This window comes from Bombina bombina, chromosome 5, assembly GCF_027579735.1.
Source record: "Bombina bombina isolate aBomBom1 chromosome 5, aBomBom1.pri, whole genome shotgun sequence".
Classification (NCBI taxonomy): Eukaryota; Metazoa; Chordata; class Amphibia; order Anura; family Bombinatoridae; genus Bombina; species Bombina bombina.
Genome location: NC_069503.1, coordinates 1,037,323,693 through 1,037,395,781, shown reverse-complemented (window position 1 = coordinate 1,037,395,781; position 72,089 = coordinate 1,037,323,693).

Here is a 72,089-nt window from a genome sequence, read left to right as displayed (position 1 = left end):
GTTTTTGTGGGTTTGGGAACTAGCACCGCTGTGGTTTATGTTTTATTTGTCAGTAATGTTATTTATGAACATCAGGTATGTTCTGTGAAAAAATGTTTGAAAATGTTTGAAAATATTTATTACTCAATATTTAAATTGTGTTGTTAATAAAATGGCTGCGGCCAAATTTTATACCAAAGCTGTGTGTAACTCTTTTATTTATGTTATTATTTTAACTTATAATGGTTATAAGATTAAGGCCGGGGATTGACGACTTTAAAGGTCATGCATCTTCAGCTTTAGCACACTTGTTCTACTGCGAGTGAGCAAAAGCCAGAAGATGCTTTTGTATGATGCCCATAGAAGTCTATGGGGAAAGGTAGTTGGTGCAGCCACTTTGTCTGACCTCAAAATGTTAGACACTTGAGGCTTTTGATTGTTCGCTATAGTGAATCATATCCACTTAACATTGCTAAATGCATTTATCATTGCACAAGCATTTCTAGTAAAATGCTTGTGCAATGCCACCCCTGCTCACTGGCAGCCAATCGGCTACTAGTGTTCCTACAGTTGGGAGGTGAGCCAGCTGAATGTCTGCTTATAATCACCATCTATTGTGAAGAAAAGACGAAGACGTGACGTCAGACGCTGAGCCAAGTCACGCGTCATTTCTCTGTACCCGGAACCAACAGGCGGCTTGAGGAGGGGAGCGGGCAAGCGTTGCCGAGTGAACCGCAGTCAGCGGAGAGTCTGCGCTCCCCCAGGACCGAGTGCCATGGACGGAATGGGACAGAGCAAATTGTGAGTTATAAAAGAGAATGTACAGAACCTTCTTTGCAAGGAATTTGCAACTGTTTATCAATTTATAGATTTAAAGTCTGCTAAGGTGGTGTATGTGTGAGGAGTTGGGAGTACTGGTCATACACGGAAAGGAGAAAACCTCTTCTGTTTTTTCACGTAGTGATATGGGACAATTGGCTACCCATTCTCTCCTTGGTGCATGACTTAGGAATCTAAGAAAAAGCTAAAATGTTTGCTTAAATCCTGATAACGGCTGCAGTACACGCTTGCACATATATTTAGAAAATTTCTTCAGACATTGATTGCGAGCTGATAAATGAGAGACCGGGACTTTGCCTAACATAGTAATATAATTTAACAAAACAGCAATACCTAAATACAGTGAATGATAAAGTAACTATTCAAGCTGATATATTTCCCAGCTAACAGCCACTACAAAACAATACTGACATGGAAGACATATGTGACATATTTTCACTCAAATCCACAACCGAAAGGAAAGGGACAGGCATAGAATTGGACAAAGTGTTTACGACAGATAAATCCCAATTGACTCTCAGCTCACTCTTTGATGATATGGAAATACTATTGAAAAGGGAAATGAAAACAAAATGTGACATTCAGATTCTCATGAGATACCATGAAATGGGGATTATACCCAGGGGTTTACGAATGAATAAATTCCCGACTTTCATAACAGAAGATAAAGAATTTATATCACGCTGGAATGAGACTTTATCTGAATGTTCTCTAAAGTTAATTTTGCTGATTGTTGAATTTAAATCTGTCGTACTAAAAGAAATACTTGTACAAATAGGTCTGACCCAGATGGAATTGGATAAGAGAAAGGATCTAGAGGATTTTCGTAAATTTGATAAAATTTTGGCAGATAGCATAAATGAGGCTAAGAGGTTTTTATTAGAGATCAAACACAAGAAATACATTAGAGATCAAACAGACTATGACCAGAATAAAGTTTATGTCTGGAATAGGAGAGACAGGACCTTAGCTAAGAGCAATCAACATTACAGCAGAGGGAACAGAGGCAGGAGGGGGGGGAGAGGAAGGGGGAGAAGGGGTAGAGGTCATTATCACAATCAGGACAATAGAAGAGTCAGATTCAGTGAAAGTGAAGCAGAATCAAATGACGAATATTCAAGCTCATGGGGAGAGGAAGAAGTAAACTACATAGAGGGGGCTCATCCATCACCTGTAGCTTATATTAATCAACCGCAGATCCAACAAAAGGATACTACTGTTAGACCCAAATTAAAATCAATATTAGTACAACCTCCAGCACAGCCTCCTCCTCACCCCTCCATCCCAAAAGACACTAGAAACATAGAAACATTCAGTAGTACAAGCAAATATGTACCTACAGCCAAACAGGCAGAGAAAAACACTAAAACTAATAGTGACCTTGAAAAGGTTTTTTGCTTGGGCCCGGTTGGAATAGAAGGGGCGGGCCAAAACATGATGAGCGGTTTGAACTCCAATATACCAACACAGAACCCAGAGACAGTGACACAAACCAGATCAAATCGTTATCCACAGAGACAACACAAGAGAGGTTATTACACAAAGTACCAATAGTAAACAACATCATAAACATCTCTAATTATTCACTTACTGAGGCAGAAACAAAAGTACTTAATAAAGGCCTTAGTTTTGTTCCCACATCCAATTTTAATTTGTTTTCAACACTATTAGATGTTAATAAACTTATAAGATCTTTAACTCTCAAGAAGTTTTTCAAACAAACCAACAGCACTGACATAGATTGTGATAGAATAATAGACCTAACTAGGCCTAATCTCACCTTCAGTGAGGATTGTGATTTGTTGACATTGGAAGATCTATACACACCAGGGAATGAGGGAAGTAATGACAATAAATATTTTCCCAAATTTAAAGGAAATTCAAATTTCTACCCCATACAGAACAGGGGACATATCCTGGAAACCTTCCAAAAAAGAGTAGAGAAGGACTTAACTGCACTGGATGCTAATAATCGATTACAGAGGGGCGGTTCGAACTTAACAAAAAGAGAAAAGGAAGCCCTCTCTAGACTACAAAATAATGCGGATCTTGTAATAAGAGCCGCAGACAAGGGCGGCTCAATTGTTGTAATGAACAAGAGCCAATTTGTAGAGGAGGCCAGGAGACAATTAACAGACAGGGAACAATACATTCCATTAAGAAGGGATCCAACCAATGACTTTGGCAATGAGCTCAAAGACCTACTAGATGAGGGTAGAGAGATAGGCATGTTTGATGAGGAAACATTTAAATTCATGCAAGTAGATTTCCCCATCAGACCTACTTTCAACCACTTGCCAAAGGTTCATAAACCTGGCATAGAGATACATGGAAGACCAATCATAAGTGGCATTGGTTCACTTACGGAGAGGCTCTCGCAATGGTTAGATGCGATTTTGCAGCCCTTTGTGGAAAATCTTCCAAGCCATCTAAAAGACACGAAACATCTGCTAGGCCTACTTAAAGAACAAGACTGGAAAGAGGATAATGTATGGTTAACGATAGATGTAAAATCTCTATACTCCTCTATCCCACATAAGGAAGGCCTAAAAGCTATAAGGTTTTTTCTTACACATTCAGGGCAGTATGAGGAGGAACATTGTAGTTTTATACTACGGGTAACTGAGTTTTTGCTTACCCATAATTATTTTTGTTTTGATGGCTGTTTCTATCTCCAGAGATGTGGGACCGCGATGGGGGCCAAGTTTTCCCCCTCCTACGCCAACCTTTACATGGGTTGGTGGGAGAGGTCCCACATATATGGAGATAGAAACATGCACAAGCCCAATATTATTTTTTACAAAAGATTTATAGACGATCTGTTGGTGATTTGGAGAGGTGACAGAGATCAGGTGAAACACTTTGTTGAATACCTCAATAATAACAAGATGAATTTGGGCTTTACCTTTGAGACTGACCCCAAGAAAATCACCTATTTGGATGTTACTTTGGAAGGGGAAAGTGGAGGTGACAAGGGCAACATCATCACAAATATTTTTCGTAAACCAACGGCCAAAAATACTATCCTTCATGCAAAGAGTAGTCACCCAAGAAAAGTCTTTAAAGCAATAGCCAAAGGACAATACGTTAGGACCCTTAGAAATTGTTCAAATAAGAAAACATTTGAAACACAGGCTAATGAACTCACAGAAAGACTAATATCTAGAGAGTATCCGAAAAAGATGGTACTTGGTATTAAAAAAGATGTAACAAAAAAAGACAGAGATACTCTGTTGATGACGAGAACAAAACACAAAAAACATAATGAGAGCTATGCACAAAAAAGCACTTTTTTGACAACCTATAGTGATCAGTACAAGGAAGTCTGCAACATTATATCTAAGCACTTCCCATTACTCTTGGCCGATGATGATCTGGTCAGTATAGTCAAAGGGGGCTGTCGCTTCTCCTATAGAAGAGGAGCCACAATTGGAAACAAAGTAGCACCCACTGTACTCAAATCAGGAGATAGAAACAACACAAGTTCATGGCTAAGTACAAAAGGTGTATTCAGATGCCACTACACAGACTGCATAGCCTGTAAGCATTTAGCAGTTGGAAATGGTTTCACCAGTACCATTACTGGAGAGGCATATTTACATGAAAGATGCTTTAACTGCAGGGCAACTTATGTTGTTTACATGCTCACGTGCACACAATGTGGTTTGCAATACATAGGTATGACCTCAAGAGAGGTCAGATCTAGAATTCGTGAGCATGTAAACAACATAAAAATGGGTACACTCACTACACCCCTAATCACACATTTTTTCCAGGTCCATGACAAGGACCCCAGCCCACTCACCTGGACAATAGTCAAATATATCCCCCCCCCAGCAAGGGGAGGGAACAGAGATCTCATGTTAGCCAGAGAGGAGGTCTTCTGGATATTAAAAATGAAAACGAGAAGACCATCAGGTCTAAACAGTGAATATGACCTTATTAACTTCTGGCATTAAGTAACTATAAGCCTTCAAAATATTGCATAGCCTAAGTGAATTACACTTTATAACACCAAATTAATAAATGAATTACAGTGTATTATATGTGAAATATCACCCATTGAGATCAAATAATAGTCAATGGAGCCGTAAAATGATAACTTTTAAAAAGAAAACTAAGAATTAAACCAAATCTAATTAAATATAACCAAGTGTAGTTTAAAATAGCGACAAGGATATTGTATAAAGTCACATAGGAAAGACCTGACAGTTTAAGTTTAGACTAGGTTGATACCAGTATATACTCATCTACAAGAGACAATATGGTAGTTAAGCAGCATAGGAGGTGTGTTTGGAATTAACCAATAGGGTTTGATGTAATCCTTTTTAAATTGAGGTTGATGGTCACTAAGATATGCTATGACTACGGCGTGGGGAGCCGAAACGCGTCAGCATTAGTGACCACCAACCTACTGCTTGTTCAAAGTGTGCTGTATATAGTATTTGGAGGAATGAAGCTGACATCTGTCTTTTAAAGTGGTCTTCATAAATAAAGAAAAAGTTTTTTACTACTGCACAGGATTGCCGAGTATCCTTCATCCACCTTGTATCTATATTTTGCTCTGCACTAGTGAAGTTTTAGTGTATGGACACTATATTTATGAAAGCTTCATAACTTAATATTTTATATATATATATATATACTGTATATATATATATATATATATATATATATATATATATAAAAGGTATAGGACAAGACAGGCGCCAGGGGCACACTTCGTGTAATACGTTCAAGTTAATGACAAGTAATAGACAGTGGGAAAATCCACGCTCACCTGGTTCAACCTCAAGCTATGAGGTATTTTCTGGCACTAGTGTTAGTATGCTCTCACTCCTCGCAGTCCTTCTGCAAATCCACTGTTCCTTGGGAGTTCCTTGGTCTTTGGAGTGTCCCCAATGTATCCTCAGTTATAGGGACAATATGGGATATGTGGGTGTGTACTATTTTATCTGTATCAAAATATACACTACTAACACCATATAGGTAAAACCAGGTATTTTAATCACACAAATGTATATACATAAAGATAAAGCAATAATTATTAACAGTAACAGGCATAAAAGACCATTTCAGTCCATAAGTAACAAAAGGAAATTTCTTCCAGCAATAGGCTATAGAGCCGTAGTCAGACCGAGCAATTTGTTCCAGCAATCTGGACTGCAGGCTGGGCTGGCTAATGTGCTCTACTGTATAAGTATCCGGTTATGGAGCAATAAAGGACAAGAGTGGATCCGCTATATTCTTTTTGAGATATACAGCAATCCAGTCCTTATGCAGCTCCGTGTGAGTCAGTGTGCACTGCGTGCTGTATCGTTGCGTATGGCGGGGGGCGGAGCCTAACGCGTTTCGTAACCAATGGGTTACTTCATCAGACACTTTAAAAATTGCCATAATGCTGATGCATCACTGTTAAAAATCAAGGGTATAGATCATGTTCCCTTATGGAAAAGAGGAGGAGATAGAGAGGACAAACTAAATAAACGTGAAATTTTCTGGATTTTCAAACTCAGAACTAGCAGCCCACAGGGCCTAAATATGAGGAGAGACCTAGATTTATTTGTGAATTAAATAAAAATTAAATATGAAGTCTAATTATAACATCATTCACGTTATCCATTTTTACCTCTTTAATACCTAAAAATAAAAATTCGAAATAAAAGTACGAAATATATAAAAATCTTAAAGGCAACAATAGTTGTAATTCAATGACAAAATAAACATATATACACTTCAGTTTCAAGAAATTATTCACTAACTACTTTTTGGGGTAAATAAATAAGTACATATTATGTATTAGATAGTTAGAATGTATTTTGCAGGAAAATATACAATGTTGTTCAAAGATTTTCTGTCCCTTTAAGAAATTGGCTATAAAGCTTGTATTATCAGGACCTCACACAAGCAGTGACCAAGTGCGCTACCCGCACGAAACATGTCTGCATGAGGTCCTGATCTTTGCAACATTGTATCTGGTTTTATCTTGAGTGCTACGTTTTGCAACCCTAAGGTTGTTATGTTTTTACCCTGTAAATTCTAATAAATGGACTTTTAATTTTTACAAGGAGTTCGTTGCGCTTTTTCTAGTACTCTGCCAACCATTGGATACTTATGCACATGTGACCTGGTTCACAGACCAGGATTTGGAGTACATACAGCTGCAGTTCTCAAACAACTATACCTCCATTGCTACGGATGTGCCGGTTCAAAGCCGCTTTCATCTCCGCCTCTCAGGTAACAGTTTTCTAATTTTGGTTACCTTATTGCGGTCCCGTTGTGCGCTCATACTTTACTTTGTATTTCTATGTACTTTCTGTGTCAATGTATGAGCTGCCTAGGGAAACACAGTAACGTTTTTACAAGAAAATTGGTAAGGATTTTGCAGACTGATTTGTTCCCGGTGGTAACTGAATATCCTTAAAGGGGAAGTAAAAACTAAAAACAAAAGTCTATCCTTTCTTTTGCAAATTACTAACGGCTGAACTTGAATGAAGAGGTTAACAAACAATAAATTTGATATAATTATCAATATACAAATATAAAGTATATGAAACAGGGTTAAAAACAAGCACTTTAACAAATACCGATACATATATTTTTTTCCTGCACTTTTACATCAAAAACAAAATGGATGATCCTACAGAGGAGTGCAAGAGATTGAGCTTGCATTCTATTGGCTGTTCCGATCAGCCAATAGAATGCGAGCTCAATCTGATTGGCTGATTGTATCAGCCAATCGGATTGAACTTGAATCTGATTGGCTGATTCAATCAGCCAATCAGATTTTTGTAACTTAATTCCGATTGGCTGATAGAATCCTATCAGCCAATCGGAATTCGGCGGACGCCATCTTGGATGACGTCATTTAAAGGTACCTCATTCCAAGTTCAGCAGTCGGCCGGGATGGATGCTCCGCGGCGGCGGAGCGAAGAAAGAAGATTGAAGATGCCGCCGGAAGAATGAAGACTTTGCTGCCGCTTGGAGGAAGACGTCGCCGGAGGAAGAATTCTTCTTTGCCGCTTGGAGGATGACATCGCCCGGATCGGATCAGGAGTTCGGCCCGGTGTGGTGAAGACAAGGTAGGGAGATCTTCAGGGGGGTAGTGTTAGGCTTTTTTAAGGGGGGTTTGGGTGGTTTTAGAATAGGGGTATGTGGGTGGTGGGTTGTAATGGGGGGGGGTTTGTATTTGTTTTATGCAAAAGAGCTGAATTCTTTGGGGCATGCCCCACAAAAGGCCCTTTTAAGGGCTGGTAAGGTAAAGAGCTTTGAAATTTGTTTAATTTAGAATAGGGCAGGGAATTTTTTTTATTTTGGGGGTTTATTATTTTATTAGGGGGCTTAGAATAGGTGTAATTAGCTTAAAAATCTTGTTATCTTTTTTTTATTTTTTGTAATTTAGTTTAGTTAATTTAATTGTATTTTTAGATAGATGTTTGTAGTTTATTAAATTTATTGATAGTGTAGGTGTATTTGTAACTTAGGTTAGGATTTATTTTACAGGTAATTGGGTAATTATTTTAACTAGGTAGATATTAAATAGTTAATAACTATTTAATATCTATTATACCTAGTTAAAATAATTAACAATTTACCTGTAAAATAAATATTAACCCTAACATAGCTACAATGTAATTATTAATTATATTGTAGCTATCTTAGGGTTTATTTTATAGGTAAGTATTTAGATTTAAATAGGAATTATTTAGTTTATAAATGAATTAGATTAATTTAATATAAATTTAGTTAGGGGTGTTAGGGTTAGATAGAGTTAATATAGTTAATATAAATACTATAGTAACTATATTAACTATATTAACCCTAATATAATTATGGTTAATATAGTTAATATATATAATGTAATACCTATATTAGCTATAATATACTTAGGGTTAATATAGATAATATAGCTGGCGGCGGGGTAGGTAGATTAAATTAGGGGTTAATCATTTTAATAGAGATGGCGGCGGTGTAAGGGGCTTACATTAGGGGTTAATAATATTAATATAGCTGGCGGTGGTATAGGGGGATTAGATTAGGGGTTAATAATTTTTATATAGGTGGCGGCGGTGTAAGGGGTCAGATTAGGGGATAGATAAGGTAGATGGCGGCGGTTTTAGAGGCTCACAGTAGGGGGTTAGTTTATGTAGATGGCGGCGGGGTCCGGGAGCGGCGGTTTAGGGGGTAATAACTTTTTTAGGGATTTCGGGGGGGGGGGGGGATCGCGGTTGACAGGGAGATAGACATTGCGCATGCGTTAGGTGTTAGGTTTATTTTAGAAGATCGCGGTTGACAGGGAGATAGACATTGCGCATGCGTTAGGTGTTAGGTTTATTTTAGCAGCCAGTTTAGGGAGTTACGGGGCTCCAATAGTCAGCGTAAGGCTTCTTACGGCTGCTTTTTGTGGCGAGGTGAAAATGGAGTAAGTTTTCTCCATTTTCGCCACGTAAGTCCTTACGCTGCATATTGGATACCAAACTGCGCGGGTTTGGTATACCTGCCTATGGCCCAAAAAACTACGGGCGACGGCAGAAATATACGGGCGTAACTTCTAGGTTACGCCGTATATGTGATACCAAACCCGCGCAAATATTGGCGTCGCCGGCTTTTGCGGGCGACGATTTATATCGGATCGACCCCCAAATCTTTCTCTCTATACAAAACTGACAAAAGAATACCAAGAGGACTTCGAATAAAGAAATTTCCATCTTATGCAATCTATGATGGGGAGTTTATTTCTAGGTGGAATGCCATTTTAGATGCATGTTCTTTTGCCCTAATAGATCTCCTTATAGAACAAAAAAGGAAACAAAGGGAGGATCTTTTACTAGAGATGAAGGAAGTGCAAAACAAACTAAAAGAATTCCAGACGCATAAAGATTTCAAGGAATATGACAAACAATTTCAAGTTACTATGCAAACATTTAGACAGGAGATATGGCAATTTAAGTCACGCAAAATGACACGTGATAAAAGAGACTATGATTTAAAACAGGTATATTGATGGACTCATGAGGAATCTACAAAAATGAGACCTAGATTTCATAGGAGAGTACATAAATCTAAAGGTGAAAAATCAGTGACATTTTCGGATACCGAATATGAAATTGACTCTTCTGATAATGATAACATAATAGAAGATGAGATACCAGCTGTTCTGCAAGCACCTGATGAAGAAGAATTAACACCTAAAACATACAAAGAGTCAAAAAAAGAGGATCCCCAGACCTTTCCAGAAAAAGAAAAATTAACAAAAAAACACATCGAGGCAGGAGGGGCAAAGGGAGAAGGCAGCGGCAGAAATTACAATCCACGTCAGAAGAGAAAAAACCATCAGAAGAAATACATAACGAGGTCACAAGGACAGAACAAAAATAATTAAAAAATGATATAAATGTATGCAATCTATCAGATGTAACTCTGAGTGTACCACAAATCACTCTATTATCTAAAGGTCTTAACTTTGTGCCAACTGCACATTTCAATTTGTTTGAAACAGTTTTGGATATTAATAAGTTTGTTCGCAAACTTACTTTGCAAAAGCACTTTTTTGGTATGCAAGAACAGGAGACACAAAGTGAGACCAATGATATTACTAACCCTACACTAAATACTAATGCCACACTTACTTTTACAGATTTATGTGCAGTAAAAGATCTACAGGATCTGGCAGATGAGGGTAGTAAAGACAGCTTAGGAAAAAGAAAAGAAAAGGATATAGAATACTCACACTTGAAAAAGAAAAGTGGGTTTTATCCGGTACATAATAGACCAAAAGTACTAGATATTTTTCAATAGAAGACAAATTACGGATTTTACATGACAAAAATCTAAAAAATCTAAAAAAGAGAAAGAAACATGTAAATTTAACTAAAAAAGAAAAAGAAGCACTTAAACTATTAAAAGAAAATCAAGATATTATGATTCGTCCTTCTGATAAGGGGGGAAATGTTGTTGTTTTAAATACCAGAGATTACATCACTGAGGCAAAAAGACAGCTGACAGATGAAGAAGTCTATTTAAAACTTAAAAGTAATCCCACAAATGAATATAGGAAAGAACTTTTAAAAATAGTGCAAAAAGCTAAATTAGATGATATAATAACTCTATCAACAGCAGAAGCACTTACACCTTCAAATTCAGTTATACCTGTATTTCATTATTTTCCAAAATTACATAAAGACCCAGTAACACCACCTGGGCGACCAATAATCGCAGGGATTAACTCCCTAAATGAGCCCTTATCAGATCTCATAAATGCATTTCTTCAACCTTTAGTTAAAGATCTTATGACTTACATACAAGACAGTACATCACTTCTTAACAAATTAAATAATATCAAATGGAAAAAAAATTATTATTTTGTGGTAGTAGATGTATCTTCTCTGTATACATGTATACAGCACAACCTAGGCTTAACAGCAATTGAATTTTTCTTAGATCACTATAGTGATTATGAACCAGCAACCAAACTATTTATATTGAGTGCAATTGAATACCTTTTAACACACAATTTTTTTCTGTTTGGGAGGGATTTCTTTCTCCAGAGACGTGGAACAGCTATGGGGGCCAAGTTTGCCCCCTCTTACGCCAACCTTTTCATGGGTTGGTGGGAGCTGTTCCACGTCTTTGGAGACAGAAACCCCTTCAAGGACAAAATAATACATTTCTTCAGATACATAGATGATTTGATTTTTATTTTTGAGGCAGAAACATCAGATGTAGAAAATTTTTGTATTTATCTTAATCACAATAATTGTGGTTTGAAATTTGTGGGAGAATATAGTCCAGTGTCCATACATTTTTTGGACTTAGAATTAAAGGCAGACCATATCAATGAGACCATAACTACTACTTTATATAGGAAGCCAACAGCAGGGAATACTACACTGCAATTCAATTCATGTCATCCAAAACATATCTTTAAAGGTATCCCAAGAGGAGAGTATATTAGAGCAAGGAGAAATTGCTCAACAGAGGCAGATTTTACAGAGGAGTGTAATGTTATAACAACAAGGTTAAAACAAAGAGGTTACAATGAAGATATACTAAAGAAAGCTAGGGAAGATGTACAATCTAAAACAAGAGAGGATTTGTTAACATATAAAATAAAATCTTCAAATCGAAAAGACAAAAACAAACCTAGGTTTATTACCACATATAGTGAAGATTTTTATAACATTAAGAAAATCGTAAAAGAAACTATTCCCATTTTACACTCAGACCCAATTTTGAAAGTAATAACAAGTGAAGGTATTGACATAATATCCAAAAGAGGAAAAACTCTGTCCAATTATCTTTCCCCCTCTGATTTACCAACTAAGACCAATAGCTGTTGGCTAAAAGGAAAAAATGGTTTTTATAAATGCAGAAGGAACATCTGCAAAACTTGTCATCATGTAACTGAAGGAGACAATTTTGTCTCAAGTACTACACAACAAAACTTTAATATTAATTATTACATAAATTGCTCGACAACACATGTAGTATATCTATTAACATGTCAACTATGTAAAATTCAATATGTAGGAAAAACAAAACGTAGTATCAAGGATAGATTCCTACAACATTTGAGGTCCATTGAGGATGATGAAACGGATACTCCTGTATCCAGACACTTTAAAAATTGCCATAATGCTGATGCATCACTGTTAAAAATCCAGGGTATAGATCATGTTCCCTTATGGAAAAGAGGAGGAGATAGAGAGGACAAACTAAATAAACGTGAAATTTTCTGGATTTTCAAACTCAGAACTAGCAGCCCACAGGGCCTAAATATGAGGAGAGACCTAGATTTATTTGTGAATTAAATAAAAATTAAATATGAAGTCTAATTATAACATCATTCACGTTATCCATTTTTACCTCTTTAATACCTAAAAATAAAAATTTGAAATAAAAGTACGAAATATATAAAAATCTTAAAGGCAACAATAGTTGTAATTCAATGACAAAATAAACATATATACACTTCAGTTTCAAGAAATTATTCACTAACTACTTTTTGGGGTAAATAAATAAGTACATATTATGTATTAGATAGTTAGAATGTATTTTGCAGGAAAATATACAATGTTGTTCAAAGATTTTCTGTCCCTTTAAGAAATTGGCTATAAAGCTTGTATTATCAGGACCTCACACAAGCAGTGACCAAGTGCGCTACCCGCACGAAACATGTCTGCATGAGGTCCTGATCTTTGCAACATTGTATCTGGTTTTATCTTGAGTGCTACGTTTTGCAACCCTAAGGTTGTTATGTTTTTACCCTGTAAATTCTAATAAATGGACTTTTAATTTTTACAAGGAGTTCGTTGCGCTTTTTCTAGTACTCTGCCAACCATTGGATACTTATGCACATGTGACCTGGTTCACAGACCAGGATTTGGAGTACATACAGCTGCAGTTCTCAAACAACTATACCTCCATTGCTACGGATGTGCCGGTTCAAAGCCGCTTTCATCTCCGCCTCTCAGGTAACAGTTTTCTAATTTTGGTTACCTTATTGCGGTCCCGTTGTGCGCTCATACTTTACTTTGTATTTCTATATATATATATGTATACCCAGCTCATACAGCGAGTTAGGGACCGGAGCCCCACAGTAAAGTGAAAACCGCCTTAAAGTGAAACAAGGCAGTTTTAGCTTTCTTTTCACAATTTGCCATACTATAGCACTGAGACACAGATGGCACTGTAATGATGTAAACAGAGTGAACTGCACATAACAAAATGGTGGCAGTCACTTTTCTCGCAATCTCACGATGATTACAGCACTGTTTCCTTGTAGGTTAAACTTCAGCTCCACAAAGCGCTGTATTAGCGAAACACTGTAAGGTGAAGCGCTGTAAAGTGAGGTATACCTGTATATATATATATATTTCATTTTTTTTATATTTCTATATTTATTGTATGTTTATTTTCTATCCGTACATATTTTATTTTCCCTATTACTATTATTAATATTAGTATTATTAACTATAAGTGCACATTTAGTTATTTAGGAAGTGCGCCCCCTATAAGTATTTTCTTGCGGGAAGTACAACTTAAATTTTGAGTACCAATAATGGTTCTATGGCAGTAGTTGGATACTAGTTTTATAGAAAAATGTATACTAAATATTAAAGAAATCCCTTGCCAGCTCAACATTTGACATTCATTTAGAACAAATTAATGAGTCAAGCATTAATTATTTTTAAATGAATGGACCAAAACATTTGGCTATCTTTAGTAATGAAAACATGTATCTGCCTCTTCTGTGGTGTTTTTCCCAATTTATTACAAATATTAAAAGGTCAGCATTTCTTTTAAGCTCTAAAAATATAGTCTAGTCTTAATAAGTAAACATATTCTTATTACCATGCACTGTCATTGCTAAAAATGATCATAAATTAAATGCACTAAAGATTAAAACATTAATAATATTTTTATAATAAAAGATTATATAGATTTTTTCAACCAAAAAATCCCCAAATTACATTAAAGAAAAGCAATCCAGTGCAAACCTCATGTTCATGCTGCAGAAAATATTGAAGATAATCAAAGCACTCTGTAACTAATAACACAGAATACTGAGTAATTTGGAAGGGCTAGTTAAACACTGTTGTGGTCAGTGTTCTAAACCAGAAGTAGCCAGAGAACAGATTTAGAGAACACCCTCAGAAAACAAGACCAAATAAAATAATGCGAAAATGGTAAAAAAAATGGCATGAGAAAAAAATTCCAAACAGCAGAAAGATGACCCCTCCAGGGGCCTTATGAGTTTTTTTGGTATTGCAAAGATTAAAGGCTAGTTTACAAGTGGTGCACTATTGTTAGCATGGATTGCGATAACCAATATTGCGTCTGCGCTAACTTGCAGGTGTATTACAAGTTGAAAAAAAAACGTATTTGATTGAGTGCAAACTAACGGCTAGATTACGAGTTTTTGTCGGTAAGGCTGTGCGGGGCTAACAAGCCTTTTTTTCTTACCGCTCACTTAAGCCAACGCTGGTATTATGAGTTTTCTGCAAGCCGGCGTTAGCCTCAGAAAAGTGAGCGTTGAGCAAAATTTAGCTCCACATCTCACCTCAATACCAGCATTGCTTACAGTAGCGGTAAGCTGGCAATACGTGCTTGTGCACGATTTCCCCATAGGAAATAATGGGGCTGAGCTGGCTGAAAAAAACCTAACACCTGCAAAAAAGCAGCGTTCAGCTCCTAAAGCAGCCCCATTGTTTCCTATGGGGAAACAAAAGTGAGGAAATAAAAGTTATGTCTGCACCTAACACCCTAACATGAACCCCGAGTAATCAGCTCTTTCACCTTTTAAAAAAAATACAATACCCCCCCAACATTAAAACCCACCACCCACACACCCAACCCTACTCTAAAACCCACCCAATCCCCCCTTAAAAAAACCTAACACTACCCCCTTGAAGATCACCCTACCTTGAGCCGTCTTCACCCAGCCGGGCACAAGTGGTCCTCCAGAGGGTCCGAAGTCTTCATCCTATCCCGCCAGAAGAGGACATCCAGACCGGCAGAAGGCTTCATCCAGGCGGCATCTTCTATCTTCATCCTTCCGGAGCGGAGCGGGTTCATCTTCAAGACATCCGACGCGGAGCATCCTCTTCATCCGACGGCCAACGACTGAATGACTGGTCCTTTAAATGACGTCATCCAAGATGGCATCCCTTGAATTCTGATTGGCTGATAGAATCCTATCAGCCAATCGGAATTAAGGTAGGAAAAATCCTATTAGCTGATGCAATCAGCCAATAGGATTGAAGTTCAAACCAATTGGCTGATCCAATCAGCCAATAGGATTGAGCTCACATTCTATTGGCTGTTCCAATCAGCCAATAGAATGCGAGGTCAATCCTATTGGCTGATTGCATCAGCCAATAGGATTTTCCCTACCTTAATTCCGATTGGCTGATAGGATTCTATCAGCCAATCGGAATTCAAGTGACGCCATCTTGGATAATGTCATTTAAAGGACCAGTCATTCAGTCATCGGCCGTCAGATGAAGAGGATGCTCCACGTCGGATGTTTTGAAGAATGACCCACTCCACTCCGGAAGGATGAAGATAGAAGATGCCGCCTGGATGAAGCCTTCTGCCGGTCTGGAGGTCCTCTTCAGGCCGGATAGGATTAAGACTTCGGACCCTCTGGAGGACCACTTGTGCCCGGCTGGGTGAAGATGGCTCAAGGTAGGGTGATCTTCAGGGGGTTAGTGTCAGGTTTTTTAAGGGGGTATTGGGTGGGTTTTAGAGTAGGGTTGGGTGTGTGGGTGGTGGGTTTTAATGTTGGGGGGTATTGTATTTTTTTTTACAGGTGAAAGAGCTGATTACTTTGGGGCAATGCCCCGAAAAAGGCCCTTTTAAGGTCTATTTGAATTAAGTATAGGGTAGGGAATTTTATTATTTTGGGGGGATGTTTTATTTTATTAGGGGGATTAGATTAGGTGTAATTAGTTTAAAATTCTTGTAATTCTATTTTTTTCTGTAATTTAGTGTTTTATTTTCATAATTCATTGTAGGTAGTTTAGGTAATTAGTTTAATTATAGTGTAGTGTTAGGTATAATTGTAGCTTAGGTTAGGGTTTATTTTACAGGTAATTTTGTACTTATTTTAGCTAGGTAGTTATTAAATAGTTAATAACTATTTAATAACTATTGTACCTAGTTAAAATAAATACAAAGTTGCCTGTAAAATAAATATAAATGCTAAGCTAGCTACAATGTAACTATTAGTTATATTGTAGCTAGCTTAGGTTTTATTTTATCGGTAAGTATTTAGTTTTAAATAGGATTAATTTATTTAATTATGTTAAATTTATTTTGTTTAATTTAAATTATCTTTAAGTTGGGGGGTTTATACTTAGGGTTAGACTTAGGTGTAGGGGCTAATAAATTTAATATAGTAGCAGCGACGTTGGGGTCGGAAGATTAGGGGTTAATAAATGTAGGTAGGTGTCGGCGATGTTAGGGACGGCAGATTAGGGGTTAATAAAATTTAACTAGTGTTTGCGAGGTGGGAATGTGGCGGTTTAGGGGTTAATATAATTATAAAGTGGTGGCGATGTCCGGTCGGCAGATTAGGGGTTAAACATTTTAGTTAAGTGTTTCCAATGTGGGGGGGTGCCTTGGTTTAGGGGTTAATAGGTAGTTTATGGGTGTAAGTGTACTTTTAGCACGTTAGTTAAGAGTTTTATGTTCCGGCGTTAGCCCATAAAACTCTTAACTACTGACTTTTAAATGCGGTAGGAGTCTGGACAGGAGAGGGTGTACCGCTCACTTTTTCAGGCGATCGTAATACTGGCGTTAGGAAAATCCCATTAAAAAGATAGGATACGCAATTGACGTAAGGGGATTTGCGGTAAGCTAAAATTGTGGAAAAAAAGTGAGCGGTAGACCTTTTCCTGCCGCATCGTAATACCAGCGGGCATTAAAAAGCAGTGTTGGGACCCCTCAACACTGCTTTTTAAGGCTAACGCAAGACTCGTAATCTCGACAAATATTTGTACGCATTGGTTAAAAAAAAAAAATGCACCAAACACAACATAAATACATTAAAATAAACTGTTACTTTAATATACACACTATCTGATAAAATGATCTAAATAAATATTAATAAAAACTTTTTTATATGGGTAAAAAGGCATATGGTTAAAAAATCCTCTGTTATAGCTTATATAAAAGCAATATAAGTAAACTTGTGTCAAAGTCATCGATTACTTATATTGCAAAATCTCTGGAATTTTAAGCAGCTTGTATGAGCAGTGTAAAATGTGTACAAAGTATCCACAAGTATAAACCCCTAATCCAAAATAAGAAATGGAGAACTCACTGGAGTTATGAATTGCTATGTGTTACATATTGGTGACAAGCTATAGTAGCCACGGTCCAAACCAGGGCAGGTCCCACACCACAATGCTGAGTAAAGCTTCTCCATAACCAAACAGGCAAACACTGGTCTCCGAGAGTTAAGCTGTCATATAAAGTATGTGCTCCTGGCTGTAGTGTTCCGGTAAACACCTGCAGAATGCTGGTGGTAACCACTGGCTGTAACAAACTGGCCACAAATTCCCTTACCCTTTCACCCAGGGTAACCACCTCAGAAATGATGGGTCTCCCTTGGGGAAGGTTAGGGACCTTATTTTTGAATACTGTAACCTTAGGACATTTAACAAAAATAAATTTAGAAAGTTTACGGTAAAAAAAAAACATTCAATACACCTTCATCCAAAAGTTTAAGTAATATTATCTTAAATATATTAAACCCTATCAATTTATAAACATCTGTATCACTTGCATTATTCTTTCTTCTTTTTCTTCTTCTTTTTTACGCAATTGTCCTTGTTTTATTGTATTCATTTATGTAATCATGTCTGTTTTGTTTGTTTATATATTTCATGGTGCATTATACTTTCTTACTAGTATGCCAACTTAAGGGATAACTTCTGGGAGTATATAATATGCACCAGTGGTTATTAAGAACATACCTGATAATGTGTCCCAGAAAATGCATTGGGTTTTTTTTTGTGTGTATAGGTGTTTGTCATGTCATTTACTTTTCTGTATATAGATTAAATACCTTGCAGCTATTTCTGTGTTAGTTTTGGAGACTTTCTTTCTTTTATTTTTGTTTAATTTCTCATTTGCCCCCCCCCCTAAAAAAACTACTCTATTACAATTTTTGTTTAATCTGCAAGTAAACTTACTTTCCCCTGTAACCCATCAATTGCTGATATCACTGATAAATATGTAAAACAAAACAGGACCCAGAACTTACCCCTGAGGAACACTACTAGTAACTGCTTCCTCTGCTGAATGTACTCAATATACTAAGAAATCTTTATTCAGAATTTTACTCAGTTGAAATGTTGTGACTATAGACCAAGGATATACAGTTTGTGAATTAGTTTGTTGTGTGAGACAGTGTAAAATGATTTGCTGAAGTCTAGATATGCTACATGAACTGCTCCACCCTGGTATTATACGTTTGTTACATACTAAAATAAGTCAATCAGATTAGTCTGACATGATCTCTCTGAGCTAAAAGCATGCTGATTTTGGTCCTCTAAATAGTTTGTCATTATGTTAGTCATATTTATTTATTTTAAGAGAGTTTCCATTAATTGTCTTACTACTGAAGTTAAAGTGACTGGCCTTAATTCCTATTGCCCTATATGTGAATAGGTACTTTATTTGCTAATCTCCAATCATTTTGATTAAACAGATACATATGTGTGGGAGCTAAAACAGATCAAAGTTCCTTTAAAACCCAGTGATGAAAATAATCTGGGACCACTAACTTTTTTACATTCATTTTTGTTAATCCCAATAATACCTCATCCTATGTAAAATGATTAGTGTTAAGTCCATTTCCATTTTTAGAAGCAGTCCTTAATGTAGACATTCTATTTTCAAAATCATTTGTGAAGACAGAACAGAAGTAATCATTGAGATAGTCTGCAATTTGCTTATCACCATCTACTATTCTACCATCAACTGTTTTAAATTTTTCTATTCCAAGCTTAGTTCTTCTCCTTTTGCTGTTGTTTTATTGACTATGCTAGATTCTATTCTAGCTGATCTAGCACAGGGAATCTTTAAGTCTATATCTGACAAATTAAAGTCCCTCATTACTATATAACCTTACCCTTCATGATAATTTTTGCTATTGCTTCTATTAACAGATAGTGATGTCGCGAATAGTTCGCCGGCGAATAGTTCCTGGTGAACATAGCATGTTCGCGTTTGCTGCGGCGGGCGAACATATGCGCTGTTCGATCCGCCCCCTATTCGTCATCATTGAGTAATACTTTGACCCTGTACCTCACAGTCAGAAGACACATTCCAGCCAATCAGCAGCAGACACTCCCTCCCAGACCCACCTACCTCCTGGACAGCATCCATTTTAGATTCATTTGGAAGCTGCATTCTTAGTGAGAGGAGGGACAGTGTAGCTGCTGCTGATTTAATAGGGAAATTGAGACATTTTCATATACGCCCATGGAACGCCCATGTTCAGCCCATTTTACGAAAAAACAACAATTACGCTTTGCATTTTGTATTTATAAATTCAAATTTCTGTGTGATTTTTGCACATTCAGTGCACTACAATTACAATTTACGCTGTGAATATTTAATTTGATTTATTCCTGTGTAAATTAGATACTAATTTTACGTTTTTGTTAACATACGATTTTTGGTGAAGAATTTTGTTACGATTTTTGATGCACCTTAACAATACAATTTTTCCCTGCTTATTTTTGTGTGAATGATTCAAATATTTGTTTTGTATAATGTTTAAAATACGAATTTTGTTGTGCACATTTCATATGAAAATGCAGTATACGCCCCTTAGCGAGACACCCTGTTTTCAGGGTAAAAAATGGCTTTAGATCATTCCACAAGGGAAATAGAAGGACTGGCGAGCATTCTTTAATAATCTCGCCAGCCCAGAGAGCTTTCAATCATCGAGCCCTATATCTGACAAATTAAAGTCCCTCATTACTATATAACCTTACCCTTCATGATAATTTTTGCTATTGCTTCTATTAACAGATAGTGATGTCGCGAATAGTTCGCCGGCGAATAGTTCCCGGTGAACATAGCATGTTCGCGTTTGCTGCGGCGGGCGAACATATGCGCTGTTCGATCCGCCCCCTATTCGTCATCATTGAGTAATACTTTGACCCTGTACCTCACAGTCAGAAGACACATTCCAGCCAATCAGCAGCAGACACTCCCTCCCAGACCCACCTACCTCCTGGACAGCATCCATTTTAGATTCATTTAGAAGCTGCATTCTTAGTGAGAGGAGGGACAGTGTAGCTGCTGCTGATTTAATAGGGAAATTGATAGCTAGGCTAGTGTATTTAGTGTCCACTACAGTCCTGAAGGACTCATCTGATACCTGATGTAAGGACAGCACCCCAAAAAGCCCTTTTTAGGGCTAGAACATCAGTCTGCTTTTTCTTTTTTCCCCTGTGTAATCTAATTGCAGATGCCTGCCTGTCAGCGTGTGTGTCAGGCTCACAGCGTAAACTGCGCCCACTTGCCCAGTGCCACCACTCATATCTGGTGTAACAGTAGTGTAGATTTAAAAAAAACAACACTTTTTTGACTGTGTTAAATAATAGCAGTCAGTTTCCTTCACACGTGTACACTTCAGTGCCTGCCTGCCAGGGCACAGTGTCACGCCAGTGCAACTCATATCTGGTGTAACAGTAGTGTAGATTTTTAAAAAAACAACACTTTTATGACTGTGTTAAATAATAGCAGTCAGTTTCCTTCACACATGTGCGTTTCAGTGCCTGCCTGCCAGGGCACAGTGTCACCCCAGTGCAACTCATATCTGGTGTAACAGTAGTGTAGATTTTAAAAAAACAACACTTTTTGGACTGTGTTAAATAATAGCAGTCAGTTTCCTTCACACGTGTACACTTCAGTGCCTGCCTGCCAGGGCACAGTGTCACGCCAGTGCAACTCATATCTGGTGTAACAGTAGTGTAGATTTTAAAAAAAACAACACTTTTATGACTGTGTTAAATAATAGCAGTCAGTTTCCTTCACACGTGTGCGTTTCAGTGCCTGCCTGCCAGGGCACAGTGTCACCCCAGTGCAACTCATATCTGGTATAACAGTAGTGTAGATTTAAAAAAAAAACCTTTTTTGACTGTGTTAAATAATAGCAGTCAGTTTCCTTCACACGTGTACACTTCAGTGCCTGCCTGCCAGGGCACAGTGTCACGCCAGTGCAACTCATATCTGGTGTAACAGTAGTGTAGATTTTAAAAAAAACAACACTTTTATGACTGTGTTAAATAATAGCAGTCAGTTTCCTTCACACGTGTACACTTCAGTGCCTGCCTGCCAGGGCACAGTGTCACGCCAGTGCAACTCGTATCTGGTGTAACAGTAGTGTAGATTTTAAAAAAAACAACACTTTTATGACTGTGTTAAATAATAGCAGTCAGTTTCCTTCACACATGTGCGTTTCAGTGCCTGCCTGCCAGGGCATAGTGTCACCCCAGTGCAACTCATATCTGGTGTAACAGTAGTGTAAATTTAAAAAAAAAAACACTTTTTGGACTGTGTTAAATAATAGCAGTCAGTTTCCTTCACACGTGTGCGTTCCAGGGCCTGCCTGCCAGGGCACAGTGTCACCCCAGTGCAACTCATATCTGGTGTAACAGTAGTGTAGATTTTAAAAAAAAACCACATTTTTAACTGTGTTAAATAATAGCAGTCAGTTTCCTTCACACGTGTGCGTTTCAGTGCCTGCCTGCCAGGGCACAGTGTCACCCCAGTGCAACTCATATCTTGTAAAACAGTAGTGTAGATTTAAAAAAAACATCACTTTTTTGACTGTGTTAAATAATAGCAGTCAGTTTCCTTCACACGTGTGCGTTTCAGGGCCTGCCTGCCAGGGCACAGTGTCACCCCAGTGCAACTCATATCTGATGTAACAGTAGTGTAGATTTAAAAAAAAAACACTTTTTGGACTGTGTTAAATAATAGCAGTCAGTTTCCTTCACACGTGTGCGTTTCAGTGCCTGCCTGCCAGGACACAGTGTCACCCCAGTGCAACTCATATCTGGTGTAACAGTAGTGTAGATTTAACAAACTGGCCACAAATTCCCCTACCCTTTCACCCAGGGTAACCACCACAGAAATGATGGGTCTCCCTTGGGGAAGGTTAGGGACCTTATTTTTGAATACTGTAACCTTAGGACATTTAACAAAAATAAATTTAGAAAGTTTACGGTAAAAAAAAACATTCAATACACCTTCATCCAAAAGTTTAAGTAATATTATCTTAAATATATTAAACCCTATCAATTTATAAACATCTGTATCACTTGCATTATTCTTTCTTCTTTTTCTTCTTCTTTTTTACGCAATTGTCCTTGTTTTATTGTATTCATTTATGTAATCATGTCTGTTTTGTTTGTTTATATATTTCATGGTGCATTATACTTTCTTACTAGTATGCCAACTTAAGGGATAACTTCTGGGAGTATTTAATATGCACCAGTGGTTATTAAGAACATACCTGATAAAGTGTCCCAGAAAATGCATTGGTTTTTTTTTTTGTGTGTATAGGTGTTTGTCATGTCATTTACTTTTCTGTATATAGATTAAATACCTTGCAGCTATTTCTGTGTTAGTTTTGGAGACTTTCTTTCTTTTATTTTTGTTTAATTTCTCATTTGCCCCCCCCTAAAAAAACTACTCTATTACAATTTTTGTTTAATCTGCAAGTAAACTTACTTTCCCCTGTAACCCATCAATTGCTGATATCACTGATAAATATGTAAAACAAAACAGGACCCAGAACTTACCCCTGAGGAACACTACTAGTAACTGCTTCCTCTGCTGAATGTACTCAATATACTAAGAAATCTTTATTCAGAATTTTACTCAGTTGAAATGTTGTGACTATAGACCAAGGATATACAGTTTGTGAATTAGTTTGTTGTGTGAGACAGTGTAAAATGATTTGCTGAAGTCTAGATATGCTACATGAACTGCTCCACCCTGGTATTATACGTTTGTTACATACTAAAATAAGTCAATCAGATTAGTCTGACATGATCTCTCTGAGCTAAAAGCATGCTGATTTTGGTCCTCTAAATAGTTTGTCATTATGTTATTCATATTTATTTATTTTAAGAGAGTTTCCATTAATTGTCTTACTACTGAAGTTAAAGTGACTGGCCTTAATTCCTATTGCCCTATATGTGAATAGGTACTTTATTTGCTAATCTCCAATCATTTTGATTAAACAGATACATATGTGTGGGAGCTAAAACAGATCAAAGTTCCTTTAAAACCCAGTGATGAAAATAATCTGGGACCACTAACTTTTTTACATTCATTTTTGTTAATCCCAATAATACCTCATCCTATGTAAAATGATTAGTGTTAAGTCCATTTCCATTTTTAGAAGCATTCCTTAATGTAGACATTCTATTTTCAAAATCATTTGTGAAGACAGAACAGAAGTAATCATTGAGATAGTCTGCAATTTGCTTATCACCATCTACTATTCTACCATCAACTGTTTTAAATTTTTCTATTCCAAGCTTAGTTCTTCTCCTTTTGCTGTTGTTTTATTGACTATGCTAGATTCTATTCTAGCTGATCTAGCACAGGGAATCTTTAAGTCTATGGCCTAGATGATATATTGTTCGCCAGCTCAAACCTTCTTTTTCTCGCTGACACTCGCAGGGCTGCCCCGGTGCAATGATCGTAAAAAAGGGGCAGTCCCTGCGAGTTGCGAGATGGCTCCTATTAAAAGTAATGGAGCTCACTGGATAGGGAAACTTCGCTCCTTAGTGCGAAGTTAGCAGAGAGCAGGGGGAGCACTTTAAAATTAAAATCCTGCAGCCAATATAACTCACATTACGCTGCTTTCTGCTTATAGCATCTTACATTCGCCTATATGTTCGTATGCATTTGTTTTTCTATTGGGGTTATAAGTGTTCGTATTGTTTTGACAAAAGCTCGCCACCTTTTAGTTGGCGAGAAAAAACTGTGAGATCTGCAGTGCGAAAATCTTTATAGAATTAAGCTGGGATTAGTGAGACATTTTCATATACGCCCATGGAACGCCCATGTTCAGCCCATTTTACGAAAAAACAACAATTACGCTTTGCATTTTGTATTTATAAATTCAAATTTCTGTGTGATTTTTGCACATTCAGTGCACTACAATTACAATTTACGCTGTGAATATTTAATTTGATTTATTCCTGTGTAAATTAGATACTAATTTTACGTTTTTGTTAACATACGATTTTTGGTGAAGAATTTTGTTACGATTTTTGATGCACCTTAACAATACAATTTTTCCCTGCTTATTTTTGTGTGAATGATTCAAATATTTGTTTTGTATAATGTTTAAAATACGAATTTTGTTGTGCACATTTCATATGAAAATGCAGTATACGCCCCTTAGCGAGACACCCTGTTTTCAGGGTAAAAAATGGCTTTAGATCATTCCACAAGGGAAATAGAAGGACTGGCGAGCATTCTTTAATAATCTCGCCAGCCCAGAGAGCTTTCAATCATCGAGCCCTATATCTGACAAATTAAAGTCCCTCATTACTATATAACCTTACCCTTCATGATAATTTTTGCTATTGCTTCTATTAACAGATAGTGATGTCGCGAATAGTTCGCCGGCGAATAGTTCCCGGTGAACATAGCATGTTCGCGTTTGCTGCGGCGGGCGAACATATGCGCTGTTCGATCCGCCCCCTATTTGTCATCATTGAGTAATACTTTGACCCTGTACCTCACAGTCAGAAGACACATTCCAGCCAATCAGCAGCAGACACTCCCTCCCAGACCCACCTACCTCCTGGACAGCATCCATTTTAGATTCATTTGGAAGCTGCATTCTTAGTGAGAGGAGGGACAGTGTAGCTGCTGCTGATTTAATAGGGAAATTGATAGCTAGGCTAGTGTATTCAGTGTCCACTACAGTCCTGAAGGACTCATCTGATACCTGATGTAAGGACAGCACCCCAAAAAGCCCTTTTTAGGGCTAGAACATCAGTCTGCTTTTTCTTTTTTCCCCTGTGTAATCTAATTGCAGATGCCTGCCTGTCAGCGTGTGTGTCAGGCTCACAGTGTAAACTGCGCCCACTTGCCCAGTGCCACCACTCATATCTGGTGTAACAGTAGTGTAGATTTAAAAAAAACAATACTTTTTTGACTGTGTTAAATAATAGCAGTCAGTTTCCTTCACACGTGTACACTTCAGTGCCTGCCTGCCAGGGCACAGTGTCACGCCAGTGCAACTCATATCTGGTGTAACAGTAGTGTAGATTTTTTAAAAAACAACACTTTTATGACTGTGTTAAATAATAGCAGTCAGTTTCCTTCACACATGTGCGTTTCAGTGCCTGCCTGCCAGGGCACAGTGTCACCCCAGTGCAACTCATATCTGGTGTAACAGTAGTGTAGATTTAAAAAAAACAACACTTTTTGGACTGTGTTAAATAATAGCAGTCAGTTTCCTTCACACGTGTACACTTCAGTGCCTGCCTGCCAGGGCACAGTGTCACGCCAGTGCAACTCATATCTGGTGTAACAGTAGTGTAGATTTTAAAAAAAACAACACTTTTATGACTGTGTTAAATAATAGCAGTCAGTTTCCTTCACACGTGTGCATTTCAGTGCCTGCCTGCCAGGGCACAGTGTCACCCCAGTGCAACTCATATCTGGTATAACAGTAGTGTAGATTTAAAAAAAAAACACTTTTTTGACTGTGTTAAATAATAGCAGTCAGTTTCCTTCACACGTGTACACTTCAGTGCCTGCCTGCCAGGGCACAGTGTCACGCCAGTGCAACTCATATCTGGTGTAACAGTAGTGTAGATTTTAAAAAAAACAACACTTTTATGACTGTGTTAAATAATAGCAGTCAGTTTCCTTCACACGTGTACACTTCAGTGCCTGCCTGCCAGGGCACAGTGTCACGCCAGTGCAACTCATATCTGGTGTAACAGTAGTGTAGATTTAAAAAAAAACAACACTTTTATGACTATGTTAAATAATAGCAGTCAGTTTCCTTCACACATGTGCGTTTCAGTGCCTGCCTGCCAGGGCATAGTGTCACCCCAGTGCAACTCATATCTGGTGTAACAGTAGTGTAAATTTAAAAAAAAAAAACACTTTTTGGACTGTGTTAAATAACATCAGTCAGTTTCCTTCACACGTGTGCGTTCCAGGGCCTGCCTGCCAGGGCACAGTGTCACCCCAGTGCAACTCATATCTGGTGTAACAGCAGTGTAGATTTAAAAAAAAAACACATTTTTAACTGTGTTAAATAATAGCAGTCAGTTTCCTTCACACGTGTGCGTTTCAGTGCCTGCCTGCCAGGGCACAGTGTCACCCCAGTGCAACTCATATCTGGTAAAACAGTAGTGTAGATTTAAAAAAAACATCACTTTTTTGACTGTGTTAAATAATAGCAGTCAGTTTCCTTCACACGTGTGCGTTTCAGGGCCTGCCTGCCAGGGCACAGTGTCACCCCAGTGCAACTCATATCTGATGTAACAGTAGTGTAGATTTTAAAAAAAAAACACTTTTTGGACTGTGTTAAATAATAGCAGTCAGTTTCCTTCACACGTGTGCGTTTCAGTGCCTGCCTGCCAGGGCACAGTGTCACCCCAGTGCAACTCATATCTGGTGTAACAGTAGTGTAGATTTAAAAAAACAACACTTTTTTAACTGTGTTAAATAATAGCAGTCAGTTTCCTTCACGCGTGTGCGTTCCAGGGCCTGCCTGCCAGGGCACAGTGTCACCCCAGTGCAACTCATATCTGGTGTAACAGTAGTGTAGATTTAAAAAAACAACACTTTTTTAACTGTGTTAAATAATAGCAGTCAGTTTCCTTCACACGTGTGCGTTTCAGTGCCTGCCTGCCAGGGCACAGTGTCACCCCAGTGCAACTCATATCTGGTGTAACAGTAGTGTAGATTTAAAAAAAACAACACTTTTTTGACTGTGTTAAATAATAGCAGTCAGTTTCCTTCACACGTCTGCGTTTCAGTGCCTGCCTGCCAGGGCACAGTGTCACCCCAGTGCAACTCATATCTGGTGTAACAGTAGTGTAGATTTAAAAAAAAACAACACTTTTTTGACTGTGTTAAATAATAGCAGTCAGTTGCCTTCACACGTGTGCGTTTCAGTGCCTGCCTGCCAGGGCACAGTGTCACCCCAGTGCAACTCATATCTGGTGTAACAGTAGTGTAGATTTAAAAAAAAACAACACTTTTTTGACTGTGTTAAAAAATAGCAGTCAGTTTCCTTCACACGTGTGCATTTCAGTGCCTGCCTGCCTGCCTGCCAGGGCACAGTGTCACCCCAGTGCAACTCATATCTGGTGTAACAGTAGTGTAGATTTAAAAAAAACAACACTTTTTTGACTGTGTTAAATAATAGCAGTCAATTTCCTTCACACGTGTGCATTTCAATGCCTGCCAGGGCACAGTGTCACACCAGTGCAACTCATATCTGGTGTAACAGTAGTGTACATAAAAAAAAAACTAGAAATTTGACTGTGAAATAATAGCAGTCAGTTTCCTTCACGCGTGTGCGTTTCAGGGCCTGCCAGGGCACAGTGTCACACCAGTGCAACTCATATCTGGTGTAACAGAAGTGTACATTAAAAACAAAACTAGAAATTTGACTGTGAAACAATAGCAGTCAGTTTCCTTCACACGTGTGCATTTCAGTGCCTGCCTGCCTGCCAGGGCACAGTATCACCCCAGTGCAACTCATATCTGGTGTAACAGTAGTGTAGATTTAAAAAAAACAACACTTTCTTTCATGTAATTAGCAAGAGTCCATGAGCTAGTGACGTATGGGATATACATTCCTACCAGGAGGGGCAAAGTTTCCCAAACCTCAAAATGCCTACAAATACACCCCTCACCACACCCACAAATCAGTTTTACAAACTTTGCCTCCTATGGAGGTGGTGAAGTAAGTTTGTGCTAGATTGTACGTTGATATGCGCTTCGCAGCAGGTTGGAGCCCGGTTTTCCTCTCAGCGTGCAGTGAATGTCAGAGGGATGTGAGGAGAGTATTGCCTGTTTGAATTCAATGATCTCCTTCTACGGGGTTTATTTCATAGGTTCTCTGTTATCGGTCGTAGAGATTCATCTCTTACCTCCCTTTTCAGATCGACGATATACTCTTATATATATACCATTACCTCTGCTGATTTTCGTTTCAGTACTGGTTTGGCTTTCTACAAACATGTAGATGAGTGTCCTGGGGTAAGTAAGTCTTATTTTCTGTGACACTCTAAGCTATGGTTGGGCACTTTTTTAATAAAGTTCTAAATATATGTATTCAAACATTTATTTGCCTTGACTCAGGATGTTCAACATTCCTTATTTTCAGACAGTCAGTTTCATATTTGGGATAATGCACTTGAATCAATTATTTTTCTTACCTTAAAAATTTGACTTTTTTCCCTGTGGGCTGTTAGGCTCGCGGGGGCTGAAAATGCTTCATTTTATTGCGTCATTTTTGGCGCTGACTTTTTTGGCGCAAAAAATCTTTTCTGTTTCCGGCGTCATACGTGTCGCCGGAAGTTGCGTCATTTTTTACGTTCTTTTGCGCCAAAAATGTCGGCGTTCCGGACATGGCGCCATTTTTGGCGCCAAAAGCATTTAGGCGCCAAATAATGTGGGCGTCTTATTTGGCGCTAAAAAAATATGGGCGTCGCTTTTGTCTCCACATTATTTAAGTCTCTTTTTTCTTTGCTTCTGGTTGCTAGAAGCTTGTTCCTTGGCATTTTTTCCCATTCCTGAAACTGTCATTTAAGGAATTTGATCAATTTTGCTTTATATGTTGTTTTTTCTCTTACATATTGCAAGATGTCTCACGTTGCATCTGAGTCAGAAGATACTTCAGGAAAATCGCTGTCTGGTGCTGGAACTACCAAAGCTAAGTGTATCTGCTGTAAACTTTTGGTAGCTGTTCCTCCAGCTGTATTAATTGTCATGACAAACTTGTTAATGCAGATAATATTTCCTTTAGTAATGTACCATTACCTGTTGCAGTTCCATCAACATCTAATGTTCAGAATGTTCCTGATAACATAAGAGATTTTGTTTCTGAATCCATCAAGAAGGCTATGTCTGTTATTCCTCCTTCTAGTAAACATAAAAAATCTTTTAAAACTTCTCTTTATACAGATGAATTTTTAAATGAACATCATCATTCTGATTCTAATGACTCTTCTGGTTCAGAGGATTCTGTCTCAGAGGTTGATGCTGATAAATCTTCATATTTATTTAAAATGGAATTTATTCGTTCTTTACTTAAAGAAGTACTAATTGCTTTAGAAATTGAGGATTCTGGTCCTCTTGATACTAAATCTAAACGTTTAGATAAGGTCTTTAAATCTCCTGTGGTTATTCCAGAAGTTTTTCCTGTTCCTGGTGCTATTTCTGAAGTAATTTCCAGAGAATGGAATAATTTGGGTAATTCATTTACTCCTTCTAAACGTTTTAAGCAATTATATCCTGTGCCGTCTGACAGATTAGAATTTTGGGACAAAATCCCTAAAGTTGATGGGGCTATTTCTACCCTTGCTAAACGTACTACTATTCCTACGTCAGATGGTACTTCGTTTAAGGATCCTTTAGATAGGAAAATTGAATCCTTTCTAAGAAAAGCTTATCTGTGTTCAGGTAATCTTCTTAGACCTGCTATATCATTGGCTGATGTTGCTGCAGCTTCAACTTTTTGGTTGGAAACTTTAGCGCAACAAGTAACAGATCATGATTCTCATAATATTATTATTCTTCTTCAACATGCTAATAATTTTATCTGTGATGCCATTTTTGATATTATCAGAGTTGATGTCAGGTTTATGTCTCTAGCTATTTTAGCTAGAAGAGCTTTATGGCTTAAACCTTGGAATGCTGATATGTCTTCTAAATCGACTCTACTTTCCATTTCTTTCCAGGGTAACAAATTATTTGGTTCTCAGTTGGATTCTATTATCTCAACTGTTACTGGTGGGAAAGGAACTTTTTTACCACAGGATAAAAAATCTAAGGGTAAAAACAGGGCTAATAATCGTTTTCATTCCTTTCGTTTCAACAAAGAACAAAAACCTGATCCTTCATCCTCAGGAGCAGTTTCAGTTTGGAAACCATCTCCAGTCTGGAATAAATCCAAGCCTTCTAGAAAAGCAAAGCCAGCTTCTAAGTCCACATGAAGGTGCGGCCCTAATTCCAGCTCAGCTGGTAGGGGGCGGGTTACGTTTTTTCAAACAAATTTGGATCAATTCTGTTCACAATGTTTGGATTCAGAACATTGTTTCAGAAAGGTACAGAATTGGTTTCAAGATAAGACCTCCTGCAAAGAGATTTTTTCTTTCCCGTGTCCCAGTAAATCCAGTGAAGGCTCAAGCATTTCTGAAATGTGTTTCAGATCTAGAGTTGGCTGGAGTAATTATGCCAGTTCCAGTTCTGGAACAGGGGCTGGGGTTTTATTTGAATCTCTTCATTGTACCAAAGAAGGAGAATTCCTTCAGACCAGTTCTGGATCTAAAAATATTGAATCGTTATGTAAGGATACCAACGTTCAAAATGGTAACTGTAAGGACTATCTTGCCTTTTGTTCAGCAAGGGCATTATATGTCCACAATAGATTTACAGGATGCATATCTGCATATTCCGATTCATTCAGATCATTATCAGTTCCTGAGATTCTCTTTTCTGGACAAGCATTACCAGTTTGTGGCTCTGCCGTTTGGCCTAGCTACAGCTCCAAGAATTTTTACAAAGGTTCTCGGTGCCCTTCTGTCTGTAATCAGAGAACAGGGTATTGTGGTATTTCCTTATTTGGACGATATCTTGGTACTTGCTCAGTCTTTACATTTAGCAGAATCTCATACGAATCGACTTGTGTTGTTTCTTCAAGATCATGGTTGGAGGATCAATTCACTAAAAAGTTCATTGATTCCTCAGACAAGGGTAACCTTTCTGGGTTTCCAGATAGATTCAGTGTCCATGACTCTGTCTTTGACAGACAAGAGACGTCTAAAATTGATTTCAGCTTGTCGAAACCTTCAGTCACAATCATTCCCTTCGGTAGCCTTATGCATGGAAATTCTAGGTCTTATGACTGCTGCATCGGACGCGATCCCCTTTTGTCAGGAACTATGTGTTTATCATACTCCTGTACTTCTCCTTTAAGTTCCTGATCATGTGACTATTCTATCCTACTTAAGGATCATTCACCCTCTCAACCCTGCTTGGTAATTTGAGATTCTAAGGATATCTCCTGAGTCAGTATCTGGATTTCACAGAGAACTAAGATTTGCCTTGGAAACTAAATCCATAAAACAAAGGATGCAGGAAGATCAATACATCTGACACATTGTATCTGATTCTTTTGTGCTTAACATAACAAACTGTTATTTTCCTTTTCATATGCAGATTAGCCACGCCAGCTCTTTCACACTGATACTCGGCGTGTGACATCACACCCGCCCGGCATTTCACTGAGCTGCAGACATTACGAATTCGCTCCTGTGTACAACTTGCTCATTTCAAATTTAACAGAAACTGGAGGAACATTTCAACTACTACACTACTCCAGCTACGGTAAACTCTATTTAGGATCAAGTATCCAAGGATTATCGAATTTACTCAGAGTGTCTCAAGGTAATTTAATCAGTTACAAAACTGCAACATTTTACTTTATGCAAATACCGGTTAACCTATGATTGAACAGTACTGCAACTTATAAATCTCTATTCTAAAAGTATCTAGATATATCTTGCCTGTCATATGTTATTGTGAATTTAGTATCGCATTTCCAATTCAGCGTAGCTTATAACTACTACTAAATTATTAACCATTGCAGGAAGAATATAGTGTACTGCATCTACACATAGATACATTTCATATCTTATAACTCTTTTAATGACCCCACCATAGGTCACCCTCAGTCAATGAGCTAACTGTGGGTTTTTATTCTATCTAATTACCCTAGGTGTGGTGTGAGACTGAGTGGAGAGGCGGATAAGATTAATACTTATAAATATATATCAGGGTATTTCTATGTGTATCCTTACATATTACCAAGCCTGAAAAATAATTACCCTACATATATATATTTTCCATAATATAGGATGGATGTTAATGAGCTTACTAATCGTGTGGGGGCCTTGTCCCAAAATATGGATTTAATGCTTCAAGGACTTAGGGATCTTCAGACTGAAAACCAGGAGTTAAGGAAGTATATACGTGAACAAGCCATTCCAAAAGCTTCTTTACTTGATTTATCTACTCCTGAACCCCAGGTATGTCCTCCTGAAAAATTTACTGGGGATAGGTCACAATTTAGGGATTTCAAAAATTCATGCACACTCTTCTTTTCGCTAAAACCCCGCACATACCCTACAGAGAAAATTAAAGTACTCACAGTAATTTCTTACTTAAGGGGTGAAGCAAAAAATTGGGCTAACGCCTACTACGAAAATAATGATCCCATACTTAATTCTTTGGACTCTTTCTTTGATGCTATGTATCTAATGTATGAGGATCATGATAAACAAAATACTGCAGAAGCTGCCTTAAGAGTTTTGAAACAAGGTCGCCGTCCTGTGGAGGATTACATCACGGAATTTAAAAGATGGGCACCAGATACATTGTGGAATACCCCAGCACTTAGAAATCAATTCCGTATTGGTCTTTCTGATTCCTTGAAGGACGAGCTTGCCCGAACAGAAACTCCTGATAATCTTGAAACCTTAATGACTTTATCTATTACAATTGATCGCCGTCTTAGGGAAAGGAAGTATGAAAAAGGGGTCACTGATATTACTTACAAAAAACCTCCTACACCTGCAGCACATTTTCCTGTAAGAGCTCAGGAGGAGCCTATGGACATTGCTTTCATTAGAGGGCCTTTAAAATTAGAAGAGAAGCTTCGTCGCAAGCTTAATAATTTGTGTCTTTATTGTGCCGCAAAGGACCATGCGGTGAAAGAATGCCCCAGTCTCAATAAATCTAAAAAGGGTAAGAACATTTATTCTGTTTATACAACGATGACATCTATACAACCATCTTCACATTTTACCCTTTCTGTTTTCTTAAAGTGGCCACACAACCGAATACAAACCCAGGTCGTGATTGATTCAGGGGCTACTAACAATTTCATTAATTCCACGTTTGTTGTCACTAATAACATTCCTGTAATAAAGAACACGTTCCACTTGCTATCCGTGTTGTGGATGGTTCTTCTATAAATTCTGGTCCCATTACACATCATACTACACCAATTACTCTTACTTTCCTTTCAGGTCATACTGAAACTTGTAGTTTTGAAATTATACATTCACCACTGTTCCCTATGATCCTGGGTTTAGAATGGTTAAAGAAACATCAACCTAATATTCATTGGGCAAAAGGTTCTATAGATTTTGACTCTCCATACTGTATTTCACATTGTAAAGAAATTCACACTATTTTACAATTAAATACCGACACTTCCTTACATTCAATACCTTCCATTTATTCAGATTTAATGGATGTTTTTGATAAGAAAGAGGCCGAGGTTCTCCCACCACACAGAGCTTTTGATTGCCCTATTGATCTATTACCAAATTCTAAGATACCTTTTGGGCACATATACCCTTTGTCTCAGCCTGAACTTGTTCATCTCAAAGAATATCTAGAAGAGAACCTTAAAAAGGGTTTCATTCGTCCATCTACCTCACCTGCAGGTGCGGGAATATTCTTTGTAAAGAATAAGGATAACAGTCTCAGACCAATTATTGACTACAGACAACTCAATAAATGCACCATAAAAAACAGGTATCCTCTTCCCCTTATTCCAGAATTGATTGAACGCCTTCAGGGAGCAACTATTTATACAAAGCTTGATTTAAGGGGTGCCTATAATTTGATAAGAATCAGGAAAGGGGATGAATGGCTAACGGCATTCCGTACCCGATATGGCCTATATGAATATACCGTAATGCCATTCGGGTTATGCAATGCTCCTGCAACTTTTCAGTATTTTATTAATTTTCTATTCAAGGATCTTCTAGATATCTGCATGGTCATTTATTTAGATGACATTTTAATTTATTCCGATACTCTTGAAAATCATATCAACCACGTTAGAACCATACTTTTAAGACTCAGAAAAAATCATTTATATGCCAAGGCTGAAAAATGCATTTTCCATACTGACACCATTTCTTTTCTTGGATACAAAATTTCTCCTTCTGGTATTCAAATGGAATCTAACAAAGTTGATGCCATTACAAATTGGCCTACACCTACTTCTAAAAAAGACATCCAGAGATTCGTAGGATTCGCAAATTTTTACAGGAAATGTATACAAAATTTTTCCAACATCATTAAACCGCTTACCTATCTCACTAGAAAAGCTTTGAAGTTTACTTGGAACCCAGAAGCTGATAATGCCTTTAACCTACTCAAACAAAGTTTTATAACAGCACCTATTCTGCAATTTCCAGACCCTCAGAAACAATTTTTCTTAGAGGTGGATGCTTCAAATTACGCATTAGGTGCTGTACTCTCTCAAAAGTCTTCACCCGATCAGCCTTTACATGCTATAGCTTTTTACTCTAGAACTATGAACTCAGCAGAATTAAACTATCCGGTCGGTGAGAAAGAGCTCTTAGCTATAAAGGCAGCTCTAGAATTCTGGAGGCATCTCTTGGAAGGTGCTAGACATCCGATAATAATTTATACCGACCACAGAAATTTACAGTATCTGAGAACAAACAAGACGCTATCTGCTCGACAGTTAAGATGGAGTTTATTCTTTACAAGGTTTGATTTTATTATCACATATCGACCAGCTCAAAAAAATATTAAAGCAGACGCTCTTTCAAGAGCTCTTCTTAAACCTCCAACTGAAACCATTTTGAACACCATTGTACCATCACAAAATATCATTGGTCTCACTATAGCTAGTACTCCTTTATTTAGGAAGCATCAATCTGAAGACTCCACTTTGAATTCTCTTAACTTAACTAAACGTTCTAATGATCTGCTATATTTTGGACATAAATTATATGTACCAACCACTCTCAGGGATCAAATTCTTCACAACGCCCATGATGCACCTATGTCAGGACATCCAGGAGTTCGCAAGACAATACACCTTATACAAAGGGATTTTTGGTGGCCAAAATTGTCACATTCAGTCAAACAATACGTTAAATCTTGTACTATATGTACTACTTGCAAGCCTTCACGTAATCATCCCTATGGTTATTTGCTTTCTTTACCCATAGCAGATAGACCGTGGAGGTATATTTCCATGGACTTTATTGTTGAGTTACCTCCTTCCTCAAATCATAATACTATATTTGTCGTTGTCGATCATTTCTCAAAAATGGCACATTTTGTGCCCTGTCATGGACTACCCACCGCATTCGAAACTGCTCAACTCTTTCTAAAACATATTGTACGTCTACATGGACTACCAGATTCTATTGTTACTGACAGAGGTTCCCAGTTCACCTCTAGGTTCTGGACTCAACTGTGTAAAATTCTTCATATTGATAGGCACATGTCCACAGCTTACCATCCTCAGTCAAATGGACAGACTGAAAGAACTAATCAAACTTTGGAACAGTACCTACGTTGTTACTGCACATACCAACAGGACAATTGGTATAATTTATTACCAACTGCAGAGTTTTCATACAATAATACCATCAATACATCAACAAAGTTGACACCATTCTTCATTAATTATGGATTTCATCCTTCATATCACTTATTGCAGAGAGATGATGACCACTGGTTAATGATACTTTAAACACCATTGCTCAAGCTTTTCCCATAATTCAAGAAACGCTCAAGAATGCACAATCAAGTCAAAAAAGGTACTATGACCTTAGAAGATCTAAACCTCCTGAATACAAGGTCGGAGATTTAGTTTGGCTCTCTTCTCGACATCTTAGATTACAAATTCCTAGCAAAAAATTAGCAAGATTGTTCCTTGGTCCATTCAAGATAACTAAGATTATTAATCCTAACGCAGTATCTCTGGAATTACCATCTTCATATCGAATCCACTTGGTTTTCCATGTATCTCTCCTCAAACCATATGTTCCAACTAGACCTAGTACTAGTACAACTCTCGCTCCTATCCCTGTGATTGAAGATCTTCGTTATGAGATAGCAGAAGTTCTTGATTCAAGATTTCAAAATGGGATTCTTCAATATTTGGTCCGCTGGAAGGATTATGGTCCTGAGGAAAATTCTTGGGAGCCATCTACCAATTTATCTGCTCCACGACTCGTCTCCTTATTTCACCGTCGTCATCCGGACAGGCCCCGACCCTGATATTTTGGGGGTCGGTTTTGAGGGGGGTATACTGTCAGGAACTATGTGTTTATCATACTCCTGTACTTCTCCTTTACATTCCTGATCATGTGACTATTCTATCCTACTTAAGGATCATTCACCCTCTCAACCCTGCTTGGTAATTTGAGATTCTAAGGATATCTCCTGAGTCAGTATCTGGATTTCACAGAGAACTAAGATTTGCCTTGGAAACTAAATCCATAAAACAAAGGATGCAGGAAGATCAATACATCTGACACATTGTATCTGATTCTTTTGTGCTTAACATAACAAACTGTTATTTTCCTTTTCATATGCAGATTAGCCACGCCAGCTCTTTCACACTGATACTCGGCGTGTGACGTCACACCCGCCCGGCATTTCACTGAGCTGCAGACATTACGAATTCGCTCCTGTGTACAACTTGCTCATTTCAAATTTAACAGAAACTGGAGGAACATTTCAACTACTACACTACTCCAGCTACGGTAGACTCTATTTAGGATCAAGTATCCAAGGATTATCGAATTTACTCAGAGTGTCTCAAGGTAATTTAATCAGTTACAAAACTGTAACATTTTACTTTATGCAAATACCGGTTAACCTATGATTGAACAGTACTGCAACTTATAAATCTCTATTCTAAAAGTATCTAGATATATCTTGCCTGTCATATGTTATTGTGAATTTAGTATCGCATTTCCAATTTAGCGTAGCTTATAACTACTACTAAATTATTAACCATTGCAGGAAGAATATAGTGTACTGCATCTACACATAGATACATTTCATATCTTATAACTCTTTTAATGACCCCACCATAGGTCACCCTCAGTCAATGAGCTAACTATGGGTTTTTATTCTATCTAATTACCCTAGGTGTGGTGTGAGACTGAGTGGAGAGGCGGATAAGATTAATACTTATAAATATATATCAGGGTATTTCTATGTGTATCCTTACACCTTTGCTCGTTTTCACATGCGACCTCTTCAGCTCTGTATGCTGAATCAATGGTGCAGGGATTACACAAAGATATCTCAATTAATATCTTTAAAACCGATTGTACGACACTCTCTAACGTGGTGGACAGATCACCATCGTTTAATTCAGGGGGCTTCTTTTGTTCTTCCGACCTGGACTGTAATTTCAACAGATGCAAGTCTTACAGGTTGGGGAGCTGTGTAGGGATCTCTGATGGCACAAGGAGTTTAGGAATCTCAGGAGGTGAGATTACCGATCAATATTTTGGAACTCTGTGCAATTTTCAGAGCTCTTCAGTCTTGGCCTCTTCTGAAGAGAGAATCGTTCATTTGTTTTCAGACAGACAATGTCACAACTGTGGCATACATCAATCATCAAGGAGGGACTCACAGTCCTCTGGCTATGAAAGAAGTATCTCGAATTCTGGTTTGGGCGGAATCCAGCTCCTGTCTAATCTCTGCGGTTCATATCCCAGGTATAGACAATTGGGAAGCGGATTATCTCAGTCGCCAAACGTTGCATCCGGGCGAATGGTCTCTTCACCCAGAGGTATTTCTTCAGATTGTTCAAATGTGGGAGCTTGCAGAAATAGATCTGATGGCGTCTCATCTAAACAAGAAACTTCCCAGGTATCTGTCCAGATCCCAGGATCCTCAGGCGGAAGCAGTGGATGCATTATCACTTCCTTGGAAGTATCATCCTGCTTATATCTTTCCGCCTCTAGTTCTTCTTCCAAGAGTAATCTCCAAGATTCTGAAGGAATGCTCGTTTGTTCTGCTGGTAGCTCCGGCATGGCCTCACAGGTTTTGGTATGCGGATCTTGTCCGGATGGCCTCTTGCCATCCGTGGACTCTTCCGCTAAGACCAGACCTTCTGTCGCAAGGTCCTTTTTTCCATCAGGATCTCAAATCCTTAAATTTAAAGGTATGGAGATTGAACACTTGATTCTTGGTCAAAGAGGTTTCTCTGACTCTGTGATTAATACTATGTTACAGGCTCGTAAATCTGTATCTAGAGAGATATATTATAGAGTCTGGAAGACTTATATTTCTTGGTGTCTTTCTCATCATTTTTCTTGGCATTCTTTTAGAATTCCGAGAATTTTACAGTTTCTTCAGGATGGTTTAGATAAAGGTTTATCCGCAAGTTCTTTGAAAGGACAAATCTCTGCTCTTTCTGTTCTTTTTCACAGAAAGATTGCTAATCTTCCTGATATTCATTGTTTTGTACAAGCTTTGGTTCGTATAAAACCTGTCATTAAGTCAATTTCTCCTCCTTGGAGTTTGAATTTGGTTCTGGGGGCTCTTCAAGCTCCTCCTTTTGAACCCATGCATTCATTGGACATTAAATTACTTTCTTGGAAAGTTTTGTTCCTTTTGGCGATCTCTTCTGCCAGAAGAGTCTCTGAATTATCTGCTCTTTCTTGCGAGTCTCCTTTTCTGATTTTTCATCAGGATAAGGCGGTGTTGCGAACTTCTTTTGAATTTTTACCTAAGGTAGTGAATTCCAACAACATTAGTAGAGAAATTGTGGTTCCCTCATTATGTCCTAATCCTAAGAATTCTAAGGAGAAATCGTTGCATTCTTTGGATGTTGTTAGAGCTTTGAAATATTATGTTGAAGCTACTAAGTCTTTCCGACAGACTTCTAGTCTATTTGTTATCTTTTCCGGTTCTAGAAAAGGCCAGAAAGCTTCTGCCATTTCTTTGGCATCTTGGTTGAAATCTTTAATTCATCATGCCTATGTCGAGTCGGGTAAAACTCCGCCTCAAAGGATTACAGCTCATTCTACTAGGTCAGTTTCTACTTCCTGGGCGTTTAGGAATGAAGCTTCGGTTGATCAGATTTGCAAAGCAGCAACTTGGTCCTCTTTGCATACTTTTACTAAATTCTACCATTTTGATGTATTTTCTTCTTCTGAAGCAGTTTTTGGTAGAAAAGTACTTCAGGCAGCGGTTTCAGTTTGAATCTTCTGTTTATGTTTTTCATTAAACTTTATTTTGGGTGTGGATTATTTTCAGCAGGAATTGGCTGTCTTTATTTTATCCCTCCCTCTCTAGTGACTCTTGCGTGGAAAGATCCACATCTTGGGTAGTCATTATCCCATACGTCACTAGCTCATGGACTCTTGCTAATTACATGAAAGAAAACATAATTTATGTAAGAACTTACCTGATAAATTCATTTCTTTCATATTAGCAAGAGTCCATGAGGCCCGCCCTTTTTTGTGGTGGTTATGATTTTTTTGTATACAGCACAATTATTCCAATTCCTTATTTTATATGCTTTCGCACTTTTTTCTTATCACCCCACTTCTTGGCTATTCGTTAAACTGATTTGTGGGTGTGGTGAGGGGTGTATCTGTAGGCATTTTGAGGTTTGGGAAACTTTGCCCCTCCTGGTAGGAATGTATATCCCATATGTCACTAGCTCATGGACTCTTGCTAATATGAAAGAAATGAATTTATCAGGTAAGTTCTTACATAAATTATGTTTTTTGGACTGTGTTAAATAATAGCAGTCAGTTTCCTTCACACGTGTGCGTTTCAGGGCCTGCCTGCCAGGGCACAGTTTCACCCCAGTGACACTGGGGTGACACTACCTGATCGATACAACATCATACCTGATGTTTTAAAGCACGTTATTCCAAACTATTTAGGAATGTTAGGTGATTTATGCACTTTATGGTTTAAAACCAGACTCTGCATCGACTATGTAATTTTCCATGGGAGTTTTGCCATGGATCCCCTTCCGGCATGCCACAGTCCAGGTGTTAGTCACCTTGAAACAACTTTTCTATCACTATTGTGGCCAGAAAGAGTCCCTGTGGGTTTTAAAATTGAAGTCAATGGGGGTTCGACCGGTTCGCCCGTTCGCAAACTTTTGGGGCAGTTTGCGTTTTTTTTAGGTTCGCGACATCACTATTAACAAATTGTCCAGTCTTTCATTCTGTAATGAAGGCCTATATACAACCCCTATTATAAACACATTTTCATCCCCAGTTTCCACAATCACTCAAATACTTTCCACAGCATAGTTTTTTCCTACAATTTCATTAACCTTTATATTTTATTTTACATACAGGGCAACTCATCCACCTTTCTTTCCTACTTTGTTGTTTTTAAATAACGCTTATCCAGGTATGGCTATAGTCTTCAGAATCATTGTACCATGATTCTGTTATAGCTTCTGAATCCAAGTTGTCCCTAATCATTATTGAAGTGAGTTCAGGTAATGTATTTCCTAAGCTGCGAGAATTGACCAATCACATATAACTCACTTTCCTTTCTTGCTGCCTTAACAAAATATATCGAAATATGATTCCTATTTCTGTAGGCAGTAGCTCCTGGAAGACATCTAACCTCCCTTGCTTCTCCTTTACTTTCAACTGAATACAAATTCCTCAAAATGGAGTCACTCACTAACAGTCTTTTCCTCAAAAATCCACCTGCAGTTCTTACATCTGTTTTCTTACTTGGAGATTCAGCTACCAATAGATTTGGGTCCCTGTCCATCCAGCATCGAGTTCAGCAGGAATCAAAACTCTGCCCGCATTTATCATTGCACAACCGCTGCTTGTGCAACTCTGTCCTCTGATTGGGCATGAGCTGGGGCTGTCAATAATTCCAGTCTGAGAAGTTTGGGGGGGATTGAGAAATGCTACTTTATAGTTGGCATATTAGATAAAGAAGCAGCGGTCTGGTGACCACTGCTTCTTAACTATCGGCTGCAGGCTCACTCATGCAAGCCTGCAGCCAAAGACTTTCCATAAATGGAGCACTATGTGTTATTCTGTAATTGTATGGGATGTATATGTGTGTATGCACATGTTAAATAGTGAAGGCATATGCACCTTTTCCACTTATTAATGCCACAGTCAATGTAAATGCACTTTATACATAACGTATAATAATAAAATGATTTCATAAAACTTCCAGAATATACTTGTTAAACAAGGAGTCATATTTGCTCATGCTCAGAACTGCCAAAATGAAACTTAGATTTTAAAAATGTTCCGCTCTTATCACACGGCGGGGGGGGGGGGGGGCATGGGCTACAGTGAGCAAATCTAAGGTTTAATTTTGTTAAAAAAAACAAGTAAGTTGTTTGCTGTTTTTACACGATCTGTTTCTTGTTATGATTTTTTAACCAAAGAAGCGTTGTTTAATATCCCTTTATTTTATTCCATCTCAGTCTGTTTATGATTTAGCTCCTGGTCTTTTGGTCTTTTGAAAGTGTCTCTTAAATTCCAATTCTGTCCAGCCCTGGCTACAATTTGTTGATCATTCCCAAACAGACTAGAAGTCATTCATGTCTACAAGTTGCTGCCCTGGCTGTCCTGAAAAGGAGTCAGTTCAGTTCTAAGGGTTTATCTGGAACAATTTCTTATACTCTCTCATTTCAGACTGCAAAGTCCAGTTTTACTTTTAAATTGCTGACCCAGTCTGCCACTCTTCCTACTCAGGTTATTAATCCTAGCTCCCCCGTACAGACCCCACCTCTGCCATAAATTCCAGTAATACATCGACCTAGGCCTTCAAATGTTAAAACCTTACAATATACATGTAATTAAACAAGTATTAACAAATTCATCTACTCTACCCTCCCCTATCCCCTTATTTTCACCCTTTATATATTGTTTATCATATATCACTTGATCATACACTAAGAATAGAATGTAAAGTGTGCAACTTTACAAAAAAATAATAATAATAATGATTATAATAATAATTGTACTCCAGGCTATGGCCTCTAGTTATCAAGCCATCAACCTCAAATACATTGGAATTCCGCAGCGTATTTGTGACGAGGCTGATTCGCCTAAGTTATCAAGCCCTGCTGCCCGGCAAAAGTAGAATTTTGTGACGTAAGCTTCGATCCGCCCGACTCAGTCAGACACAGATCGATTCTTATGTCACTCCAGATGTTCCGAACACAAGTTCGGCACAATCTGACTACTTTTGCTATTTATCAAAAAACTAGCAGGTACGCTCTGCACTTTTCCGTCCCAGCATACCTGGTTTTCAATCCGCCGCCCTGGAGGCGGCGGATCCCATAGGAATCAATTGGAGTCTGACCATAGTGAAAGTTCATGTTTGCTGCTTTCCGACATCCCATTGATTCCTATGGGAGATGTCTGTATACCCCGAGTCTAAACACCCCTAATCTGTCCCCCCTACACCACCGCAACTAAATAAATGTATTACCCCCTAAACCGTCGCTCCCGGAGCCCACCGCCACTCTAATAAACTGATTAACCCCTAAACCCCCGCCGCAACTATAATAAATATGTTATCCCCTAAACCGCCGCCCCCGGACCCGCCACAACTATAATAAATATGTTAACCCCTTAACCGCCGCTCCCGGACCCCGCCGCAACTATGATAAAATTATTAACCTCTAAACCTAAGTCTAACCCTAACCCTAACACCCACCTAACTTAAATATTAATTAAATACATCTAAATAAATATTATTCTTATTAACTAAATTAATCCAATTTAAAACTAAATACTTACCTTTAAAATAAACCCTAATATAGCTACAATATAACTAATAATTATATTGTAGCTAGTTTAGTATTTTTTTTTTTTTTTACAGGCAAATTTCAATTTATTTTAACTAGGTACAATAGCTAATAAATAGTTATTAACTATTTAATAGCTATCTAGTTAAAATAAAGAGAAATTTACCTGTAAAATAAAAACTAACCTAAGTTACAATTACACCTAACACTACACTATCGTTAACTAAATTATTCCTATTTAAAACTAAATACTTACCTGTAAAATAAACCCTAAGATAGCTACAATGTAATTAATAATTACATTGTAGCTATTTTAGGATTTATATTTATTTAACAGGTAACTTTGTATTTATTTTAGCTAGTTAGAATAGTTATGAAATAGTTATTAACTATTTAATAACTACCTAGCTAAAAGAAATACAAAATTACCTGTAAAATAAATCCTAATCTAAGTTACAATTAAACCTAACTCTACACTCTCATTAAATTAATTAAATAAATTAGCTACAAATAACTACAATTAAATAAACTAACTAAAGTACAAAAAATAAAAAAAACTAAGTTACAAAAAAAAAAGTTACAAATATTTAAAAAATATTACAACAATTTTAAGATACTTAAGCTAATCTAAGCCCCTTAATAAAATAACAAAGCCCCCCAAAATAAAAAAATGCCCTACCCTATTCTAAATTATGAAAGTTAACAGCTCTATTACCTTACCAACCCTTAAAAGGGCATTTTGCGGGGCATGCCCCAAAGTATTCAGCTCTTTTGCCTGTAAAAAAAAATACAATCCCCCCAACATTAAAACCCACCACCCACACACCCCTAATCTAACCCAAACCCACCTTAAATAAACCTAACACTACGCCCCTGAAGATCATCCTACCTTTAGCCGTCTTCAGCCAGCCGACCACCGATGGAACAGAAGAGGACATCCGCAGCGGCCGAAGTCATCATCCAAGGGGCGCTGAAGAAGTCTTCCATATGATTGAAGTCATCATCCAAGGGGCGCTGAAGAGGTCTTCCATCCAATTAAAGTCTTCATCCTGGCGGCTTCTTCAATCTTCATCCATCCGGAGCGGAGCCATCTTCAGACGAGCCGACGCGGAGCCATCTTCTTCCACCGACGACTTCCCGACGAATGACGGTTCCTTTAAGTGACGTCATCCAAGATGGCGTCCCTCGAATTCCGATTGGCTGATAGGATTCTATCAGCCAATCGGAATTAAGGTAGGAAAAATCTAATTGGCTGATTGAATCAGCCAATCAGATTGAAGTTCAATCCGAGTGGTTGATCCAATCAGCCAATCAAATTGAGCTCGCATTCTATTGGCTGATCTGAACAGCCAATAGAATGCTAGCTCAATCTGATTGGCTGATTCAATCAGCCAATCAGATTTTTCCTACCTTAATTCCGATTGGCTGATAGAATCCAATCAGCCAATCGGAATTCGAGGGACGCCATCTTGGATGACGTCACTTAAAGGAACCGTCATTCGTCGGGAAGTCATCGGTGGAAGAAGATGGCTCTGCGTCGGCTCGTCTGAATATGGCTCCGCTCCGGATGGATGAAGATTGAAGACGCCGCCTGGATGAAGACTTCAATCGGATGGAAGACCTCTTCAGCGCCCCTTGGATGATGACTGCAATCGGATGGAAGACTTCTTCAGCGCCCCTTGGATGATGACTTCGGCCGCTGCAGATGTCCTCTTCTGTTCCATCGGTGGTCGGCTGGCTGAAGACGGCTAAAGGTAGGATGATCTTCAGGGGGTAGTGTTAGGTTTATTTAAGGGGGGTTTTGGTTAGAGAAGGGGTGTGTGGGTGGTGGATTTTAATGTTGGGGGGTTGTATTTTTTTTTTAAAGGCAAGAGCTGAATACTTTGGGGCATGCCCCGCAATAGGCCCTTTTAAGGGCTGGTAAGGTAATAGAGCTGTTAACTTTTGTAATTTAGAATAGGGTAGGGCATTTTTTATTTTGGGGGGCTTTGTTATTTTATTAGGGGGCTTAGATTAGGTGTAAGTAGCTTAAAGTTGTTGTAATATTTTTTAAATGTTTGTAACTTTTTTTATTTTTTGTAACTTATTTTTTTTTATTTTTTGTACTTTAGTTAGTTTATTAAATTGTATTTAATTGTAGTTATTTGTAGCTAATTTATTTAATTAGTTTAATGATAGTGTAGTGTTAGGTTTAATTGTAACTTAGGTTAGGATTTATTTTACAGGTAATTGTGTATTTATTTTAGCTAGGTAGTTATTAAATAGTTAATAACTATTTAATAACTATTCTAACTAGCTAAAATAAATACAAAGTTACCTGTAAAATAAATATAAATCCTAAAATAGCTACAATGTAATTATTAATTACATTGTAGCTATCTTAGGGTTTATTTTACAGGTAAGTATTTAGTTTTAAATAGGAATAATTTAGTTAATGATAGTGTAGTGTTAGGTGTAATTGTAACTTAGGTTAGTTTTTATTTTACAGGTAAATTTCTCTTTATTTTAACTAGGTAGCTATTAAATAGTTAATAACTATTTAATAGCTATTTTACCTAGTTAAAATAAATTGAAATTTGCCTGTAAAATAAAAATAAATCCTAAAATAGCTACAATATAATTATTATTTATACTGTAGCTATATTAGGGTTTATTTTAAAGGTAAGTATTTAGTTTTAAATAGGATTAATTTAGTTAATAAGAGTTATAATATTTAGATGTATTTAATTGATATTTAAGTTAGGTGGGTGTTAGGGTTAGGGTTAGACTTAGGTTTAGGGGTTGATAATTTTATTATAGTGGCGGCGGTGTAGGGGGGCAGGATAGGGGTTAATACATTTATTACAGGTGGCGACGGTGTAGGGGGTGCAGATTAGGGGTTAATAAGTTTAATATAGGTGGCGGCGGGGTCCGGGAGCCGCGGTTTAGGGGTTAAACAATTTATTTAGTTGCGGCGGGGTCCGGGATCGGCAGGATAGGGGTTAATAAATTTATTATAGGTGGCGGTGGTATAGGGGGGGCAGGATAGGGGTTACTAGGTATAATGTAGGTGGCGGTGGGCTCCGGGAGCGGCGGTTTAGGGGTTAATACATTTATTATAGTTGCGGCGGGGTCTAGGAGTGGCGGTTTAGGGGTTAATAACTTTATTTAGTTGCGGGGGGCTCCGGGGGCGCCGGTATAGGGGGTAGAACAGTGTAGTTTTGTGTGGGTGCTTAGTGACAGCTTATCAATAAAGCTGGGAAAAAGACGAAGAGCAGCGAGATCGGATGAGTGATAACTATCACAGTCCGCTGCTCATCGCCCTGTACTTGGTGCGCGTTTTTTGACAGCTTTATTGATAACTTTGGCGAGCGTATTCAGGTCTGCGGCGGCAATGGTAGATGAGCTTAGGCAGGCGTATTGGGGCCGGCGATGGCAGGTAAGTAGACACGTTGATAACTAGAGGCCTATATATCTCTAAATAATTTCAATGAAAATATACCCATGTTTTTAAGTTGGTAATAAATATGAGATTCCTGATAGATATGAAGTCACTGTATGATTAAAATAATGGCAGAGGTCATCAATTAGATGTACTTATGTTTCCTTAAAGGGACATTTATGTCAAAAATGAAATGCATATAGATGAATTACAGCTTTATATAGAAACATATATGCAAAATACATGTATTGGAAAAATTGTTCTAGTAAAAGTTATCATTGTTTAAGTGTGAACATTTTTCTCTGCAGGTGCATGTAAGGCATACCTAAATATTCTCAGTGTACCAGAATTTTAAATACTGCAGCTGTTTAGTGTGCCAGTGGGACTTGTATCATGTCAGCAAGTAATAAATTGAATCATTTCTAGATGACCTTGGGCTCTCTGAGCAAGTGCTATATTTAAAATGTTGGTGCATGAGCATACTTAAATACACATTTGAAACAGCTACAGCTTTTACTAGAAGCATTTTTGTTAATATATGCATTCTATTCAAAACGGAAATTCACCCATGTGCATTACAACTTTGGCTGGAACATCCCTTTAACATATCTAGAGATAGATTAATATAGTTAAAAATTGCTTTAAAAAAAGACTGAAAAGTACACACCACACATTGCTAAACGTTTTACAAATCCCTGTAGGCTGAGTACAAGAAGTTCTTGCTAAATAAACTTTCTTTTGTGTGCTTAGCCTTGATATTTGCTCTGTATGCAACTTGCAGACATGGGCGTCCACAGAAATTTTTCCAGGGAGGGAGGCAAAAAAATAAAATACCCTAAGCATAATAATATCAATGGCAACATGTGTAGCTTGTTGTATGCATGAGTTGCATATACTGTAATTTTAAAAATGGTAACTCATTGGGTCAAAAGATTGACTAAAGTGAGTGATAATTATGCTTGGATGTAAGGCAATGTTTGACAAATATGATTTAAAAATCTCAAGCTCAAAAAGCAATTGTTGGGGCTGTAATATTATGAGAAAATATTTTATTTACAACACACACATCACATAGAAAGTCTGTCACCCTCTGGTAAGCACACAGCTCAATTAAAAGCAAAATGGTTAGTTGCAACCAAATGGTGATATCCCAGGACCATATTAGAGTATCTTCCTCCCTAACACACGGCAATGCAATGAATGCCTTCAAACAAACACACTGAGCTACAAACACAGGCCTTTTGTAATTTACATAGACACATACAAAATACGGAAATGGACTACATTTTCAAACCAGACTGGGTTCACATCCCATGCCACAGCAAAACTTACAGGCCAGAGTAATCATCAGCACTCACCTACAGCTGCACAGCTCCCTCAACTCAGGCAGTTAAATCCCAGACCAGCCTGGGTGCAAAGCCCATAAATAAAATTACAAAACAAAAATATTAACATAACACATAGAAAGCCTGGCACTCTCTTGCAACCACACAGCTAGAACCGTAATATTTCTTGTAAAAGCAAAACTAAAGAGTAAGGTTTAATTTATCTGTGTAATTGCAAAATGGTGCTTGACTTTTTACCTGGAGCAAAAATTAAGGGGGAGGGGGCAACCTCTTCCCCTTGCCCCCTCCGTTGGATGCCCGTGCTCACAGGATATCACAGTGCTACAAAAAGATAAAACTATATACTATAGTGATTTTAAAACTTTCTTGGAAGAATATAATCAAGATATTACTTTATGTAAAACTCAATGAATTTATACATAATAGACTTTATTCCACAGTATTTCCATAGATATTTTATAGAAACAAACCTACAAAGTAAGTTTTTATTTAGGTGTTGATACTTCAGATATGTAAGGACATATGTTGAATTTACCAATGTACTCTATTAACTTTTAATATAATTACATTTACATTTAAATATTTGAAATCAACAGTTATGAAAAATTACAAATTAAGCTGCAAAACATAATTTAAATTGTACAACTTTATGAATACTGAAGAATCTTCCTACTTGCAAGTTGTAGTTTGATAATATTAAAAAGGGATATAAACCCCCAAAATTTATTTTTGGGATTCAGATAGAGAATGCAATTTTACAAATCTCTGCAATGTATTTCTAGTATTTGACTGTCTTTTTTCTCTTGATATCCTTTGTTGAAGGACCAAGGTAAAGTCAGGAGTGTGCATGTGTCTGCAGCCCTGTATGGCAGCAGTTTTGCAAGAATGTTATACATTTGCACAAGCACTATTATATACATATATTTCAGCACTATTTCCTGCCATGTGGTGATCCAGACAAGTGCATACTACCTACCTAGGTATCTCTACAACAAAGGATACGATGAGAATGAAGCAAATATGATAATAGAAGTAAATTGGGAATACATTTTTTTTTAAATAGAATGCTGTGCCTGAATCATAAAAGAAAAGAAAAAACGAGTTTCATGTCCATTTAATGTAAATAACAAGTCACTTTTCCCAAAGCTTATGAAAGCGAAAAAGGTAAATTAGATTAAAAAAAAGAAAGAAAGAAGCGCAAGAAATGCAATTTAAAAAGAGTACTATTATGGCAGTGTGTGTGGTGCAGCCATATCCCTCTAAGCACATTGGGTAAGGAGAAGTCCCCAGGGTCATAATACAAATGCATACCGAACGTGATAAGAGGGATATGGCTGCACTTTACTGGCCCAAAGAAGGCTGTAACGATCATCTGGGGTTGCCATAGTCATTGTTCAGAGTAAGATTGCCTGGTATTTTGGGGCTTGACTAACCTTGTTTGGCAGGACTAGACTGCTATACTTCAGGAAAGTTCTCCCCTGTGAAAAGCACAATTGGGCTAAACAAGACTGCTCCTAGGTGGTAACTCATCATAGAACAAGTTACTGAGCTACTGTTCATTCCTGGTAGAGCTTGTCTCTTTTTGTTTGCATTTGTATTATGACCCTGGGGAAGTCTCCCTAAGGGTAATGGGGAAAACCAGATGTGAACTCCTTGCCCATTGTGTTTAGAGGCATATGACTGCACCTCACTGATGAGGCCAAGTGAAGGAGGAGAACTGCCTGTCTGGTATTTCTAGACTTAAAGGGCCACTGTAAGTAAATATTTTCTATGCCTGTTACTAACTAACTACCCCAAATACGCTTTTTATCAATAGCATTTCATTAACATATCTCTACCGTATATCAGAAATCTTGTCTGCAAATTTAATTGTTTTCCAAACCCACTCCGTGGGTATCCTTTGCTCTGTACCAATCCGTTTACAATACCTAGGTTTCAAAATGGCGCTTTAAACACAAATTTATTGGTTTAAGTATTTTGAACATGCAGTGCTGAAAATAGTGGGCAGGATAACGTGACATCATCGGCGAATAAAAGATATAACTTTTAGAACGTTATTAAACTTCGTTTTGGAGAAAATATAGGTCAGTAGGTTTTAATTAATGTTTATTAACTTTAATATGTTAGTTGTTTAGCTTAAAAATTATAACAGAAAGTAATCCTTTAACTGACCCTGCTAGATGGGATCAGACTGAAATACTTTAGATAAGTTCTCGTCTTTTAAAAGCACAATTGGGCTAAAAGAGGCGGCTCTTAGGTGGTAACTCACCATAGAACAAACTACTGTGCTGTTGTTTGTTCCTGGTAGAGCTCTCCTCTTTCTCTATGCATATACTGTTCATTGTCTAACTGAAGTCTGATGTCAATAGTGATGCCATTGATGTTATCATAGGTAATGTCCCTAGGGGCAAATGTATTATAATTTAAGAAGACAAAATGAACACAAGATAAATAATAATGTATCTAAAATCAAGATAAAAAGAATGTAATAATGTCTACAAATCTGTCTCTGTCTGTGTCTGTCTATATCTACCCACCTGCCTTTCTCTCTATCTGCTGCCTTCCTGTTTCTCTCTCTGCCTGCCAGTCTGACACTTTCTGCCCGTCTGTCTCTCTCTCTCAGCCTTCCTTTATCTCTGCCTCTGAATGCCTGTCTCTCCTTTTCTTTGTCTTTCTTTGCCTGCTGACCCCTCTCTCTCTCTCTCTCTGCCTGACTGCCTCTTTATCTCTATGTCACCCTATCTATGTGTCTCTTTATCTCTGTGTCTCTCTATTTCTAGATGCCTGTCACTCTCTGTTTCTTTATGTCTCCCTCCGCCTCCGTTCTGTTTCTCTGCTCCTCTTTCTGTGTCTACACTATTTTTCTGTACACAAACAAAAATATTAAATAACAAACTAATATCCCCTTCTGTCTTCCTCAGTCTGTTTCAATTTCCTCTCTTCCTTGTATTTCTTTAACATTTGTACCATGCTCTACATTTTCTAAAGCACCACTCCCCACATTCATACACTTCCTTCCCTCTGCTTTATTAATCCCATTCCCTAGTTTTCCATAACCAACAATGTTATATTAATATACTTTTTAATCTTTGTGATTACCTTGTATATAATCCTCTGCAGACTGCCCCCTTATCTCTTGCATTGCATCCAATTAGGGCTGACTCATGTATAACTCCACAGGTGTGAGCGTAATGTTATTTATATGGAACATATGAACTAGCGCTGCCTAGCTGTGCAAAGCTAATAAAATGCACTGAGATATGAGGTGGCCTTCAAGGGCTTAGAAATCAGCCTATGAGCCTACCTAGGTTTAGCTTTCAACAAAGAATATCAAGAGAGCAAAGCAAAGTTGATGATTCAGGTAAATTGGAAAGTTGTTTAAAATTGCATGCCCTATCTAATGCATTAAAGTTTAATTTTGACTTTACTGTCCCTTTAAAAAAACAGCTTTTCACATGCACACAAACAGTTTAAAAGGGATTACTCATGGCATACACAGACTGAAAAATAGAGAAAGCTTATTGTTGTCTGTGTGAATACCTTAAGTTGTCTCTTTTAGGTTGTGTGTGAATTCCCTGAGAAATCTCTTTAAAGGAACATAATAATCATATGCTAAATCGCTTCAAAGTGTTGCTTGATCACTTGAACATCTCTATGTAAAAAGGGAAGATAATTAACCTCAACCTTGAGGTAAAATATCTTCCATTTTTAAATAGAGATGTTAAGGGGATATTTTCTAGTCAGCTTTTTGCAGCTATGCTGCATCAATTTCAAGTGCTTCAGCATTTAGGTATCATGTCCCTTTAAGTGTGTAAGAACCTTGATCCATTCCTTTTAGCCATTTAAGACTGTGGGGCCGATTTATTAAAGTGCGGGCGGAAATTATACGATGTAGCGTATCATGTCCGCCGCACATGGATAAATGCCAACAGCATACGCTGTCTGCATTTATCATTGCACAAGCAATTCTTGTGAACTGCTTGTGCAATACCACCCCCTGCAGATTTGCGATCAATCGGCTGCTAGCAGGGGCTGTCAATCAGCCCGATCGTATAGGATCAGGCGGATTGGTGTCCGCAGCCTCAGAGCAGGCAGACAAGTTATGGAGCAGCAGTCTAAAGACCGCTGCTTCATAACTGCTGTTTCCGGCGAGCCATTCGGAGCTTGATAATTTGGCCCCTGTGTGTGAATTCAGTGAGCCAGTCCTTTGAGGCTGTGTGAATGCAGCTTTCCTTACCTTTAAGGTTGTTCATGAATTATGTTACCTGTACCATTTAGAAAGAGAGTGGAACATCCTAGCCGTTCGGATGTAATGAAGCCAAAGCCGCTTCCTAACTGGGATTGCAGACTGGAGGGCGTGCCTAGTGTCATAGGCACTCCCCCCTGACCCGATCCCATCATTGAAATCACGCGATCACATGAATGATCGCATGATTTCAATTTTGCCTTATTTGTTTACATCAGAACTTCATCTGGAAAGGGTTAAGGCTGTGTGCACTGTGTGTTTGTGCATGCTGTTATCTTTCCCTGTTTGGTGGTGTGCTTTGTTTGAGTGTGGCTTTCACATTAAGATTATGTGTTCATGGTGTGAGCCATTCCTTTAGTGCTAGGTGCACCGTGTGTGCATCTGCACCATAAAAACTGCACATGTGGTGGGAGTTATCCTTTTAAATGGAATGTGCATTGTGTTTGTAACTATCCCTATGAGGTGAACTGTCCCTTTAAGGCTGTATGCAAGTGGTGTGAGTTGTCCTTTAAAGTCTGTGTGTTGCGTGTATTCTGTGCATGAGTCGTTAGCTGTCATTGTCCCTTTTAGGCTGTGTACATTGCGTGTGTTTGTTCATACTGCGATTTGTCCATTTAAGCTTATGTTTGTGTGTGTGTGTGTGTGTAATGATGTGTCTGTTTAAATGTTGTTTGTTTCATCGGTGTGCCTATATCTTTAAGACTGTGTGAGTTTTGGGTGAGCTTTTGCTTTGAGGCTTTACAAATGTTTGTGCATACTGTAGTATGTCCCTTTAAGATTTCTGTGTGTGCTTCAAAGCTGTGTTCCTTGCATTATTGTTCTTACTCATTTATGTGCATATTTGGTGTGCTTCCCTTTAAGGCTGTGTGAGCTGTTTGTCTTCTGCATGCTGTGATCTGTCCTTTTAAGACTGTTTTGGGTGTTTCAAGGCTGTGTGCTTTGTGTGAGTGTGACTGTCACTTTAAGATTATGCGCTATTAGTTTTAGTTATTCCTTTAAGGCTGAGTGTAGGGTGTGTGGGTTTGTGTTGTGTGAGTTAAACCTTAAAAGGGAATATGCATTGGCTGTATGCATTGTTTGTGTGCCTATCCCTTTAAGACTGAATCTTAGGCGAGCTGTCCTTTGAAGTCTGTGTCTTTGTGGTGTGAGTCGTCCAATTAAAGTCTGTGGGCCTGATATTCAACACCTTCCACTCAAGCAAGATATTTTAAGAAGTCTCTTTAGTACGGCAAGGCCCTTAAAAAAATGTAAAGCACAAATTTTAACTTCAGACATGTTTATGTTGTTATGTAGTGTTCTTTATGTGAAACAGAGACCCCTATATTACAATACAAGGTGCAAAAAAGATTTTGTGTGATTTCTCTCCATGCCAACAAGGTTTTGAATATCAGGCCCTGTGTGTCTTGTGTGTATGCCTGTCACTTTAAATATTTATAAAAAAAAACTCTTCAGTTTGTTGGCCATGAATGGGACTTTATTGCACCCTCCCCGATTAAAGGGATAGTAAAGTCCAAATTAAACTTTCATTAATCAGATAGGGCATGCAATTTTAAACAACTTTCACATTTACTTTACCTATCAAATTTGCTTTCTTCTCTTGGTATTCTTAGTTGAAAGCTAAACCTAGGTAGGCTCATATGCTAATTTCTAAACCCTTGAAGTCCGCCTCTAATCTGGATGCATTTGACAGTTTTTCACATCTAGAGGGCGTTAGTTCATGTGTTTCATATAAAAAACATTCACCTAGATTACGAGTTTTGCGCTAAACAGGGTGCGAAACGAACGCAACAAAAGTTTTCACCCTCCATAGCGCTGCCATTACGAGTTTCTGAAAAGCCTCCTTGTGCATGCGATATGGTTGTGTTAAGCTCCATACCGTAAAAATCCAAGGGCTGCTTTGACGTGCTTGTGCACGCTTTTTCCCATAGACATCAATGGGGAGAGAGTGTTAGAAAAAAAAACTAACACCTGCGATCGTGGACTGAAAAATTTCCGTAGCGCAACCCCATTGATGTCTATGGGGAAAAAAAAAGTTACGTTTAAACCTAACACCCTAACATAAACCCCAAGTCTAAACACCACTAATCCGCCGCCCCCGACATCGCCAACACCTAAATAAAATTATTCACCCCTAATCTGCTGCTTCCACATCTCCACCACTAAATAAACCTATAAACCCCTAAACCGCCGCCCCATCGCAAAACACTGAATTAAACTATTAACCCCTAAACCTAACAACCCCCCTAACTTTAAATTAAAATTACAATATAACTATTTAAATAAATAAAAATTTACCTGTGAAATAAATATAAAACTAACATAACTAATCTAATAAAATAAAAAATACTACCAATTAAAATATCTAAATTACAAATTTTTTAAAAAAACTAACACTAAGAAAAACATTTAAAAATCTAAATTACAACTAAAAAAAACTAATCCTATGAAAAATTTGAAAAATCAAAGTTTACCAAAAATAATTAACACTAAAATCACAAAAAATAAAAAACACAATCGGCTAGATTACGAGTTTTGCGTTATGAGTAAAAAAGCAGCGTTATGGGTTATAACACTGCTTTTTCACTACCGCTGCTATTACGAGTCTTGTAGGTACAGCTGTACCGCACACTTTTTTGGCAGTAACGCAAATTAACTTACGCAATTTGCGTAAAGTCTTTTTTTCAATGGGACTTCCATAGCGCCGATATTACAAGCTTTTTCTGGGAGGCCAAAAAGTTAGCAGTACAGCCTATACCGCAAGATTCGTAACGCAATCTAAAGTCAGTAGTTATGAGTTTTACGCTACAAAGCTGTAGCATAAAACTCATAACTAAAGTGCTAAAAAGTAAACTAACACCCATAAACTACCTATTCACCCCATAAACCGAGGCCCTCCCGCATCGCAAACATTACAATAAATTTATTAACCCCTAATCTGCCGCTCAGGACATCACCGCCACTATAATAAACATATTAACCCCTAAACCGCCGTACTCCTGCATCGCAAACACTAGTTAAATATTATTAACCCCTAATCTGCCGTCCCTAACATCGCCGCCATCTACCTACATTTATTAACCCCTAATCTGCCGCTCCGGACATAGCCGCCACTATAATAAACATATTAACCCCTAAACCTAACCCTAAATCTAACCCTAACACCCCCTAACTTTAATATAATTAAAATAAATCTAAATAAAACATATGATTAATAACTAAATAATTCCTATTTAAAACTAAATACTTACCTGTAAAATAAACCCTAAGCTAGCTACAATATAACTAATAGTTACATTCTAGCTAGCTTATGGTTTATTTTTATTTTACAGGCAAGTTTGTATTTATTTTAACTAGGTAGAATAGTTAATAAATAGTTATTAACTATTTACTAACTACCTAGCTAAAATAAATACAAATTTACCTGTAAAATAAAACCTTACCTGAATTACACTAACACCTAACCTTACACTACAATTAAATAAATTACATTTATTAAATACAATTACCTAAATTACAAAAAATAACAACACTAAATTACACAAAATAAAAAAGAAATGATCAAATAGTTAAACTAATTACACCTAATCTAATAGCCCTATCAAAATAAAAAAGCCCCCCCCAAAATAAAAAAACCCTAGCCTAAACTAAACTACCAATAGGCCTTAAAAGGGCCTTTTGCGGGGCATTGCCCCAAAGAAATAAGCTCTTTTATCTGTAAAATAAAATACAAACAACCCCCCAACAGTAAAACCCACCACCCACACAACTAACTCCCCAAATAAAAACCTAACTGTAAAAACCTAAGCTCCCCATTGCCCTGAAAAGGGCATTTGGATGGGCATTGCCATTAAAGGGGCATTTAGCTCTTTTTCTGCCCAAAACCTTACCTAAAAATAAAACCCACCCAATAAACTCTTAAAAAAACCTAACACTAACCCCCGAAGATCCACTTAAAGTTTTGAAGACCTTTCATCCATCCTCAACGAAGCCGGGAAAAGTCTTCATCCAAGCGGCAAGAAGTCCTCAACGAAGCTGGGAGAAGTCTTCATCCAAGCCGGCAGAAATGGTCCTCCAGACGGGCAGAAATCTTCATCCATCCGGCACGGAGCGGCTCCATCTTCAAGACATCCGGTGCGGAGCATCCTCTTCTTTCCACGGTGACTTAAGAATGAAGGTTCCTTTAAGTGACGTCATTCAAGATGGTGTCCCTTGAATTCCGATTGGCTGATAGAATTCTATCAGCCAATCGGATTTAAAGTTGAAAAAATCCTATTGGCTGATGCAATAAGCCAATAGGATTGAGCTTCAACCTATTCGCTGATCCAATCAGCCAATAGGATTGAGCTCACATTCTATTGGCTGTTCCAATCGGCGGTTTAGGGGTTAATATGTTTATTATAGTGGTGGCGACGTTAGGGGCGGCAGCTTAGGGGTTTATAAGTGTAGGTAAGTTGCGGCGACTTTGGGGACGGGAGATTAGGGGTTAATAAATATAATGTAGGTGTCAGCAATGTTGGGGGCGGCAGATTAGGGGTTAATAAGTGTAAGATTAGGGGTGTTTAGACTCGGGGTTCATGTTAGGGTGTTAGGTGTAAACATAAATTTAGTTTCCCCATAGGAATCAATGGGGCTGCGTTACGGAGCTTTATGCTGCTTTATTGCAGGTGCTAGGCTTTTTTTCAGCCGGCTCTCCCCATTGATGTCTATGGGGAAATCATGCACGAGTATGTAAAACCAGCTCACTGCAGCTTTCAGCAGCACTGGTATTGGAGTGCGGTATGGAGCACAATTTTGCTCTATGCTCACTTTTTGCCTGATAACGCTGGGTTTATGAAAATCTGTAATACCAGCGCTGTAGGGAAGTGAGCGGTGACAATAGCGTGTAAATTAGCACTGCACCCCTCATAACGCAAAACTCGTAATCTAGCCATAAGATTACCAAAAAAAAAAAAAATAAGCCGGAGGTTTAGGGGTTAATAACTTTATTTAGTGGCGGTGATGTCAGGGAGCGGCGGAATATGGGTTAATAACTTTATTATAGTGGTGGCGATGTCGGGGTGCGGGGGAATAGGGGTTAATATATTTAAATAGTGTTGGCGATGTGGGTGGTGGCAGATTAGGGGTTAATAGGTTTAATATAGTGTTTGCGATGTGGGAGGGTGGCGGTTTAGGGGTTAATAGGTAGTTTATGGGTGTTAGTGTACTTTGTAACACTTTAGTTATGAGTTTTGTGAAACATTTTTGTGGCGCAAAACTCATAACTACTGCTCTCAGATGGCGGTATGAATCGTGTCGGTATTGGCTGTAACGCAAGCATTATTTTGAGTGTGGGATTGAAGTTGCATTACATTCTACAATGCTTGCGGTATAGCTATACCGACACGACTCCCAATAGCGGCGTTACTGCTTTTATGCTAAAATTGCTATTTTTTTCAGCATTAAAAGCCGCAACGCAAAACTCGTAATCTAGGTGATTGTGTTCATGCAAGTGGAGTTAAGAGTCAGAACTAATTGCCTGAAATGCAAGTCTGTCAAAAGATCTAAGATAAGGACGCAGTCTGCAGAGATGGTTACACAGTAATTACAGAGGTAAAAAGTATATTTCTATAACAGTGATGGTTATGAAAAACTGGGGGATGGTAAATAAAGGGATCACCTATCATTTTAAACAATAACATTTTTGGTGTTAACTATCCATTTAAGGTTAGATCCCCCAGTAGCCATATTTGTTATTCCTAAAAAAATACCTAATGAAACATGGCTGAATTTGCTCGAGCGCAACCTATAGATATTGTGAACATGCTAACTTTTCAGTTGAAAGTCTAAGGGGCCGAATTATCAAGCTCCGAATTGAGCTTGATACCCCTTCTTTCCGGCGAGCCTTCATGCTCCTAATTGTTTTAAAGCCACCACTACCCAACTGCAAGGAATGACGTGAAATATGGCTATACCCCAAAACTTGCTTGTAGAGTAAATAAAAAAATTTCTTCAGACACCTAACGTTCACCTCCTCCATGCACCGAAGGCAAAGAGAATGACTGGAGGTTGTGGGTAAGGGAGTGATATTTAAAAGTATAACTGTGTTGCTCTTTGCCTCCTCCTGCTGGCCAGGAGTGATATTCCCAACAGTAATTACCCAAGCCGTGGATTCACTATATCTTAGGAAAGAAATAGGAATGTCAAGTATTTCTATTTAGAACATTAAAAAAGAATAAAAATTATATTGCATGTTTCAAAGTATTTGGTTGGGAAGGGCTCAGAAGTTGTTTTTCTCCATTTCTGGGTGATCCGGTCTTAATTGGTAGCGGTAAGGCACATATGCCAACCCTGTATGGTAAAACAATATGTGCTTGTTGTCTGACAACACTGTTGGGTAATGTGACAGTTACTCCCATATTCACAAAGTCACAATTTCTCACTAGGCCTATTGCGCGCTATAGTACCTGGTGAGGTATTCATGCTCGTTCAGCAAGCTATTTGGTAAACCCCTTTCCTCACTTACTTGTGTAAGTTACTGTAGTCAGACTAAAGATGGTGGTAACCTAGAGTACACACTCTTACTCTGTCCCTTTACTTGACCCAACATGGTGGAAGACTAGATACACATTCACCATGTCAGTTTACAATTTCAACCAATACCTTTGGGTGAACTGTTCCCATCTTATCTAGTTCCATCATCTCAAAATTACTGCTTTTGCTTTACCATTTGCACATCTTTAACATTTGCTCTGTACATGAATAATTGCGGCATAAGTTTACATGCAAACATTAGAACATTAAACCTGACAGATTTACCAATGTTTAGAATCTACATCAAAACAATCTGGATCTAGATACCAATCAGGGTAGACAGGTAAAACATTTCTACACTGTATGGCTTGTACTGTTGGATCTCTGGAAACTTTGCTGGGTTGACCTAAAGTATCAAGTCAAAGTCTTTGGTTGTCTCCTTTCTCTGCTGGATTTTTAGAGGAATGGTATCTGAATAGTCCTCATTCTCATCGCTCACACTTTCAACTATCTCTGTTGAGTTTTCAGGTGATGACATTTCCTCATCCATGTGTCCTAATGGATTTTCAGATCTCTCATCTTCAGAAGAATTTTCTTCTGTAACAATCTCTGTAAGATTTTCATTGGTCCCTAACTGATGTGGGTAGAACTCATCAGCTTCTGGATTCAGATCTGTTGTGTTTCCATCTCTGTGATCACTTTGAGATATTGGAATGAAAGTTTTCCAATGTTCCTGTTCCATCTCTGACTCACTTCCTGTCTCATCACTGAAGTTTTGTGCAGATTGTAATGCAGTATTGTTACTGTTTTCTTGGTTTCTTGCAGTAGGTCTGTCTTTTGTTTTGTGACCTGGATCTACATGTAGATAATCACATGGCAACAACAAATTGTGATGCAGAACTTTGATTTTTCCTTTTCCAGTTTCTGGCTTAACTTCATAAACTGGGCTGTCTTTACATTTCCTTTTCAGAACAACATAGACAGTATCTTCCCAATAGGATTTTTATTTTCCAGGACCTCTTCTTTCTGTGAGGTTTCTTACAAGTACTCTACTACCGGGCATTAGTTCAGCTCCATAAATCTTCTTGTCATAGTGTGCTTTACCTCTTTCTGCACTTTTAGTAGCTGTTTCTGAAGCAACTTTGTAGGCCTCATTTATTCTTTTTGTCCAGGTGTTCACATATTCAGAAGAGGTAAGATATTTTTCAGTTACTGGAGTGTCAAACATGCTATCAATGGGTAATCTTGGAGATCTTCCAAAAAGAAGGAAGAAAGGAGAATATCCTGTAGCTTCACTCTGTGTACAATTATATGCATGTACTACCTTTGCAAGTGAATTTTTCCAATCTTTCTTTGATTCGGATGACAAAGTGCGAAGCATGGATAGAAGGGTGCGATTGAACCTTTCCACTTGTCCATTACCTTCCGGGTGGTAGGTAATGCCAAAAACAGTTTGTTTTTAAATTCTCTACCCATATCATGGTGAATCTTGGTAGGAAATCCAAATTTCAGGACAAAATCCTTAAATATTTTGTCTGCAACAGTTCTTGCTGACTTGTTCCTGGTTGCATATGCTTGAACAAATCTTGTAAAATGGTCTATTACCACTAAGATATATTCATATCCACCTTTAAATGTCTCAAGATGAAGGAAATCAATGGAGACCATTTCGAAAGGATATGTTGTGGTAATATTACTCAAAGGAGCTCTAGTAGGCTTGTTTGGGCGTTTATCCTTTAAACAGGTACACTGTTGAGTAATGTAATGTTCCGTGTCCCTTTGCATATGTGGCCAAAAGAATCTATCTCTAATTAGATTTACAGTCCTCTCAACTCCTAAGTGTCCCATCTCTTCATGTAATTCTTTAAACACTAATTGATGGTACTTCTTTGACAACACTAACTGAGAACCTGATAGTGTTTTTCTTCTCATAATTCCTTCATTGTCAAGATAAAGTTTTTGCCATTGTCTCAGGAGTATAGAAAAATCAGAAGACTCACCTTGGCGCTCATGTTTTGATGGAACCTTGTTCTCTTGTTTATATTTCCATACTTTTCCAATCGCAGAGTCTTCCTTTTGTGCAGTTCTGATAGTCCCTTTGGGAATTTCGGCTACACTTTTTAATTCACCATTTTCTGTCATTGGAGTTGTATTATTTTTACATCTTTTCCCAATGAGATTTAACAATTTACTATGGTGTTTTGTGGTAACAACATTCATTTTTGGTGACAGTCCATTAGTAGAATTGTATGGTTGCTGGGCACGCTGAGCAATGCAGTCTTGTATTCTTCGTGAAATATTCAGCTTTAACCTTTCCTTTGCTGTGTTCATTGCTATATGAGGACTCTTATCTGATACTTCTTTTATATAAGGCAGTGTATTACTCTGGGACACAGGTGTGCTGTAGGTTACTGTCTGTCCCTTGACAGCAACCCTCTCTCTTTTAACAGTTTCTGTTTTCTCACTCTGCATTCTTTTGCAAAATGTCCCGATTGACCACATTTGAAACAATGGTTACATGTGGTTCCCTGACCTGTGTTCTCACAACATTCACAAGCCCTTTTGCTTAGTCTCGGTGTGGCTGTTGGCCCTTTAAATACAAGCTCCTGCTGTGCTGCTGAACTTTGCAAAAGTGTTTTCATTTCTAGCATTTCTTTTTGCATTTGCAGTATTACATTTTCAAGATCCAGTTTAGTATTCTGAATTTGCTGAGAATTTTGGTTACTTACTTGTGGCTGCATCAATGGCTTGGTGTCAGCGGATTGCTGAGAACCATGTAGATGACTGGACTTGCACTCCATCATCATTGGTTTGCTGATTTGAGATTTCTTCTGCTTTCTCTCTCTTTCAATCTCCATATTGGCAGCTTCATTCATTTTCTCTATGAGCAAATCATCTGAAGCAGAGGGGTCGTCTAAATATTGCTTTAGCTGAAACTTGATGTGATCACTTAACAGTCCAGTATCTACAGACCTAAAGAATTTCTTCTGTATTAATTCCATTCCAAAGTGTTCATCTGATTCTTCTCCTTGTGAAACAAACAAGAGACGATCTTTCAGTTCAATTGCTCTAAACAGAAAATTCTGAGGTGTTTCTTTGGTATTTTGTGAGACGTTGATCAGTTGTTGGTACAAATCTGACGCATTCTCTTCCTTGTAGTGACTTTTCAGGATTCTTTTCAGTTGCACCAGAGTCAGCTCATTCTTCATTTCCAACATACCTCTAAGACTTAATCCAGGACTTATGGCCTTGACTACAGATTCCACAATCTCTTTTTCAGAGTATCCTCTTTGTAGTCCCATGTCAATCTGGTGCATGAGGTTAGTATAGGACAATTTGTCTGTCTGTCCCTTCTCACCTATCTGACCAGCAATTTTAAAGTCCTTTCTTATTGCAACTTCTGGTAAGTTACTATAATGAGGTGTCTTAGCAGTTAAAACAGGTTCTTTTCTTAAATGACTGTCCCTTGAATCTTGACTTTTAGTGCTGAGTTCTTTAATTTGATCCTCTACGATCTTCGTTGTTTCCTGAAATTTTTCCTGCATAATGCGGTACTGTTGCTTTAAATATTCCAACTGTTGTTGTTCCTGTTGGGGGTCTTTGTCACTATCACTTACTGCTTCAGCATCCTTTCTCTTCCCTAATTCAGAGATGAATTTCCTAGTTGTCTGTAGAAATTGCATAACAGCCTCTTCACTCGCACTCTCTACCAGTTCATCCATCATATCTTCAATTATCCTCATGGAATGGCGGCGGTTTTTGCCTTTCGCCATACTCTATTCTGACGCTTTAATAACCTTGCCGGTTTCAATCAGTTCACTGACTGTCATCTGTGTTAACGATCTGCTGATTTCATCTTGTAACCTCTCCATATCCATTTTTGCAGCTTTTGGCATCAACGGGGTTAATTTAGTATATATCCTCCTTTGCCTAATTCCTTGTTTCTATTCCCTTCAGCAGACAGGTTGTTTCTTCACCATACACTATTACAGGGATTGCACCAAGTTTCTTTCACTCACAGACTGCTAATTCTATTTGCAGCATTCACTTCTGTGTCTTTTCTGTGACATATTCACCCTGCCCCACATTGGGCGCCAATTTTGTTGCACTTCTGATAAATAAACTCCACAGTGCAATCGGGGTTGGGTGAAATAAGGGTGCTTTAATATGAACTGCAATATAATGGAGGACACTCATCACAAAAGGGAACAAGTGTGTAACTGCACACAATAATACAGTATATAAAATATAACAACTGTGCAGGTACAGTACAGAAGTATTGTGATTAACATCCAAATGCAGAATCGACATGTGCTGTTTGCTGAGAACATCCTTCCCCAAAGCTGCACTAAGGAAGATGCCACATGTCCTATAATCACACTGCATTTACTTTCACTTGTCACTGTAACATAAGCTAGACCAGTTTAATCTATTATATTCCCAGCTATGTTTATAAGAATCATCTCCCTTACCTGCCATAAAATGGAGTACACTCATCACAAAAGGGAACAAGTGTGTAACTGAAAGAAGGTTCCCCTCAGAAACAAGTAATTAAGTTTCCCTTCCCACTTACAGTGCAGCAGGTGCTCTGGTAAATGTGTCCTCTCTCTACAAACAGGAGTTTAGCTTAGAGTGTCAATGTGTCATCACTAAGAGAACCTTAACATGTTATAAGAATATTATTTTGGGGGTGTCTATTTTTACATTCTTTACATGTACTTGTAAGAGAGATATTTTTGTTTTGTTATTTTCTCTGGGCTTTGTACCCAGGCAGGCCTGGAGTTAACTGAATGAGTCCATAATAGCTGTGCAGCTGGCTATGAGTATTTGTGAGTGCCAAGGGCTGTGGGTTCTGCAGTAGCATAGGATGTGTACCCGGTCCGGTTTGAGAATGTCCATTTCCTTGTTTTATATATGTAAATAAAATATTTTCTCATCAAATTTCAGCCCCAAAAATGTATTTTTGGGCAAGTGCCAAGATTTTCAAATTAAATTTGTCAAGCCCTGCCTTATATCTAAAGTATAAGAACTCCTCACTTGAGTCACTCTTTTGACATCAATGAGCTACCATGTATACAAATGTGCAGCTCATGCCTACAACATGTGTACAACTTATGCTTAGGGTATTTTATTTTTTTGGCCATCCCCATCCCCCTTGGAAAAATGTCTGCAGACGCCCATGCTATCTAGGTATGTTTTTTAATAAAGGATACCAAGAGAATGAAGCAAATTAGATAATAGAAATCAACTGGAAAGTTGTTTAAAATGTCATGTTCTTTCTGAATCACGAAAGTTTAATTATGAATTTACAGTCCTTTAATGTTTCTTTAGTGGTGAGTGAAATATACTAAGAAACGTGCTTTTAAATCAGCTGTTTTTATGATCATGTTGATGGTTTTATGCTACAGCTTGTGTAAATATCCTGCTAAAACAGAAAAAAAAAAAAAACAATTCTTTTAAGATATTTAATTTATTTGATTTCTCATATCATTTGTTTTTAAAGTCTGTTGCCTGATTTTGAATAAAGACATGGATATTTATCTTTGCGTGCAATTAAAATAATTACTGAGAAAGAAAACATTATTATGAGGAAGCAATGCTCAGGTTAAGGTAAACATTACTTTCAAATGCAAACAAACTGTTTTATCATTATGTGATTGTATGCAGTATCATGTCTTCTCAGAAAATGGTTGCATGCAAAGTATATTGTGACAACTCCTTAATATAACAGATACACAAATGGAAAATTAGTTATCCTGAATATTGTTATGTTATGCAAGATTAATCCAATGGCAAAAAAAATGTAATAATGTGATGAATATTTTTTTGTTTAAAACTTAGAATACAAGCTTCGATTTTTGTCCCATTGCACCACCATAATTCAAGAGACATAAACAAATTGTTATTGCATGCATAGATTAAAAGGATATTGTAGACAATCAAGCTGTTTTTTTTTACAATACACCCCATAAGATGAAGAAAATAGACTGAACTTCTATTGACTATAATTTCATATCTTACGTTTATAATATTTAGAAAAGTTGTATTTCATTCAAGTTCACCAACATACAAATATTTACCTCCATAAAAATAAAAAATGCTCAAATTATGAATATGATACAGCAGAAAATATAAGAAACAGGCTTTTTCAAGTGGGGTTTTTCTTGGGCACTTATTAGCACCTAGGAAGCAAAATAGACAGTCTCAAAATCAATATCTTTGGTTATAATACGACAGGATCAGTATAAAGGTGATGTAGGTAGAACCATAGTTTAAAAAGTGGCCAGTTCATTTGACATCGCTGGTTGGAAAGCTTCTGGATAAGAATATAAGAGATAATGGGCTGCATTTATTAAATGGTGGGCAGACGGGGTTCTCTGTCATAAATCTTGTCTACCTAGCCTTGCTGTCTGCATTTAATATTGCACAAGCCATTACTTGTGCAATGCCACCCCCTGCTTGCATGGCTAATCTTGCACGAGCAGGAGCTGTCAATCATCACGATCAGATCTGATCAGGATGATTGAAATATGGGAATGATTTTACCATTTGCATTTTGATCCTTCTGATATCAGAAAAGGCTTATTGAGACAAAAAACATGATCGACTAGATTGGAATAAACCTCATTAATAGCACAAAGAAAAACAACTAGTTGACAGACAAAGCAAAGAGTAGTGATAAATGGGCTATAATTGTATTAGATAAAAGTAATAAGTGGGATCCCTGAAGGGGATCCCACTTATTAACCCCTTAGTGACCACAACACTTTTCAATTTTCTTACCGTTTGGGACCAGGGCAATTTTTAAATTTCTGTGATGTTTGTGTTTAGCTGTAATTTCCCTCTTACTTATTTACTGTACCCACACATATTATATACCATTTTTCTCGCCATTAAATGGACTTTCTAAGGATACCATTATTTTCATCATATCTTATAAATTACTTTAAAAATAATTATAAAATATGAAAAACACACTTTTTCTAACTTTGACCCCCAAAATCTTTTACACATCTAGAACCACCAAAATACACCCATGCTAAATAGTTTCTAAATTTTTCCCTGAGTTTAGAATTACGCAATGTTTACATGTTCTTTGGGATTTTTTTGCAAGTTATAGGGCAATAAGTACAAGTAGCAATTTGCTATTTCAAAACTAATTTTTTCAAAATTAGCGATAGTTATATTTTAACTCTGATATCTGTCAGGAATCCCTGAATAACACTTCACATGTATATATTTTTTCAAAAGAAGACAATCTAAGGTATTAAACTTGGGGTATTTTGACTCTTTTCATGCAACCATTTTACCACCAATCTATGCCAAAGTTTGAAAAAAAAGTGATTTTGTGACAAAATAGCAATTTAAGAATATATTTACAGAGAATGTTAAGGGTTACAGCCAAATAACACCCCAATATGTGTTCAGCAACATCTCCTGAGTACAGTGATACCACCCATGTATAGGTGTGTCGGGTTCTCTAGGGGCTAAAAGGCCTTATTTTTAGGGGGCGCATTCCAGTTTTCCAACTTGGAATTTTCACATCTGTCATCATGCACCCATGTCCTATTTGGGACATTTCTGAAGCAGGCCTATGTAATTTACCTTTATCAAACCATATATTTTTGAAAATAAGACACCCTAAGGTATTTGAAAAGCTGGTATTTTAAAACTTCCCATGCACTAATTCAGCCACCAGTCTTTGTCAAACTATTGGGCAGTAATTTTTTTGTGTTATTTTTTACACACATTGTACTTTAGGCATGGATTCTTATTTCCTGTTAAGTGTTACTCACAAAAAACACCTCAATATGTATTCAACAACATCTCCTGAGTACAGTGAAATCACCCATGAATAGGTTTGTTGGGTTCTCAGAGGGATAAAAGGCCTTATTTTTAGGGGGCGCATTCCAGTTTTCCAACTTGGAATTTTCACATCTGTCATTATGCACCCATGTCCTATTTGGGACATTTCTGAAGCCGGCCAATGTAATTTACCCCATCAAACCATATATTTTTGAAAAGTAGACACCCTAGGGTATTTGAGATGCTGGTATTTTAACACTTTCAATGCACTAATTCAACCACCAGTCTTTGTCAAACTTTTGGGTAGTCATTTTTTTAGTTATTTTTTACACACATTGTACTTTAGGCATGGTCTCAGTTCCTGTTATGTGTTACTGACAAAAAAACACCTTAATATGTGTTCAACAACATATTTTGAGTACATTGATATCACCCATGAATAGGTTTTTTCTGGGTCTCAGGGGGCAAAAAGGCCTTATTTTTAGGGGGCGCATTCCAGTTTTCCAACTTTGAATTTTTACATCTGTCATTATGCACCCATGTCCTATTTGGGACATTTCTGAAGCTGGCCAATGTAATTTAACCCATCAAACCATATATTTTTTAAAAGTAGACACCCTAGGGTATTTGAAATGCTGGTATTTTAACATTTTCAATTCACTAATTTAACCACCCGTCTTTGTCAAACTTTTGGGCAGTCATTTGTTTGTGTTATTTTTCACACACATTGTACTTTAGGCATGGATTCTTAGTTCCTGTTATGTGTTACTGACAAAAAAAACACCTCAATATGTATTCAACAACATCTCCTGAGTACAGTGATACCACTCATGAATATGTTTGTTGGGTTCTCAGGGGGTTAAAAGGCTTTATTTTTAGGTTGCGCATTCCAGTTTTCCAACTTGGAATTTTCACATCTGTAATTATGCACCCATGTCCTATTTGGGACATTTCTTAAGCCGGCCAATGTAATTTACCCCATCAAACCATATATTTTTGAAAGTAGAAACCCTAGGGTATTTGAAATTCTGGTATTTTAACATTTCCATTCACTAATTAAGCCACCAGTCTTTGTCAAACTTTTGGGTAGCAATTTCTTGTGTTATTTTTCACACACTTTGTACTTTAGGCATGGATTCTTAGTTCCTGTTATGTGTTACTTAAAAAAAACACATCAATATGGGTTCAACAACATCTCCTGAGTACAGTGATACTACTCATGAATAGGTTTGTTGGGTTCTCAGGGAGCTAAAAGGCCTTATTTTTAGGAGGCACATTCCAGTTTTCCAACTTTGAATTTTCACATCTGTCATTATGCACCCATGTCCTATTTGGGACATTTCTGAAGCAGACCAATGTAATTTACCCAATCAAACCATATATTTTTTAAAAATTAGTCACCCTAGGGTATTTGAGATGCTGGTATTTTAACACTTTCCATTCACTAATTCAAGCACCTGTCTTTATCAAACTTTTGGGTAGTCGTTGTTTTGTGTTATTTCTTCTGTTAAGTGTGATCAGTCCACGGGTCATCATTACTTCTGGGATATTACTCCTCCCCAACAGGAAGTGCAAGAGGATTCACCCAGCAGAGCTGCATATAGCTCCTCCCCTCTACGTCACTCCCAGTCATTCTCTTGCACCCAACGACTAGATAGGATGTGTGAGAGGACTATGGTGATTATACTTAGTTTTATATCTTCAATCAAAAGTTTTTTATTTTAAAATAGCACCGGAGTGTGTTATTATCTCTCTGGCAGAGTTTGAAGAAGAATCTACCAGAGTTTTTGTTATGATTTTAGCCGGAGTAGTTAAGATCATATTGCTGTTTCTCGGCCATCTGAGGAGAGGTAAACTTCAGATCAGGGGACAGCGGGCAGATGAATCTGCATAGAGGTATGTAGCAGTTTTTATTTTCTGACAATGGAATTGATGAGAAAATCCTGCCATACCGATATAATGTCATGTATGTATACTTTACACTTCAGTATTCTGGGGAATGGTACTTCACTAGAATTACACTGTAAGAAATACATAAAGCTGTTTAATAACTAGAGATTATGTTTAACGTTTTTGCTGGAATGTAAAATCGTTTTCATTTACTGAGGTACTGAGTGATAAATGTTTGGGCACTATTTTTCCACTTGGCAGTTGCTTAATCTGTTTTCTGACAGTTTCTGTTCTCCCTCACTGCTGTGTGTGAGGGGGAGGGGCCGTTTTTTGGAACACATCAAATATTTCAGTCAGCAACTCATTGTATTCCCTGCATGATCCGGTTCATCTCTACAGAGCTCAGGGGTCTTCAAAACTTATTTTGAGGGAGGTAATTTCTCTCAGCAGAGCTGTGAGAATTATAGTTTGACTGAGATAAAAAACGTTTATTCTGTAATTTGTTTCCTGCTTTCAGAATTTGTTATCTTTGCTAATGGGATTAAACCTTTGCTAAAGTTGTGTTATTTACAAGGATTGAGGCTATAACTGTTTCAATTTATTAATTTTCAACTGTCATAGATCTTCTGTGCTTCTTAAAGGCACAGTACGTTTTAATATTATTCTAATTGAATTGTATTTCCAAGTTACAAGTTTATTTGCTGGTGTGTTAAACATGTCTGATTCAGAGGATGATACCTGTGTCATTTGTTGCAATGCCAAAGTGGAGCCCAATAGAAATTTATGTACTAACTGTATTGATGCTACTTTAAATAAAAGTCAATCTGTACAAATTGAACAAATTTCACCAAACAACGAGGGGAGAGTTATGCCGACTAACTCGCCTCACGTGTCAGTACCTACATCTCCCGCTCAGAGGGAGGTGCGTGATATTGTAGCACCGAGTACATCTGGGCGGCCATTACAAATCACATTACAGGATATGGCTACTGTTATGACTGAAGTTTTGGCTAAATTACCAGAGCTAAGAGGTAAGCGTGATCACTCTGGGGTGAGAACAGAGTGCGCTGATAATATTAGGGCCATGTCAGACACTGCGTCACAGGTGGCAGAACATGAGGACGGAGAGCTTCATTCTGTGGGTGACGGTTCTGATCCAAACAGACTGGATTCAGATATTTCAAATTTTAAATTTAAACTGGAAAACCTCCGTGTATTACTAGGGGAGGTGTTAGCGGCTCTGAATGATTATAACACAGTTGCAATACCAGAGAAAATGTGTAGGTTGGATAAATATTTTGCGGTACCGACGAGTACTGAGGTTTTTCCTATACCTAAGAGACTTACTGAAATTGTTACTAAGGAGTGGGATAGACCCGGTGTGCCGTTCTCACCCCCTCCGATATTTAGAAAAATGTTTCCAATAGACGCCACCACAAGGGACTTATGGCAAACGGTCCCTAAGGTGGAGGGAGCAGTTTCTACCTTAGCTAAGCGTACCACTATCCCGGTGGAGGATAGCTGTGCTTTTTCAGATCCAATGGATAAAAAATTAGAGGGTTACCTTAAGAAAATGTTTGTTCAACAAGGTTTTATATTGCAACCCCTTGCATGCATTGCGCCGATCACGGCTGCAGCGGCATTCTGGATTGAGTCTCTGGAAGAGAACATTGGTTCAGCTACTCTGGACGACATTACGGACAGGCTTAGAGTCCTTAAACTAGCTAATTCATTCATTTCGGAGGCAGTAGTACATCTTACTAAACTTACGGCGAAGAATTCAGGATTCGCCATTCAGGCACGCAGGGCGCTGTGGCTAAAATCCTGGTCAGCTGATGTTACTTCTAAGTCTAAATTGCTTAATATACCTTTCAAAGGGCAGACCTTATTCGGGCCCGGGTTGAAAGAGATTATCGCTGACATTACAGGAGGTAAAGGCCATGCCCTAGCTCAGGACAAAGCCAAAGCCAAGACTAGACAGTCTAATTTTCGTTCCTTTCGTAATTTCAAAGCAGGAGCAGCATCAACTTCCTCTGCACCAAAACAGGAAGGAGCTGTTGCTCGCTACAGACAAGGCTGGAAACCTAACCAGTCCTGGAACAAGGGCAAGCAGACTAGGAAACCTGCTGCTGCCCCTAAAACAGCATGAATTGAGGGCCCCCGATCCGGGATCGGATCTAGTGGGGGGCAGACTTTCTCTCTTCGCCCAGGCTTGGGCAAGAGATGTTCAGGATCCCTGGGCGCTAGAGATAATATCTCAGGGATACCTTCTGGACTTCAAATACTCTCCTCCAAGAGAGAGATTTCATCTGTCAAGATTGTCAACAATCCAGACAAAGAAAGAGGCGTTTCTACGCTGCGTACAAGAGCTCTTGTTAATGGGAGTAATCCATCCAGTTCCACGATCGGAACAGGGACAGGGGTTTTACTCAAATCTGTTTGTGGTTCCCAAAAAAGAGGGAACTTTCAGACCAATCCTGGACTTAAAGATCCTAAACAAATTCCTAAGAGTTCCATCGTTCAAGATGGAGACTATTCGGACAATTTTACCTATGATCCAAGAGGGTCAGTACATGACCACTGTAGATTTAAAGGATGCTTACCTTCACATACCGATTCACAAAGATCATTATCGGTACCTAAGGTTTGCCTTCCTAGACAGGCATTACCAGTTTGTGGCTCTTCCATTCGGATTGGCTACAGCTCCAAGAATCTTCACAAAGGTTCTGGGTGCTCTTCTGGCGGTACTAAGACCGCGGGGAATCTCGGTAGCTCCATACCTAGACGACATTCTGATACAAGCTTCAAGCTTTCAAACTGCCAAGTCTCATACAGAGTTAGTGCTGGCATTTCTAAGGTCACATGGATGGAAGGTGAACGAAAAGAAAAGTTCACTCGTTCCACTCACAAGAGTTCCCTTCCTGGGGACTCTTATAGAGTCTGTAGAAATGAAGATTTACCTGACAGAGGACAGGCTAACAAGACTTCAAAGTGCTTGCCGCACCCTTCATTCCATTCAACACCCGTCAGTGGCTCAATGCATGGAGGTAATCGGCTTAATGGTAGCGGCAATGGACATAGTACCCTTTGCACGCTTACACCTCAGACCACTGCAACTGTGCATGCTAAGTCAGTGGAATGGGGATTACTCAGACTTATCCCCTTCTCTGAATCTGGATCAAGAGACCAGAAATTCTCTTCTATGGTGGCTTTCTCAGCCACATCTGTCCAGGGGGATGCCATTCAGCAGACCAGACTGGACAATTGTAACAACAGACGCCAGCCTTCTAGGTTGGGGTGCCGTCTGGAATTCTCTGAAGGCTCAGGGACAATGGAGTCAGGAGGAGAGTCTCCTGCCAATAAACATTCTGGAATTGAGAGCAGTTCTCAATGCCCTCCTGGCTTGGCCCCAGTTGACAACTCTGGGGTTCATCAGGTTTCAGTCGGACAACATCACGACTGTAGCTTACATCAACCATCAGGGAGGGACAAGAAGCTCCCTAGCTATGATGGAAGTATCAAAGATAATTCGCTGGGCAGAGTCTCACTCTTGCCACCTGTCAGCAATCCACATCCCGGGAGTGGAGAACTGGGAGGCGGATTTCTTAAGTCGTCAGACTTTTCATCCGGGGGAGTGGGAACTTCATCCTGAGGTCTTTGCCCAAATAC